Below are 67,522 nucleotides of genomic sequence, written 5' to 3' on the forward strand. Positions count from 1 at the left end.
GAGATGATATTTTTATTTACCTCACCCATCTTGTCTCTCTAATATCCTGCAACCAACACAGCTACTACTGCACTGCATCTATCATTATGAAGTACACAGACTTGTGGGGGAATGATCCCTGACCTGGAACACTGGATCCAAACTCTTGCACATGTGTTTGTTTAGAGCTGGATCTGAACTGCAGGGATAAAATGGCACTTGGAATTGGACCCATACCAAAGAAACCCACACGTGCTCCCGAACTACAAGCCTTGCTTGAAGCATGGTCCTATGAACAATGCATTAGACTAAGGGGAAAAATTTTGTTGCTGTTGCAATTAACTTAAAAAACTTTCATATATTGTGAATGAAGAAGGGAAAAGGAAAGTTTCCTTTACAGATAAAGCTCATATAATACCCTGAAAACAGATGGGGAGAAACCCTGACTCCAATTTAGTCAATGGGAGGTTTGCAATTGACTTCAGTGGAACCAGACATTACCAATGGAGAGTGTTTTATAGAAAGCAGCAGAGATTAAAATGACGGATGAAGAACATCACTGAGTTAACGCTTGGGAGGAGGTCACAGCCCTCAGCACTGCAGCAGGAGGCACTGGGCATCATCTACACGGGCAAGAGAGTAAAGCTCAAAAATGAAGAAAGATGTTACTGAAAGATGAACAAAACTCACTGTTGTAGTGACAGTGAGATTGATTCTAAACTGTGCCCAAATCATCTAACTATGTGATCTTGTCTTTGGCAGAGATTAGGAAGCCACCTGCTAGGGTTTCAGGCCTGGTGACTTTGAAATAGGAGAGACAGATCTCAGGAGACAATGTCAGGATGCAGGTAGGGGAATTACAAGCCTTGTAAATAGAGCTAGTCAAAAACTGTCCATCAAAACTTTTTTTTTTTTAAAAAAAGGAAAAAAAACTGAAAAAGACTCCCACAAAAATGGAGCATTTTTTGGCCCTCTCAGCTTGTGATTTAGAAGCCATGTCCCCTACCCATATCTTCTGGGATGGGTGAAATTCACCCCTATGCACAGGACCAACTAGATCTATGCTCTGCTCATGTCTCACCTAAGTCCCCAGTATCTGTCTTAGGTGAGATTTAAATGATGCATAGGCCTCCTGCTAGCCCGCTGCACAAGAGTGAATTTCACACTATGCACACACACCTTGTTTGTATTATCAAGGGCATCTATGTAAGATAGAAGATATGCTTAAGTCATGATGAAATTCTATGGCCTGTGTTATAATGGTCACACTGGATGATCTGATGGTCTTTTCTGGCCTTAAAACCTATGAGAATACAGAAGGGGCAGAGGAATTACAGGCAACCTACAAAAGTGTAAATCCTACACCTTCCCGGACTGTTTTTTTTCCTACTATGCAATTAGCTATCGACAGTGAAATGTGAAATAATGTAAGCACCTTACTAGAAATTTGTGCTTAAAGCATGGCCCATGCTACAAAGGATTTTAAATGGTCTCTCTGGTCTATATAAGCATGGTGAGTCATGCTACTAGGCCTTTTTGTTTTACAAACTGTACTGTAAACAGTTAGGGGGGTCTAAAACCTATGGTCTAGCTACACTAGGCAAAAAGGCATTGCAACAAACTGTTGCTGATCCCTGAACATCCATTGCCTAGGCAAGACTTTGTGTCCACACACAACAGTTATCCCCAGTGTTTTACAAGCTTCGGTCATACCAGCCAAGCCAGGGATGACACACTTAGGTAGGGAACTAGTTCCAAATAAATCCTGGTGTAACTCCGCTGACTTTGGTGGATAAACTTGGCCCCTAGCATATTGAATGGTTTGTAGCATGGTTTTATAGCCCGCATACTCTTCGTCTACATTGGTGAGGGAAATCACGTCCACACTCTTCTAGCAAGAGCCAAGTTTCAGCAAACTCTGCCAGAGAAGTTCTGACACTCTTTCCAAACTTATTGCAGACAGGGTGTTAGACCACAGACAGCCAGAAAGAAAGGGCAGAATAAAACAACCTGATTGTCAACCAATATAAAAAACAACTGAATGTGAGCAAAATCCTAAACTTCCCCCTCCCAGAAAAGAAAACCCAGCCACATTATTTACCACAACTAGTTGAGAAAATCAAGTGAAACATGCACTGTTGGTAACGCCCACCTCTGACAGGTTGTCCTGTCTCAAGCAGCCACTTTCTACTATTCCCAATGTTTCTAGTGCAATTTTGTTTGATGGTTAGTTAAAGATCAATCCTTACCATGACGCATGACCAAGTTTTGCTGTCCCCTTTGGAAGTTGCTTAAGACAGTTTAAACTATAGACTAAATATTTAAATAACCATTCAAGTAATAAGACAATGGCAGTGGCACGGCTGAACAGTCAAACTCAACCATTAAAACCAAATTCAAGTGGCCTTGCAAGCATCCCTTGAGTCTTTAGTTAGTAAAAGTGAAGCTTGTTTTTCTTTTACTGTTCAGTTAAACACAGGAGTTTCATAAACCAGTTGGTCACGGATCCAGCATGACCTGGAAAAATTTAAATGACCCAAACTAAACATCGGCATGTGCACTAATAAACGGAGTGATAAATGCCCAATTACAAACACAAGGTTGATCTTGCAGGCTTTCCTCATGGGAGTAGCCACAATGGATAGGCTGCAGGATTGGGTCCCAATTGAGTGTTAACAGAATCTGTATGACCCACACCCAAACTTCTCTCAGGCCAGTTCTGTTGTTAGGCTTTAGCTTCAATCATCTTCTTCAGCACACAGTACAGTCAGACAGAAAGGATGTCATACGTTTCCTTAACTTGGGCATTTTCAGAAGACCATTTACTTATTCCCTAATTGTCATATAAAAATAAATCCTCAGTTTCTATTCATTTAACATAGCTGGCAGATGGAAAAGTCTTTTGCTCTCCAGAGTTCTCTGTCCCAGGCTTCAAGGAGGTGGAGGTAGCTTCAGATCCAACAGAGTGTAGGCGAAAACATTCCAGAAGATGGCGAACAATACAAAGATGACATAAATAAAAATAAAGATCCACCATAAGGACTGGTCTTGGAGTCTCTGCTCATAGTTCCTTAGGATGACCACACCCAATGTGATTCCAACCAGCACCCCACCCAAGTGGGCAACGAAACTTGGGTGTGGACATGGAGGGTAAGCAGATGGATGGAACCGCAGCCAAACAGCCCTTCCAAATTCAAAGCTCACTGGAATAGAGAGAAAGAAAAAAAAAATAAGCCCCTTGTCCATCTCAATCCTTCTCTGCCTCCACTTGGGGCTCCTTCACGTCAATGACTGGAGAACTGCATGTGCTGTTTCATAAACATCTCTTTCCATCTCATGGATAGCGCAGAGTTCGCTGCCTTTCCAAACAGAGAGAAACTGCACTACACTATAAGCAAAGGGGAAGTGATAGACCAGTTTTGGTCAATCAGCTCACTGTACATCAGACATAAGACATGTAACTTCAGTGCTGGCAAACAGTGTAAAGTGCTCTTTTATTTTCTATATTTGTCCGGGTGTTTCCTAGGGCTGCTGTTGATTTCCTGCTGGCTAGGACTCTCTACTATTCATTGAATACTGATCACGTGTTCACTACTGTATGCAACATAGACATAGAGCACAAGGATAATCTTAGCAAGCAACAGGCACTGCAGCCCAAGCGATCTCATATGTATGCCAGACAGAGAGTTACCCTTCATGCAGTTATTGTAATGACAGGGTTTCTTGTTTTGTTTAGTTAATATGCTGTGTGAGCCAGGCAAGGTGGCTGTTAGTCAATCATTGATAAGCCTGGCAGCAGAAACATGGCTGGAAGAGGAACTTGCATGTGGGTTTTGGTTTTCCTTAAAGATTGGGCAGAATCAAATCCTCAGCTCTGTACGGCCCCAAACTTTGTGGGAGTTCAGAAACAGATCTAGATCAGAAATTCTCAGCTCTAAATTCTTCTGGTTGCTTTTTGTGAAAATAGGAAAACATTTTTGGTAGAATTTTTTCTTCTTTTAAATCCCCCTCTCAGTGGCCGTCCCTCGCCTCCTCCTCTTCACTTGGTCCAGTCAGCACATGACATATCTTTTCTCTCCCCAGCTCTCTCCCTAGTCAGACACAACAGATCACCTCTGTACTCCTATTTCACTTGATGTAGACACAGTGGAGAATGAAAACAAACACAGGGATGGATTTAAGCGGCAGGCTACAACTTTATTCAACTTAACACACAGGAGGGGCACAACCCACCCATACTCTCTTCTTTCAAGCAGTTTAAATTGGTTCCAGTGCAGGGATTCCAGGACGCCTACCATATAACCCATAACTTGGGGCAGTCTCTCCTTAGCTTAACCATAGGACTCAACTCGCTCTTCTGAGTCCTACCATGCACACACACCACCGCGAGGGGGACTGAGGATACTAAAAAGGGGGAATTCAGGCTACAAAGACCATAAGGACTTCCCCTATTCTATAAGCACAAAGTCCACCAGTAAAATCCCATGTCTTTTACTTCTGGGAACCATGCCTTTTATCCTGTTAATCACATTGGAAACCAGCCACAAGTTGTGACGAACTAGCATCCTTACCACGGATTGTCACGAATTACTAAATTCTGTTCCTATTTAACTCTACTGTACTTCCAGGGTGTTGCAAAGAAGATGAAAAATTCCCCAGGCCTCCGTTAATTTGGCCCCTATGGGAAAACAAAATTCCTTCCTGACCCCCGAAACAGGCAATCGGTTGCACCCACAGCATCTGCAAAACACAGCTCTAAAGCCTTTAGTACAGGGTGAGGAGGGTGGGGTTGCTGGAAAGGAGCAAGAAGAGGCTCCATGTGGCCCGGACAAGGATTTAAATTAGTGAAAGAGGATGGTGAGGGATCCCCCTTTCCTCCTCAAGAGAGCTAAGGAGTGGCTAGAGACTCTGAAGCATCTCCTCAGTGTGTGTACTCCTTCCCTGGTCAACTGGGGCTACCCCAATCGCCACCAGCCCCATTGAATTTCCCACCCAGTGAGGCATTTTGGGTGGCATTTCCCACATTCCACAAGCAAATGCTCCTCTAATTGCTTGTGCTTTTCCACAAAGGTTGCTGGTTTCTCGGAAATAAAACACAAACTCAAATATTTCAACATTGAACTTAGAAACCTTAGAGAGAAGCCTCTCTTTCTTTATGTCACTTGTCTGAATCAGACATAGGTCTGCAATGACCAAAAACATCTATCAATAATCTATGCAAGATGAATTGACTGACCTTGTCCAGTTGCTAGAGGATAACACTACCACAGTCAGTTTCCTCGCTGGCAGTTTCATCAGGAAAGCCAGGACCCAAGTCAGGGGAGAACAAATCTCTTACCCCTAGAGGTAACCCTTCCAGATCTGTGTTCAGACACATGGGCCAGGAGATACAGAAATACTTGCATTGCTGCTGCTGGCTCTGGTGTACTTGTTCTGCGCATTCAGGTTTCAGAGCCTGCTACATTCACTTTTTTTTTTTTTTTTTTTTTTTTTAATTACAAAAATGGAAATGTAAAAATCTCAACCGGAATCCTAGAAATAAGTTTTGAAGTCTAAGAATGCCTCTCACACAACCTCTCATTTAGATTTTTCTCTGCCACTTAGTCCTAATTCAAAAAGAAATTCTGACTTACCATTTATAATTTCTTTGTGATTCCAGCCACCTGCACTGCCTCAGGCACTGAGGACAGATTGAAAGCAGTTGGGCCTATACAGGATCAAGCCCTTATGTTGTAGGGTACTTTACCTGCAGTTCTGTTGGTTACTTATAGATGGCACAAGAGCAATGATTTATAGCACTAGTGATACAGGCCCATTCTTGCTTCTAAACCCATGTCTCTACACTACAGCAGAACAGCTATGGTGCTACAGCTGTGCCACTGTAGTACAGATGCTTCCTACATCGATGAAAAGAATTCTTCCAAATGCTCATGTTTAGCATTTGAATCCAGATTCTGCATTCCAGAGTGATCAGGTTTTTGCTGTCGTGAATTCCGGCTGCTGGTTCCCAGGTACAGAGCCAAATTACCCTGGGTTTAACATGACCACGAATGACAACGGTAAACAAAACTGGATTATGCGCACACCAAACATATTACAATACTTACTACAGATCAAGACAACAGCCATGCGCAGCAGCTTGAATTGGCACTTCATTCCAGACCAGTTCTGGAAAAGGAGACAACAAAAACAAAATTATGCTGGGTACAATTTATGCACTTTTTTATGCCCTGGGAATCTGAAAATCTAGATACTTGCTGAACATCAAGAAGTCTGATCTCGTCCCATATGTATAATGGGAACACACTAGCTCTGCTCCAATTAGTGCTGCCCTTGCCACACTCCCAAGAGTTCTTGACTCACCCGGCCAAAAGCAGAGACACATGAAATTGAGGATTAGCTTTCACAAGTAAATTGAATCCTTCACTCTGCAGCATTACTGGCCAGAAGACGAAAATGTGAAAGCACAGTAAATCCATAGAACTGGGAATCCTATTTAATCCCTCCGCATCACATGGGCTTTAAACTTCTATTCCTTTTTTCACGCTCTTAATCCTAGATGGATGTTTACAGGTCAGCTATGCTGGGTGTGAGGGAGGGCCCTGGGGGGGTAAGGGCAGGTTATCCCAGAAGTTTGAGATTATATTGGAAATGATAAGAAGGGGCAACTAGAATTAGAAATGTAGTGCAATCAACTGTGTGTGTGGCGGGGTGGTGGTGGTGGGGGGGGGGGGGTCAGGGACATTGTTGAACACAGACTGAAGACTCAAAGCTGTAAATTTGGAAAAAACATGTCACAGGTCTATTTTTGTGGGTGTGACCTCAAAGTTTGGGAGCTTAGCAAAGAGAGAAGGGTTTGGAGTGGGGGGTTGGGAGGGCAGAGAGAATGTAATTAATTAACCCTTACATCATCTCACCAACGCTTTAAGTGGTTAGGTTCTGTATGAAAGGCAGACGCACCCTTGCTTCCTCCAGCTGAACTAGGGGAGAAGAACGTTCTTGGGTAATCAGAGCGGCATTAACAAGTATTGAAAACAATGAGGTACCAAAATATTTCTCCCTCTTTAAAATGATATATTTTTCCCCCTATCATTTCCTTTTCATCCAAACAGTACAGTAAGGAGCTTGGAAACATCAGCATCCCTTTACTTTTTCCAAGCAGGAAATCTGAATGACCTTGCACCTTTCTCTTGAGCTAAAACACATCAGAGGATCAATAGCCCAGCACTGATATTATCTGCCTAAAGGAATCTTGCTACAGTGTTTGCAGTGCTCAAGATTTAAAGGACGAACTCAGGTCTTGAGGAAAAAGGTTAGACAAAATATTCAGGGCTTAATTACTAGGCCTGGTCAAAAATGGTCCATCTAAACTACTTTTCAACAGAAAATTGGGTTTTTGATTTATTTTTTGCAGAAAGTATCTGCTTTGTATGGAAAGTTTTGATTTTTAATTAAAAAAAAGCCAAAATCCTGAAAACAGAAAACTTTACAGCCCAAAACTTTTTAGTTGTTGTTTCTAGATGAAAAATCAAAACTTTCTAGAGGGGAAAAAAAAAATCCATTTCCCGACCAGCTTTATTAAAAACACAGATCATTTAAGTTATGGCCCACAATAAATGCATGGGAGTTTAATCCTTTTTCTTGTCCTCTTAGTGCAAACATGTAGATACCGAGTAAAAAGTGCCTTAGAAATACCATAGAAGGATATGTGAATTAGACAGGCCATTGAAACAAATGCGTCTTGGAGGCACCTTACTGGCATAATGAAAAGCCCTAGTTTAATAGGCCTAGTTGATTTTTTTTTTTTGATTAAAGACAAATGTTTCTCAAATTATTAAATATTTAGTAAACTTTTACTAAATTTTGCCAGCCACAGGGGGTGCTTAGTTTGGTTAAGATCAATTCTAAAACCAGGGAGAAGGTGCAACTAACTTCAGAACATGAGCAGTGTCTTTAAAGCTGTCATTAAAGGAGGGAAGTTTCCCTCCCACTATAGTCTCCCTATTCCCCCCACTGCCTTTACTACTTGTCTCATGACTAAAAAGTCCTGTGCTGAAGCAAACCCATCTTTAAGAGGTTTTCCATCTCTAAGAATTTCAGGCATCCCACTATTTCCTTGAGAGACCCATTCTATGTAACCAGCTTCTCTCAGCAATCTTGGAAAATAGCTTACAGCCAGAATACAGTAATCTTGCCTTGATTCTGCAAAGACTTAAGTGCATGCTTAACTGTACATACTGTAGGCCTGATCCAAAGCCCACTGAGATCAATGGAATGCTCCTTTTGACCTCAGAAGATTTTTGGTTTCAAAGGGACTACTCAGAGTGCACAAAATTAGGCACAAGGAAGGGTCACGGCCTGCATCTGTTCTCTTTCTTTATGGACTTGAGGGCTGATCCTGTGAACATCCGACTGCCCTCAACTCTCATTGTTAGTGGTGGGAGCTACGGGTGCTCAGCATCTAGTGGAATGTAGTAATGTAAACACTGGAATGTAGTCATTGTATGACGGTAGAGCCAAAAGGCCCTAACCAGAAGCCCGTCCTGCGAGGTGCTGCACAAACAGGCAGTAAAGAAATAGAACGGCGGCAATGGTCCAAGATGGCACACAAGGATTGCCACACTGGGCCACACTTGTGGTCCATGTAGACCAGTATCCTGTCTGCGACAGCGGCCAGTGCCACATTTGTGCTAAGCACCAGAGAAAGGCTGGTAAGGAGCCTAGGGTAACAGAAGCAACAACTACCAGAGCCTGACAAGCAAGTGTTTGTTTATAAAATAAATAGCTGAATAAATCATTGCACTTGTTTGGTCCCTTCCACACAGAAATCTCCAAGGGCCTTACAAATGTGTATGAATAAAGCCCCACAGCACCCTGGGGAGTTAGGAAAGATTATGCTCATTTAACAGATGAGGAAGCCGAAGCCAAAAGGGTAAAAGTGATTTGAACAGCAAGTCCATGGCAGAGCTGGGTCTAAGCTCCCATTATAGTGCTTTACCCTCTGGACCAACCTTTCCCTCTTAAAATAAATCATTCATCTTTGATGAATCTTTGCCAGGCAATGCATATAAATATCTTCTCATTAAAGCACATGTACAGCCCTTAAGGGATTCTTCGTGGAAACAGGTTAAAAAATTCCTGTGGGGGAGACAAGAGCTCACACAAACATATTGGAATCAGGTGGCATTAAAATTATTTGTATTTTTACCCAAATTGAAGGGTAATATGCAGGCCATCATTCACAAACTATATGGCCAGGGAGTGGGATTACAGCACACATGACACGTGGCTATATTCCTGCCTCATCCCCAAACACATTTACACGACTAGAATGTGCATCTGGCCAAGTGGCAGGAGGCAAGCGAAGGAGCAGGCTAAAGTCTTGGTTCACCATGCCTTTCACATGTAGGCACTGCAAGCAGGACTGCTGCGTACCATGTTTTGGTGGCTGTCCCTTCTGCTAAGCAATCTGTAGAGCTCCCACTAGCTCAAAAGCTGAGAAGGAGAGCTACTAACCTGCACTACCAGCTGCAGAGGAGGAGTTGGTGACTCTGCTGTACATGCAGAGACGGCAACAGCTCAGTAATGCAAACAAAATTTATACAAGGGGAAAAGAGTTTAAAAACTGGAGATGAAAAATCAATGGTATATGTGAACAGTGTATATATATTCATACTGCATGGCATCAGGATGCATGCACCCACTGAAGGTAGGCAAGTCTTATTGTTTTCTTTTTTATTGTCCAAACACTGACAGTTTTATAACTTCATCTAAATTCTCTGAACAAATTTAAGCTACAAAAGAAACTGTACAAAAGAGCTATGGGAAGTTGAAGCAGTTGGCGGTATAATTAGGCATTCGCTGAATTCAATGAAAGGCTTGTCTAGTTAACAATCTATATGGAATAGGCCAATAAGACAGCTAAATACACAAAGAGCATTTTCCTTGGTGTGCAAGTCTCCCGCTTCTTCCACTGGTCTGTACTGATCTGCAGACATGGAAGACAAAAGGTAAAGGAGCAGGTGGGGGAGTGGAGGCATGAAATTGACACTGGGCCCAAGCTGCATAGTTTGGAAGTGAACTTTCCCGGTGTTCAGGCCTGGAGTTTGGATCAGTCTGCTACAAAGATGGAAGTAATCACAGAGGGCTTGATCCAAAGCCTACTAAAATCAGTAGAAAGACTCTAATTGGCTTCAGTGGTTCAGACCCAAAGTTCAGATCTGCAAATTTCTCCAGAGTTTCAGGCTGTTTGGATCTGAGAGTTTGGTTTTGGCTCCTCTCTACATGAAATACATTCACCCAAAACAGAGACCATGTCTTTGGTTGCTGATGTGTTAAATTCTAAGCAGCAGATGTCACTGCCGTTGGGTTGAGTAGCAAGTGTCCCAATTCACTTCAGTTGGAGCCAGATTGCTATGTAGATTTCCAGGAGCACACAAGTAGGTCAGCATTCATAAAGGAGTCATATCTCATCTCAGTTAACATCTTTATAGGTCAACAGTCTAGTTTGATAATTATATATAGGCTTGGAAAGATTCGATTTTAAATCAGTAAGTGTTTATAACTGACGTTTTCTTCCTCCATCCCAAAAAGACTGAAATAACTTCTCACATTAATAAAAAAAGTTATGGAACGGAGAAATTAAATACATATATGTTGCATTCACAGACAACTAATGCTCTGTTTTGCGGTCAGTTCTATCTAGCAAATAAACTAATAGGACCTATTGTAAAATAGGACTGTGTCGTAATATTACAGCTCTATTTCTGAATCTTATGAATCTCAACTGCTAAAGTAATTAAGTTTTAAATAAAGTAGTATCAAGTTCTGTTTTAATTTCCAGCTAGTGCAAAAATTTAAGGTTGGTAACAAAAACTTAAATAAAAAAAACCACTTGGAAATAAACATCAATACAGTTGAAACCCATAAAAATAAAAATATTCCAAACTTAATTATAAAAATGGCATTATACTTCGCAGGAAACACTCAAGGTTTCAGGGATGAAAGATACACCAAGTATGGGCTTGTTTACACTGGGAAACTATGTTGCATTAAAACATATTAACTAAGATGATTTACTCAGCATGGACAAGGACTGTCATGTTTAACATCATGTCAGCTAATTGTGGGTAGCTTGTAGGATTAATACACTGTAATTTCCCAGTACAGTTAAGCCCTCTGAGCGCATGTGCTTTCCAAAAGAAAGAAAATGTACAGAAATGTTTGTAGACTTAGTTCTACCAAGAAAATTCCAACACTGTACATAAAACTGCCAAAGCCTGCCTGCTCGCTCTTTGATACGGGTTCACATTGTGCAGAACATCATGAATCTGGGGCCACACAAAACAGAGACTTGCAGAATGTCAAGACGTGTGGCCCATCACAGGTTTCCCTGGGCAAGACTCTGTCATCAGCTCCCAAATCTATAAAGTGAGAATGATAATACATAGCCAATTCACTAGAGTGCTGTGAGGCAGGCTTAATTTAACTTTATTTCAAAAGTGCTTGGAAATCCTCACAAGGAAGATGCTGTAGAGACCTATTCTATTTAGGTTCTTATATACTCATCATCACCTGATGTATCTAGAAGCACAAAGCAGTATTATTAAGCACCTGATCTCAGATTCTTTCCAAAGGAATTTTGCCTGTGTAAGGTAGCGTGAGATATCAGAGCATTAAGAGGTTTCAAAACATCTCTCAACAGCCAGACTAATAGAACAAATTAAATCATCTGTGCACCAAGGAAAGTAATATTCATGGAGTCAAGGGTCCAGCTCCTGATGTACCCAGTGGCTTTGTAAACTACTGAAAGAATATTTTACCATATATAAAGTTTTATGTGGGATCTCTGTATAAATCACATCAGCAGCTGCAAGAATGCAATCTGTGCAAAATAAAGTAACTCATTTTCTCTCTTCACAGAGACAGCAAATGTAGTCAGAAGGCTCTGAGCTCACACTGATTAATACTGTTTCCTCCTTCAATCTTAATTTCCTTGCAGCTTTGTTTGTTTTTTTTCCCCTTATTATTTTCCTTAGGATGAAACATTTTATTGCTTGCTCCTGTTGGTTATTTTATTTATTTTCAGGACTCTCTCTTGCTCTCTCTTTCTCTCTCTATTTTACAAGTAGGGACATTTTAAATTTCCTTCAGTTACCAGGAGGCACAAGGGAAATGGAAAATTCAGATGAGACATTCTCCCTTCCCCCTCCAAACCATCCGTTCAAAAAGATGAGTATTGTCAACGAATGCGATGGAGTGGCAAATGCAAAGCGTCTTTTTCATTATGTAAGAGATTCTCACATGAATATTAAGTGAGCAGGGGAGAAAGAAAAGAAAAGAAGACACCATGAATGGATGGGCAGGAAAGGTTCATAAAAGTCATTTCAGTTATTTCTTGGTACACTACTGATCGTTTTGCAAAGTGACTCATGCTTCTGTGGCGATCATTAAATAGGAGAAAACAAAGGTAAAATGATGCGACACTTTAAGAAACCCAAACAATGCACTAAAAATGAATGAATGAGTGTGTGTGTGCACGCGCATGTGTGCACAGACTGCTGCCCACTACTGGACAGAAGCAGAACTGCTCAGCTGCGTGTTATAAGTCTTCTACATGGAACAGAGATTCTCCTCTAGCTGAAGGGGAATGGGACGCTGTGTTTGTGGCACATAAGGATCGGAGTTCTCTGCTCATTGTTGTCACGAAACTTCAAAGCCGTAGGAAGCTATGGAATTATGATGATACTTTTAGGGTCAAATTCTTAAAGGTACAAATCTCAGTATTTACACCTGGAAACTGCAATCCGCCTCAGCCACAAGTGCAACTGCTGGTGTAAGTGCCTGTGTGTATGAACAAATGGCCACATGCATTAGGGAATGTCCTAAGATTTTCAGGGCACTCCATGAAGCACCTCTTCTGGGGGTGCTGAGCGGCATAGAAATCAATGGGATCTCAGTGTGCTCAGCACCTTGCAGGACTGGGCCCTTAATTATTAGATTGATGCCCAGAGATTGGGGGTGAAGACAGGACCAGAGAGGGAGAGAAAATGTCAGCCTCAGGAAAGTGTAATTTCTGAACAAATGTTTGTAAGTACCAAGACATCAATAAAGCTATGCCCATGACAAAATACAACCCCTCCACCTGCATTCCAGCTGCAATTGGTCTATTTCAGGCATTTAGTTAACATCAATTTCCCATCTTGGAAATCCATGTGTGTGTGTTTGAGCTTGTGGGAGGGCACTGTTTAACTGGCTGCTACGTAATAAAAGAACTCCAGGAGAAAATAAGAAAGGTGGAGATGAAAGCACAGAGCTGAACTGTCATGCCACATGGGGCCAGTGTTCACAGGTGGAGCTGGGAAAGTAACTTTACAGTGTATCCTGTATATGAAATCAGGAGTTAGATACCTGGGCCCTATATCTGTGTGAGGCACTTATATGGCCCCATATACACATCCCATCTGAGCACTTTACAGTCTTTAATGTAGTTAAGCTCTCAACACCCCCATCAGGTAGGACAGTGCCACTCTCCCCATTTTCCAGCTCAGGCACACAGAGACTGAGGTCACACAGGAAACACATGACAGACCAGAGAATTGACCTCAGAACTCCCAAGCTAGTGTCCTACCCACTGGGCCAATCATCCTTCCACCCTCTATGCACTGCAGAAGTCCCGGAAAGGGCATCAGGGTGTGTACATGCTGAAAGGAGCCTTGTCTCTATAAAGCAACCCACATAACTTCATGATGCCGCTCACATTAGTGAAAGAATACATCCTAATGCAAGCGAAGCTGGACAATTTGGTGCCCAATATATAGCCAGAGTGTATCTATTTTCCCATTACAATCTTCCTTTCTCTGCTCCTTTTCTCTCTTCTAAGCGGTGCACAAATCAAAGTTGATCTTTTGAACCAACAATATCTGAGTGGATTAGAAATCAGTCAAAGAGTCCATCTCTCTCTAGCTTTTAATCATCACCGGCCCCTTTCTATCAGCTGATGCCAGGTTTCCAAAGAGCAAGGACCAGGAGGTTTCAGGGAAGAATTCTTTGGCGCAAGGGGCATGATTGCATTCAGCTCTGAACCTAGCTATATAAACCTCTTTCATCTGTACCCTTCTAAATTCAATAACCCATCACTGTAGTCCCACTCCAGGGTCTCATAATACTTCATTTTGTAGACCTCTACGAAAAGCTGCCCATCTGAGTGGTGGTTTGTGGGCTGCAGCTTGAGAACCATTGCTTTATTTAAAGTCAAGTTTTTCTTTTGGCTATGATATAAGTCCAAAATACCCTCCTGCCTTCCTCAGTGCCCACAAAGCAACAGAACTGCCATCTGCAGTGCAGCTGGCTCTCATTGTCCTCCCCACTCACATCCCAGAGTGGGCCGGGTTACCATAATTTTTATATGGTTTATCTACTGTATGTTGCTTTAACACTCCTGGTGTCTGTGCGAAGAGCAGTGCTGTACCACCAGCAGTCCTGGAGCCCAGTAATTGGAAAAACTGCAGTCTTATCACAGTTAGGTCAGGGGACTGGGGGTCAAGAGTGCTGGGTTTTGTTCCCAGTTCTACCATTAACTTGCTGTGTGAACTCAGGCAAGTCACTTAATTGCTCTGTGTCTCAGACTCCCAACATTTAAATCTGGGAGAACGGTATTTACCAACCTTTGTAAAGTGCTTTGGAATGGTAAATGAAAGGTGATACGTCAGTACAAAGTATCCGGTAGCTGGTACCATCCAGGATCAAGTTTTAAGCTGAAATCTGCAAAAGGGTCTAGGGGAGTCTGGTGCCAAAATCCCAGTGAAATTCAAATGCCCTTATGCTCCTCAGTCTTATTCTCATACCTGTTTAGTGTGCGTGGTGCTAGGAGCGTGGAGCACTGCAATGGCTGTAAAGTCACCCAAAGGCCCAAGTTGGCTGCTGGGTGCAGAGCATTCAGGTTAGAAGCTGGGACACTAGAGCAAAGCTTCGTTTATGAGGCAACCCACTGAGTGCTCTTCAGTCCTGTCTCCTCAGTGGATTGGTGTAACTTTTTTAACACATCAAAAGCCAGATGAAAGCAAATACGCAGAATCATACAGTTCAGAACAATAGGGAAGGGTGCAATAGACCTACCTACAGACAGATTGACTGCCTGCCAACAAGGTGAAGCCTACTGTGTTATCTTGAAATAAGAGCAGCATTCACGATGGAATATGTAGGCCTGAATCCAGAGACAGGCCGTGCATTGTCCTTAGTGGTAAAGAGGAGGCAGAATTTGGTAGTAAGAAGTATAAAGGGGATGAGTCCGCTGAAAACAGATAGATTCTGTGGTTCTCATTGGCTAATGTGCTACCATACTGGTCCTCCTAAATTCTGGTAAGTCATGGAAGGGACAGTTGCCTGCCCTACACCCTTGAACCATATAGTCTGAAGGAGTTCAGATTTGGGGTGGTGGAGGGTTGGTGTGGAACAAAATCTCCTTGCAGGGGGACTGCTGCTAACATTCTCCTCCTCTAGGAAGCTTCAGTCTCCAAGTTAGAGCTTTTTACACCAGTCCCTTCTTGGTGCTTATACAGAAGAAGCTATAATGAAACCTGTACTAAGAATCCTCTCTCCTAACATGCAACTCCCAGTCTACAGTGACTATTTTAAATTATCCTCTCAGGCGCACAGAATAATTATGCTCAGCCTTTAAAGACCATTTCTTCCAGAGGCCCGATTTTTCTTGGTTCCCTTTGGTGATCACTTAAGGTAACTTTCACTGTATATCCAATTAGGTTTATTTACATGCAACATTTGCACCTGGATTGGGGCTCCTGATTTTGTGTAAGTGCCCTGTGATAAGGGGCATGGAAATCCAAAGAGAAGGGGAGAGTTTGGGAACTAGAAAAAAGGGAGACTCCAGATCTGGACACACAAAGATGGGTGAATAAACAAACACAAAAATTCAATAAGGTTGAAGGTGCCAGATTGACAGCTCTGGAAACTGAAGTCCTCCATGCACAGAAGAAGCACATGGGCAGTGGTGATGAAAACTTCCCATGTACACTATACCCCTCCCATCGTGGGCCAGAGGTATCACCTCTAGGGGCAAGAGAGTAATTCACTTTTTATGGCCCATTCACATCTTTGGCTTTTCCACAGAAGCTGCCAAGCAATCATCAGATCATGATCATATTTCTCACCGTTGACCCAGGCTGGATTCAGATTGCTGAGTTAGCCATGGTAGGCCCAACTGCCAATCTCCAGAGCCATCTAGTTTCCCAGAATTAATTCACTTTCAAATAGGTTTGACAATCGCTCTGGTACTTACCATGACTATGTTGGCCAGATGAGCAGAAATGAGCGCATAAACCCCTCCAGAGGAACCCACCACTGGTGCAGTCATGTCAGCTACCGACACCGCCAGGGAACCTTGGAAGAAGAAAACGGCTAATTACAATCTCCCACCGAATATCAAAACTCATCACCCGCACCCTCTTTTACGTATTATTGCTGCAGATCAGCAATAGTGGTGGAGGGAATAAATTGACTAGAGAAGCTAAATAAACCTGGCAGGAAAGTGACTGTAGTTTTAAAGTAGATGTAAAAGAATGAATCAATCAAATATATTTGCACCCCCAGGTGGGGGACCAAACCTAATACAATGTATTGTTGCCTCTTTTGACCCAAGCAGCTGGTCAAAGTTTAGAGCCCTGTGGGTGTTCTAGCTGGGAGTAGAAACGGGTGGTAGGCAGGTAGTTCTTTGATGCAGATTTGTTTATTTACACAGAATGTACAAAGCCCTGTGTTTCGAAACATAGAAAAACACAAATAGCAGAAACAGCTTCTTTTGCTCACTGAAAGCACTCTGTTCATCCTGCACCCTCACCCAAAAACCTCTCCCCAAATTTCTTCCAGGGACAGCCACCGTGCTTGCAGCTGCTCTGTTTTGCTTTCTCTCTGTCTTTCTTTTCTGGTCTCAGTTTCTTTGTGTTCTGCCTTCTCTCTGTCTCTCGCTTACATACACACACACCCCTGAGTTCATCACACCTATCAACCTCAAACCCGTAACAAGGATCCCCCCAGCTCTTAACAGTATCTTAAAACCTGTGCAGCAAAAGGAATGACAAGTTGGGTTAAAACAGCAAGGAAACATCAGAGAGATAAATGTATCTCCCCCAGAGGATAAAATAAAGTGATTTTAGTCCTGGCAAGACAAATATTTGCACGGCGAGGAGGAAGTGGAGACTTATGACTTATCATTGGGCTCTGATTTAAGGGTGAACAAGTGCAGTCTATTACTTAGGAAGATGCAAGAACAGTGAAGGCTAACAGGGTCTCAGATGGCAACAAAAGGAGTTACTCAATGATGTACAAAAGCATTTAAATGCAGGAGATAACAAAAAGATGAATCAGTTATAGAGGAAACTGTTTTAAGAAGGCAGAAAGATGCAGTGGCTGGGACACTAAATTGGAAGTCAAGAGGGTTTTTATTCCTGGCTCTACCACTGACCCCTTGTGTGAGTTTCCCCACCCTGTACAAAATGGGGATCATGATGCTTGCCCCCGGTGTAAAATGCCTGCAGACCTACAGAAGAGAAGTGCTAACTATTATCATTTCAAGCACGACTCAATGGAAATCACGGAACGATCAAGTGGTCAGCCCCTCTTGCTCCAAACACGTTTGTAACCTCTTGATGGCCCACCCAGGCAGGGCAAGAAGGAGAAAAGCCCAACTAAAGCAGGCATAGTCAAGTAACTTTCTCATTTTTATTTATGATTCATTTTTTAACATAGAAAGGGATTTCTTCAGTTGGTTTGGGCATCCCGTTGGTCTCAAAATATCTGTGCATCTGCCCCAGTTATCATTCATTGTTAGTATCACACAGTGGCCCCAAGAGACCAGAGCCAAGGTTGAGACTCCATTGTTCTAGGCACTGCACGCAGATAGTAAGAGACGGTCGCTGCCTCAGAGAGCTCACACTCTATATATACACAAGACCCACAAAGTGGGGGGAGGGGAAACAGAGGCCCAGAAAACTGAAGTGACCTGCACAATGTTGTTCAGCCATGCAGTGGTTCTGGCAATGTGCGGCATGTACTGCACATTAACCTTGCTTACTCTAGCTGTTATTTTCAATGTCATTTTGAAAGGAAAATGAGAGCCAGCACGGTTTGATTTTCCCATTATGGTTTGTGACAAAATAACTGAAAATCTATATAGTTTCTTGCTTCATAAGTGAAATGAGGCACCATATGCCAGTCCTGCCACGTGTGACTGCAGCACCTGTAAAGCTGACAGAGAGCCAAAGCCTGAGGGGTGGTCGTAGCAGGGTTGGGACACTGCACGTCACCATCACCTACCTAACCCCGCTGTGAGGGAGGCAAGTGTTGCACAGAGACAGAAAGGAAGGCAGAAAGTGCTCAAGGCAAACCCTAGGAGGTGCTGAGGGCCCTCAACACACATTAGGTGTAATACAGGAGGCGCTTTACACCTCACAGAACCAGGACCAATGTGAGTTGGTTCTGGCATTCAGCCCTCCTGTGCCCAGACCACTGTGCAACTTTTGTGGCTGCAGCTCACTCCACCTTGCTGTTCTCTCAAGCTTTCCTACACAGTTCATCTTCTGTCCATTTGTTTTCTAAAACAGCAGCTTGGAGAGACACGTACATCCTCTCTGGGAACTTGGTCAAGCACTGACGGATCAAGGGAAAAATATCAGCAGGATATCTGCAGTCGGGGTCCAATTCCCCTGTGCCAAGGGCCAGCACAAAGCCTGAGAAACGCACCCTTGAGCAAGTTGAAATGACTTCAGTTGTTGCGTCAGATCACTATTAGATGCCAGCAGGGCTGGCCTGATAGTTTACTGTTCTGAAGAGGGGAAATTGAGCCATCCATTCCCTCCCCATTACCAGAGGGGAGCAACAAGCAAGCAGTTTGTTCCCTTTCTGCCGTCATTGTAGGAGAAGGCAATAGAGCCAGCATGTCAACTGGAGTTTTGAAATTCAGATTCAGTGTGCCTTTCTGAAGGTGCTCTAGTTCAAATAGAAGTTATGGGCTTGATGCAGAAACCAATGGGTGAAATCCTCTAGCCTGAGATCATGTCATGCTAGTCATGCAAGAAGTCAAATGAGATGATAATAGTCCCTTCTGGCCTTAACGTCTCTGACTCTACGTGAGCTGTACCGCTTGTGTGGGATGCAGAACGCGATGCCACAGCTGACTTTCCTTATGTTCATGCCCGGCCCTGGATGTAAACAACAAGTGCTTTTACAACTCTGAAAGAAAAATAAAGCATCTAGAACCAGATGGGTTGGGATATTGGTAGGCAACAGAATAGCCCATCTGCTTCCCATTTGAGCACACTCCCCAGTGAGATTCCCACTGCACTAGCAGAGACAGGGCTCAGTCAGAAAACAACGACTCCAGGTAATCTTCTCCCAGATCAGGATGGGCAATAAAAGTGTGTAAGCTAGAAATTTCGCAGAGCAAATTATGTTGGTACAATAATAATGATGTACCCAAAGGAAGACACGGTTTCTTCTATTCATTCAATTAGAGGCAGGCTGGGTCAGGTTACAAAGCTCCTTTCATTGTGAATTTTAGAAAGCAATTGAAGAGATGAAGAGAGACAAGACAGAGAAAGGCAAAGCCAGCATCACGAGGAAGGGATAATAGAGATTATTCATGATTAGCAAGGAAAAGGGAAAAACCACACAACAGAAGAAAATAGGAGAGTCCTAAGTAGGATTAAAAACTTCTAATGGATTTTTATGACTTTGCTAATTACTCTGCTAATATAGAGTTTAATTGTGGCTTAATCAAGTGTCAAGGCTCCAATGCACTGTTCAAACAACCAAGACAGGATAATATTTTTAAAAATACCTAAGTGACTTAGTAGCCTAAATCTCATTTTCAAAAGACTTGGGCCCCCAATGGTATGTCTACACAGCAAAGAAAAACCTGCAGCTGGTCCTCTAGGCCGGGCTCCAGCCCAACCCCTGACATCTACATGGCAATGAAACCGCAGACCAAACCCCATAAGCCCAAGTCAACTGGCTGGACCAGCCGCAGGTGTCTAGTTGCTGTGTAGACATACCCTAAGTGTTTTAGGCACTTTTAAAATGTTACCCACAATCCCTCCCCGATGGGACACAAGTGGTGGATGAAGCAGACAAATGGAGTGGGTTAGGTTGGAAGGATGAGAGAACAATAAACTAAACAGTGTAGCAGAAGGCATCATTGCACTGCCCCTTGGCCAAGGTATGAACTGTCACACAGGTATGTCTTCACGGCAAAAAATAAAAGGTGTGTCAACTCAGGTTAAAATAGCAGCGGAGACACAGCAACTCAGCTTTTAACGCTGGTTAGCAGCTCGAGTTCAGCCCAAGGTTCCCTCATCATCTTTAACTCGAGCTCAGAATGTTCAAGCGGGCTGATCGCCCCTAAGCCAGAACCCAGTATACAGACCAGTAGAAGATGTCTTCTCCCCCATGCCAGCTCAGCTGCATTGGCTGGCTTGCTAGGGATGGAGTGGGGCAGGCACAGTCCAGCTTTTGCCGAGTTCCATCCCGGCCTGCCCCTCTGTAGAAAGGGGGAGGAGAAGTCTTGCAGCAACAACTCTCCCACCTGCCCTGTGAACTGAGAGTCACTGCCCTGGGCTGGCTATGTAAAAGGGGATCCCTATGTCCGATTACTCCTCTACGTGGCCATCAAGCCATGATTTTGCCCTTGATGGGGAGTGATGCATTTCTGTCTTTCTAGTTTTATATATCATGTTCTTCACTATGGTAGCGTTATATGGCCGACCGTTTTACAATCCTTAGTTACAGGTATATATACAGACACATCCATATCGCTATGTAAAACGCACACACAGAGCCCTAGGTCCTTAAAACTGCATTTAACCAGCCCCTTTGCTACTCACAGAGCACAGGAGGGGACAGGCGAAGCGGGATTCTTGCAGCCTTAGCTGTTAGAAATCCAGAGCTTGCAACTCCACCCCCGAGGCAGCTGCTCCTTCTTAAAACTGACTGGAGTTTGCCACAGAGGCCTCGCTCCAACAGACCTCAGGACATCATTTGGGCCAGGACTTGGGTGCTGAGGAGTTAACAAGTTGTGACGGAAGCTTGAGGGACATGGTGTTGGGGCAGAGGTGGAAGTCACACAGAGGCAAATGGGGTGAACTGTTGTTTAGGGCTGTAGCCAGGGACCAGGGGAAGGGAGCAAAGACTAGAGAGGCAGTAGTGGTACTAGAAAGAGCTGATGAATCTGAGTGGTTCTGATGGCTTTTCTTGGCAGAGACAAAGCAGGTTCTGTCCAACCGGGGAAACAACTGATGCTGTGTTACTATACGTGTTTTATCCCTGTGATGCCTGCACAGCATGCACCTGGGAAGTTTGCCGAGACATGGCTGGTCAGGAGCCAAACACAAAACTGAGCCTGTCAAAACGAAACCACTCACAAGGCTTGTTTACCCAGTGCAGTAGTGAGGTGTGAATTCTACTGCGCACCAACGTGTCTCGCACTAACTGCCCCCAGGCAGATCCTGCGGGCGCACTAGAAGTTCTGTTTCAAACACCACTGTGTTAACGTGCAGTAGGGAACTCAGTGTGCACCAGCTGTGACCCAGGGACCTCTTCGTACCAACTGCCGGAGGGCACAGTGGGTGCATAGAGTTTTACAGGGATCCCGTATATGCATAATCATTTGCCAAAGGGTGGCAAGTGAGGTCTCTACTGAGAGCCAGTAGCCCGCTAGTCATCATAATCATCATGAAATGTATGTACGGATAATATTTAAGAAGTTATGTATCTGTACTAAAAATTGTGTTCTTAAGATCTTGGAGGTAAGGCAGGTCACCACAAGGTGACATGCCTCAAACAAGCTCCTTTCAGGCAGGATGCTTATCTCCCTGTCTAGTCATATGTGTATTGTCGGCTTCACAGTGTAGGCCTATTTGCATACTGAGCCAGATGCTGATTAAGAGATTCCACCAGAAATCTACCAGAAAGCAGCACCCAGGAAACAGCCACCAGCAGGGGGATGTCCTGCTTATGAATAAGGACATTGGATTGTTCTGATATATCTGGGGATGAAAACAGACATCCGGGATCTTTCACTGCGGGGGGCAAGCTGACAGCACAATTTGTCTTAGGAATGGAAGATCACAGCCAAGCCTGGCTGTAAAACACTGAAAGGATTTTGGGTGAGCATCACTCTGTAAGACAGGGAAGTATCTAGTTAAGTAAGCCTAGGTTCTAGAACGTGTGTTATTTTACATGTACCCTTTCGTTTCAATACTTTTACTTGCTATCACTTGAATCTCTATCCTCTGTTAAATAAACTTTTACTTGTTTTTCACTATAAACATATCTAAGTGCTGCATGTTAAGTGGAGCAATGATCTGAGTGGAAGTGACAGACTGGGGTGTACTGCTTCTTTGGGAGCAGCGAATCTGTGAATACTGCGAATGCCCAGGGCAACAGGGGCTGGATACTCCAGGGAGATGCTCAGGGGTTGGAGTGCGCCTACTGCTAACCTGCAGAGAGAGTGGGACCTGGATAAGCCTAGAGGAGAGTGTGTGTGTTGCCTGTGGCCAGTGGAGCTGGCTCCCAACAGGCACAGAGAAGGATTTCTCACGCTTAGGGCAGGTGGTAGCGAGGTGCCTCATTGCCCTTGGCCCCTCCCCCCCCCCCGGGAAGCCTGATCACTAGCAGGTTCTACGCGGGCCAGCGAGTGTGCGACGTTGCTGTGCATTAGATCTCATACCCCAATGTTGCACATTACTGTACCGTGTCAACAAGCCCTAAGAGATTGTTAACAGGGAGCTTCCTCTGCAACATGTTAATGAATATTTAACCCTCAGCCCACTAAATGTAGTCATCACCTGCAGAGTTAGGGCATTAAACCTGGAGACTCATTTCAGCCAAAGTGAGGGGGAAAAAAAAGGGGTTTTAGTTCTGTTTCAAGTGCAAATCTCAGCACATCCTTAATGCTGGAGCTGATGCCTCCATAATTAGCTGCAAGACACCTCCCAAAGGAAATGGTAGTCAGGTTCCTGGGCTGTGATGCAGCCTGGCTGAGTGAGCTGTCCTCTGTAGCTCCAAGGGAGAAGCTAATGAGGAACCATTAATGAGAACAGTATTTACACAATTAAATCCCAGGGTGCTGCGCTGGAAACATCCCTTTCAGTCTCACCATCTCTGCACAGTAAAAGGTTCTAATAGCAAAGCCAAGCAAATTGGAGAGAATTAGATTAGAAATAATGCGCTACCCCTCATGATGAACATCAGTAAAGGGCTGGGGGTGGATGGGAAGGTGTAGCTTGTTTGGGCTGCCCCACGTATTTACAAGCTATATTATAATGGCTCTTTCTTGGGTCTACAGTATTAGCATGTGCTCTCTCTCACTCACTCTCCCAGCACAAGTCACAATTCACCAGGAACATGTTTTAAATCAAATGCTGTCAAATAACTGGCTAAACAAATCTGACAGCAAAGGGATATCGTGTGCTGTTTTCTGCCTGTCATTCTTCACATTAACAATTTCCAAGTTCTATTCCACCTTGTAATAAGAAGGGATTTCCTCCCGTCACTTTCAGCACTGCCATCCACAGCACACATGGCACCGTTAACGAATGGAAAAGCATGTGCATGAAGGGCAATCGGACAATTCATTTAGAACAAATAAGGAACATGGTAGCAGAGACAAACGGAAAAGATGTACCCAGTCCACAGAAAGCGTGTGGCCTGCCAATCCTGGCCGAGGTTACAATTATTGCCAGTCCTCAAGCAAGAGCAGAAGGCCAGAGCTACCAAGGATAAAGGCCCAGACCACAGACTTGCTCCTTTCCGGTCCCGCTGCTGGAAGTGGCTCTGGCAGAAAGTCAATGCCACCTGTGACCCCATGAACACAGCTAGAGACAGAGTCAGCCTGCAGAGCTTGCATGTGGTTTGAAACAGCAAACCCCAAATGGCGGCTTGCTTTGCTTGTGCTGCCCAGCATGGGCCTGGTCTCAAAACTGTCCTAGTTTTGCACAGAGCAAAAAAAAAAAGACCCATGGCACTGAGTCTCAGAGCCCGCATCAGCTAACATGGGCTCTTGGGGCTTGGGCCAGGACACTGAAACCCAGTGTGGAGGGGAGGGTCTTGGAGCCCAGGCTCCTGCCCAAGCCTGAACATCTACCCTGCTATTTTTAGCCCTGCAGCGCCAGCCCAATGACCTGGGCTCTGAGTCTCACTGCTGCGGGGTCTTTTATTTGCTGGGTGGACGTACCAATTTAGTACCAATTTTCGGTACCAATTTTCATTTTCAAAGGAGGTTTAGATCATGTCAACATGGGGAAGTTTACTGGTATTAGTATACTGGTGTAATTATACTATTATAACTCCCAGGTGGTCACTCTTATTTGGAGTAACAGTGGCCTTTTTCAGTTTAGCTTATGTCGCTTTGGAAGAGGTTTAAAACATACAGTTATAGGTTACAACTCACAGAAGCAGGGCCCCCTATATTCCAGGATTCTGATAGTAAAGAATTTGCAGTACAATTCACCCCTTGCAGTAGAATCGTGTTCCAGAATCTGAGCTTTCATTTAAAAGAAAGTTTCCAGCCCATAGAGTTAAGAAGATATACTTGAAAACATGACCCAAGTGTGAACTAGTGCAGTGACAAATGCTTGAGTCTGCAGAGAGCCTAAAATAACGGCTTTCTAAGGTGCAAACTGTTCCTTGCCTCTCAATCACTACCCTATGGACTAAGATGCTGCGCATGCAGAATTTGCCATTCTTCCAAGTTGCCATGGAATTCAACATTTTTGCAGTGGAAGTGGCCACACCCAGCACATTGTTTTCTGCCATCTTCCCTGCTAAGTCAACGTCACAGGAACTGAGGCCAAAGAAGAACTGGGGAGCTCAGTGAAAAAAACATCCTCAGAAATGCCAAAAATAACCATCAACAAATTTTATGTCAATTAGTGTTTTCAGCAACAAGCCACTGAAGTTCATGGGGCTGGGAGGAAGGAAATGCGTATGAAAGATGTTTCATGATGACTAGAATAAATTAACATTATAGAAGAACTTGGCCCTATCATCTCTCTCTCTTGTACGCACACGCATTCGGGGTGCGCAAATTGAGAAACCGTAAAGGGGTCTGATAATTCAAAGGGCAGGGGCTGGCACACAAACTCACTAGTCACTTCTGAAAATCTTTGTCAAATGGAGAGAGGGAGAGGGAGAGAAATATGTATCTTGGCTTTTGATTTTGCCTCTCCTTCTGAACTCAATTAAAGTAAATTCCAGCAAGAGTTTAAAGCAGAACAAGAGAACTCTGCCTCCTCCTACTAGAATGGCACAGGCATTGTGCCACTTGCTTAAACCCCCAGGGACTAACACTACACTGATGCAAATGCAATATCATGATGGCACAATGCCCCTGAGTTGCACAAGTGCTTCTGTGACGAATATATATGCCCTGAACATGGACCTTTCCAGTACTTCAGAAGCAGGACATCGCTGGAGCAGAGATCACCAGGCTATACAGGCACTGCATGAGAGCTCTACAGGAAGTGCTGCTGGCATTTGGGCACAGCTGCTGTCTTCCAGCAGATAAAGCACATTTGAACCAAGGCTGCCATGTGTCTATGTTCCAGTCACAGCCTTTACAAGCCTGTGAGGTTTTGCTTAACAGAGGTTTGTGCAAACCATTTCTTTGGTTTCCATGCATGTGAGGTTCACACTCCCTGAGTCTCAGAGGGAGCTCTGGGGTTCTTTGACAACACCAGGGCTGCACAGTTTGCAGAATTTGGTTCAAAGTTTTTTAAACAAATAGAAAATCTTGAAATTCAGAGAGCGGGCTACATTCTTTGAAGCAGAAATGCTTGCACCTCAGAGGTAAATGAAGAGCTAAAATCAAGCCTTCCTTGCTGCTAGGGAGACCAGATGTCCCGATTTTATAGGGACAGTCCTGATATTCAGGGCTTTTTCTTATATACGCGCCTGTTACCCCCTGCCCCAATTTTTCACACTTGCTATCTGGTCATCCTACTTGCTGCTGAGAGAACTGACATGGCAGAGACAAGGCGGGGGTACTTTAGGACTTGCTGCCCACGTCACAGCACTTACCTGCCATCATGCAAGGTCATTCCCAAAATATTGCATCCTGCATATGCTATTTGCAAGGCAGACTGTATGGCACCAATGGATCCAGGTTCCGAGTATTCTAAACTTAGTGCTAGAATTACAATGGCAAGGTTAAATGGCCGGCATCATCCCAAGCATGGTCTTTGGCATAGAAAGCAAAGAACTCCTGCCCAAGAAAGTCAACAATGGGCACCTTTCGTCCCTTATCATAACACCCAAACCTTTGAGAAAATTAACTGTGATACCTCCAGCGTGCGTTCATCCGGAGTCAGACACATCACTTACCTGCTACAACTCCAGCAATGTAGACAAAGCCAATCCTTGCTGCTCCATGCACCATTTCAAGGGGAACCCCAACCAGAAGCTGAAGAACAACATTGAGTCCAAGGTGTTCTATCCTGGGGCAAGGAAAAACAACATTAGTTGTGTTCTTTTTTACTGTGTTTTCCACAGTGTAACGATGTCTTGGAAGAGGAGGCCAAGTGAGCCACAATCTAGATTCTAATCACAGAATTTCTTTGGCTCAGTCTATGTAACTTTCATGCATGCTTTTAGCCACTGACCTACAGCTATTTTACCATCAACATTCATATCACCTGCTCTGATACTTGTATTTGAAGAGACAGGCAGCTAACCCTGGGCATGGGTTTTGTCGTGAATCCATGGCTGCAAACTCCACCACAGTGAAAGCTAAACCATGTGCACATGGCTAAAAACTAGGACCTTTGTTTCAAAATTAAACAAAGCCAAAGCCTAAGGAAGATTTACCACTAGCAGTATTCGCATTTGGGAGTTTTAGTTTTTGTAGGCTGCAGCCACTAGAGGACAATGTAGGTGCATGAAATTGACCAGATCTGACCATCCAGTAGAGAGCAGTCATGATGGATACAGTTCACACTCCCCAGTGAGATATTATAGGGTCTCATGGTGGATTGCTCCTTGAATTTTGTGGATGGATATCATAATGCTATATTTGTATTGTTCCAAAAGAACATTACAAATAATCCCCAGATTATGTGAGCTAATTCTACACTGGAAGAGTGCACTCCCTGATTTTTTTGTCAAACCATTTCTTAAGAATTCCATCTTCTCCTAAGGTTACACCAAATTCCCTTTGTCTTCTGTGTTATAAGAACCACTATATTTACAAGAAGACACTTCACCCTTTCAATAGCCTTGGTAATTGACTGTTATGACAAGAAGTCTGCTGATTCAAACCAGCAGATTTAGGAGTGCTCCACACATTACTCAGACTCAAGCTTGTTACTATCTGAACCTGAACAACAAGGCATGGCCCTAAAGGAATATACGGCACAGGGAAAATGTGTGAATCAATCCCAATGCACATGGCAGGAATGTAGAGCCATGGGCTATTCACTATGCACTGATCCAGCAAATCAGTGGCTGATAAAGATGGTTCAGTGAAGACTATGTTTGATTCAGGGGCTAGAAATGCAAATGAAAAAATTTCTGGTTTCCCTCTATAGGCCAGTTTCCCAAAATCAAATCCATTTGGGAGTGTGTATGACATAATATTTTAATCTATATAGTGGAAGTTCTACCCTTTTGAGGCCAAGTTATACTCTGAAAAGATCAAACTCTGGTGGCACAGGAATTACTGATAAAAAGACAGTGAGTAAAATATCCTGCCTGAAAACACTTTTATCGTAATAAGCAGATGCTATTAAATGATTTCACCTTTAAGTGAAACCCCCCCATTCAGTGTAGTCCTCATAAGTGCCACGGCATAATTGAAGCTACTGATGCATGTATAAAATTAGAAATAGCTTCTGCATGGAAATAAATAGCAATACTAGAGAAAAGTATGGTTACTGGAATCATAGGACCCACAGCCAAGATGTTTAGAGAATGTTACATCACTTATTGCTAATCATCTAAACTGAGAGGGGTTGCAAGTGCTTTGGAGGATAGGATTAAAATTCAAAATGATCTGGACAAACTGGTGAAGTGGTCTGAAGAAAACAGGATGAAATTCAATAAGGACAAACGCAAAGTACTCCACTTGGGAAGGAACAATCAGTTGCACACATACAAAATGGGATATGACTACCTAGGAAGAAGTACTACAGAAAGGGATTTGGGGGTCACAGTGGATCACAAGCTAAATATGAGTCAACAGTGTCACACTGTTGCAAAAAAAGCAAACATCATTCTGGGATATATTAGCAGGAGTTGTAAGCAAGACACAAGAAGCAATTCTTCTGCTCTACTCTGCACTAATTAGGCCTCAGCTGGAGTATTGTGTCCAGTTCTGGGCACCACATTTCAGGAAGGATGTGGACAAATTGGAGAAAGTCTGGAGAAGAGCAACAAAAATTATTGAAAGTCTAGAAAACATGACCTATGAGGGAAGATTGAAAAAATTGGGTTTGTTTAGTCTGGAGAAGAGAAGACTGAGGGGGGACATGATAACAGTTTTAAGTACAGAAAAGGTTGTTACAAGGAGGAGGGAGGTAAATTGTTCTCATTAATCTCTAAGGATAGGACAAGTAGTAATGGGCTTAAATTGCAGCAAGGGCGGTTTAGGTTGGACATTAGGAAAAAACTTCCTGTCACCGTAGTTAAGCACCGGAATAAATTGCTTAAGGAGGTTGTGGAATCTCCGTCACTGGAGATTTTTAAGAGAAGGTTAGAAAAACACCTGTCAGGGATGGTCTAGATAATACTCAGTCCTGCCATGAGTGCAGGACACTGAACTTGATGACCTCTTGAGGTCCCTTCCAGTCCTAGGATTCTATGATTCTCTCCTTTGAAGTCATTAGATCATTTCAGCGAAAGACCTGAAAGTTCTTTATAAATAGCAATTGAGCCTCCCAAAACTCTTATTTCGCCCTTTTTCACAGGTGAGCAAAATGGAGTATAAAGGAGTTAAGTGACTTGCAACCATACAGAAAGACAGTGGCAGAGCCAGACAAGAGCCCAGGAATTTTGACTCTTGATCTTCTGCTCTAACCACTTTACAGTATGCCCTCCCTCTCTGCACATCTATTTAACGTGTGTTTCAAAGCAATTCTAGGTTATGCGCAGCTATTCCAAGACAGTTCCCTTTTCACCTTGCTGATACACAATTCTGCTTCAGGATTCCTGCTAGCAGGCTCTAGCCCACCACAAACCACATGTCCAAAGGTTTGCTGGACCTATCCCTCTCTGCTCAGAGCAGGAGCAGAAAGAAGGTAGAGATTTCATGTTTGGCTGACATAGGTTGGCTTCGTTTGAGGGATACATCGTGTGAGGGATTTTCAAAAGCGCTCACTGTTGGCCTAACTCTGCTCCCACGAGAGTCAATGGTAAAACTCCGATTGTCTGCAATGGAAACAGAGATAGGCCCATGCCGAGTGCTTGTGAAACTCCCACCTACAGTTCAGAGCACAGTGTCAAGGCTGCCTGTGGAACTCCAAGCTGTTGTTCACAATCCCTACTGTGCATGTTAGCAAGTGCCATCCTGCGTGGGATCCAGGCAGAAAGCGCGAATCCCAAGCAGACGCATCTGTGACAAAAGACACCAATACTGTAGATTTCTGCTGTGTTCGGTCATGAGTTTAGAACAGCAAAGATCTTGCGTCTGATCAACAACACTTGGCATATAGATGTCACTTTCTATTTCTCAAAGCATTGCACAAATATTTTACACATCCCCTTTGCTACAGAAGAATCCCCAAGTGCTTTAACAAGACAGTGCATCCCTTATGCCATCCTAGATAACTCCTCTTTACCCTTGGTGTTCTCATCATCCAAATGTCCAGTCAGTTATCCTGTCCCCAATGCCTTAGTCATCACTTATCTTGGGTTATGTATATTTAGTTCTTTTGGTCTTTCCTTATGTTAGCATTGTGATTTGGCTAACCTAAATATTATGGAAAACTTCGGGACATTTTAAAACGAGGCTGGACAAAGCACTAGACGTTGTACTGTAAAGCATAATCCTTTCCTTAAAGGTAGATGGGCTGATGTCTTAATAGGTTTGTTTCCATCTCTAATTTCTAATGTTCTCTAATACTACTACCCTTACCGCCTCCCCCCACCCCCTCAACCAACACACACACACATTTGTTCTGCACCTTATCATTACTGGACATTGCTGTAACCTAACTCAATGTGCTTATCACACTTGCTATGAACATTGGAGCCACAGGGCACAGTCACTGTCTTGTATCCATTCTGCTCATGCACATACACAGGACTCAGGCACTTAATTGGGAATGACCAGCAAAAGTCAAACCAAGATCACAGGAATGATTCAAAGCATCTAACTGCTCTTGTATAGAAGGAAAAGAAGAGATTTCAGGCTGACACATAGTAACCACCAAGGGGGGAGGTGTCCAACATTTTCAAGCAACTGTCCTCATTTTAGAAAGGTAGATTTTGCAGGAGCTGGGCAAAGTTTATTCTTGTTAGGGACTCTAAAAGCAATTCCAGTGGACCTGATACGTGCCTGTTCTTTAAAGTGTCTCCCGGAGTGAGCCCATTCATCCCACCTTCCCCTCTAGCTAAGAGCATCAGAGGTTCCCTAGTCCATAAGCACCCATAAAACATAATTAGCTTTCTCCAGCTCTGAATGTGTCATTCTTGAAATGACAATATAACTGATTTTTAGGACTTTAGCCTTCTCTGGGACCAAACAAATGGGACTGAGAATCAATGCAAGTCATTAGTTACGGCAGTGTTATAAGTGGGTGGGCCCCAGATAATCAACAGCTGCTTTGCATGAAAGCAGAAGGGCAAAATTTACAGCTTCAGCTTGCCTTTCAGGCCTTTTTATAAAGCTCTTTCCATCGGGACTGAGACACAAACAGTGCATTTTAAAAACTTTCTAGAAGCACAGCCAGCTGGCCTTAGCAACTGCCTTCTCCTCCAACACCTTCAGACTGTCACTTTCACTTTAAAAAAAAGCAGATGAGTGCAGTAAATTAGGGAATGCAAATTACCATGTTAAAGTCTCAGCAGGAAGTATAACGACAATACATTCTACACCACTGTATTAGCCTGCCCTTTGAAAATGAGTTGAGAATAATGGGCTCACAGTAAAAAGATTATTACCTTTTCGGGATTTATCTATTCTCCTGATGTGAAAGGAACTTAATACCGATAAGTCAGCATTTAACCATCTAACTATTGATGCTATTGCCTCATAAAAAATACTACAGGGTTTATTATTCAAGCAGGACTGTGTGTGGTTCTGATGGTTATATATCTACATGATTTAGAATTAATTCCAAAAATAATGAGGCTCTCCGGGATAAATCTGAAATATTTACAAAAGGTTAGACGTTACCATCTTCACTATCGCCTCTCTCGGAAACCAGCCATGGCTGTGAAGGAAACTTGGTAAATAAAGAGCTTGGCAAACTTTTCAGGCAACATGTGTGACTAACACCAGAGTACTGCTTGCTAAGGCAAAGTGGTGACATTTCATGGATTAGAAAACCACGCTACAAACTATAAAGAAAGAAGTTTAAACGATAATAATCTTACCTTTCATTCAAATGGATCCCAAAGCAGTTTCCTATTTTAACTGATTGTACAAGCTATATAACACACACACACGCACGCGCACGCATATACAAGGGATGCAAGTATGTATTATAGGCTTTCTGTTTGCTGCTAAAAAGCTGCATTTTTGCCTCAAGGTAATTCATGCACATGAGCTAGCCTGAGGTAAAAACACAGTGAAAACAAGGCTCTTTGGGTTTACTGTGAGGAAAACTTGCCAAGGTCAGCCCTATACTCCTGCCTGAGACTGACTGCAGTGAGTTTACCTCACAGTAAAACTACAGTGCCTAGTCTTCATTGTGGCCGGGTCTACACTTATATTTAGGTTGACCTAGTTACATTGCTCAGGAGTGTGAAAAATTCACAGCCTGGAGCAGCATAAATAAGCCGACTAATCGCCACTGTAGATGCCATAAGGTCGACAGAAGAATTCTTCTGTCAATCTAGCTACTGGCGGACTAACTGAATGGAGAAACCCCTTCTGTCACTATAAGAAGTGTTTACACTATGGTGCTACAGCAGCACGGCTGCAGAGCCGTAGCTGTGCCGCCATAGCACGAATAGCGTAGACAGTCTCAGTTTTTACCTCAGGATCGCTCATGGGTGTTCATTATACTGAAGTAAAAAACACAGCTTTTTCACAGCGAAGGCAAGCCCTTAGCTGCTGTTTGAGATTAAGATTGAGAGTAACTTTCTGTTATAAGGCCAATTTTCCTTCCATCCTCATCTGAATTCCTGAAAAATGGACCTTTCCACTTTACATTTTGCATGTGTGGTCTGTGTCCAGCAGAAGCATCTCCTCCACTGCCTCTCTCCCACCCCTACCCCCCAAACTGGATGTGTTTGGACAAGGCAGTCTTTGGAAGGACTTGGCATGCAGGAGACACAAGTGTTTTGGAAATTTCTTCTAACTTTTTCTTTTTTGCCTTGTCTTTAGGACAAAATCAGCTTGTCCTAGGAACTTTACATAATATTTACTTGAACTATCTGGGAGAGATCTTAAGCACAAGACCAATTCTGAGCTGAGGAAAGGCATGTTTAGGAAGCTATTCACTAGCAAATTAGGAACATCAGGTGGATTTTTTCAGCATTTAATGGGCACCACTGACAGATGGAAATCTAATCTTTCACTTAAGGAAAAAAAGGGAAGAGTCTCTAGCCATTTCCTTGTAAGGTTCAAATTATAAACTATTGCAGAGAAAAGTTTGTCACTGTGATTTTTCCAATGAAAAACTTAGGGAAAAACCACAACTTAACTATCCACACATTTGCAAAGATAGAGATCACTGGCACGCACGCATGCACACAAAAGAAGCATGGCCATTTCAGCTGTTTATGGGCTTTTCCGTGGTGCTCAGTCATCACTGTGGTATCTGAGCGCTTCACAAACATCAGTTAAGCAAGTCTCATAAAACCCATGCGTCGTCCAGCGAACGAGACCCTGGGCAGATATCCATAAAACTTGGATTCTGTTCCCAGCTGGGCTGCAGATTTCCTGTGTAACCTTCGGCAAGTCACTTCATTCTGTGCCTTTGTTTCCCCTCTGATTGTCTATCTGCCTAATTGCCTCTTCAGGGCAAGAATTGTCTCATACTGTGTGTTTGTACAGTGCCTAGCAAAATGGGACTCCAATCTTGATTTGGGCCTCTAGATGCTACCGTCGTAATACAATAAAATAAAACAGGGAAATATTATTAAGTAATTATATATCATAGGCAGAGGGATTAAGGAACTCACCCAAGCTCACACAGGATGTCTGTGGCAAAGTCAGGACTAGAACACAGACCTCTTGAATCCAAGTCAAGCTTTTTAGCCACAAGACCAGATTTCATCTCTCAGCCAAATGTGGAAAATTCGTTATAGAATTCAGCTACATGTTTGCAGATTTCTTCCCCACTATCCACCCAGTTGTACTTGGGGGAAATGGGGCAAAAGGACAGTTGGGGAAACACAGAGCTACACAACCCCAGATACGTATGTGAGGGTCACTGGTTCAGTACTGAGATTCAAGCTCCACCTGACGAATCACTAGTGCCACTTCCTCCAGTACAAGAACTTTGAAGGTAACCCATCTGAACAGCAGCCCAGTATTTTACCATGTCCCTCAACAGCATGCGACCTGTTATACTTCACGGAATGATCATTTGCAACTGAAAAGTCTTTTTATAAACTCCAGTTCTGAACTGTTTCAAGTCAATCCCTCTCTCTCCCTGGAAACTTAGCTGTGGGGAACCTCTGAAATGTGTTAAGTACTCACCCTGCATGCATGAATATGTAGGTTAGGTACCTCCAAGCCTGAGCACGGAGCTGAGGATGATACACTAATGAGTTCTTCAGGTATAAAGGATGGGTGACTTGCAGTACATATCTGTCTAATACCACTCCGTTGTAAAGAAAAAAGGCAACCTAGAAAAGCAGGGAGATTCCTCAGTTAATGAACACCATCCCTCCACAAAAATAAACTACAATCCAATATCCAACTTGCGTAATAGGTTCCCCCAGCTATGACAACATGCTTAGACTGCACTGTGAGCGTACCTGGCAATTTACAAGCGTTCATGATGACAAGGTCCCTGCTTTGAGGAACTAACACCCTGCAGTAAAGTTGCATTTTAAAAAAAAAACCCAAACAAAATTATTTTATATCTACATACAACCTTTCACTGCAAAGGACCCCAAAGCACTCGACAAACTACATATGGACGGCACCACTTAAATGCAGCCACCATGAGCAAGGAAGTGAGGAAACCACAGCACACTGCATGCTGAGGGGTGGGGAAAATGTTTTATTGAAGAATGACAAGACAAAAGGTCCTTTGCATCCATGCAGAACCTTGTTTTGTATGGTCTCCTCCTAAGATCCTCATGTGAGTAAGTTGCATAGAAACCAAATTTATCTAGCTCAAAGGCCAAAGGGTATTTGAAACAAAGGCTCAAGAGGTTTTAGGTGTTCCCACCAGATGACTGGACCACTGCTCCACCCTCTGCCTAGTCGCCCATTGACAACTACCTTAAGCAGAACTTTACAGCCATACTGAGGTCCCACGCCAGAAGATCGTGTAGCGGGAAGCAGCGGATGAAACACTTCCACTTTTGGAAACCTCGGTTCCAAATCTCCAATTTAAATGTGAAAGTGAATGTGCTTGGTTTCACCTGAGCCCCTGTCCACACAGATCACCAAACAAGCACAGAGTGTGGCTCCAGTGGCAATCTGTGGTCATGAGAGGCAGGTGCATTGGCAGACCCAGGGCCTGTCTGTGTGGGGTAAAAGCCCTCCCCACACTTCCTCGTGCTCTGGGAGGGCTTTTTGGGAGTGGTGCGGTAGGATACCTGCCTCTACAATGGTGATGGCAATCATGAACCAGGGCGGAGGACAGCAGGTGTAGCTGTCATAGTACCACTTCCGGTCTATCTCACGTGGCAGGGTCTCATATGCAACATGTCGAATTAGCCGCTGGGACAGGCTTAGTCCCGTCTCCTCCAGCAGCGCCTTGCTGCACAGCCTCCTGTTCCCCTGCAGAATGGCTTGGCGGAAGCTATTCGACCTTTTGTTGCTCATCTGAGAAGAGAAAAGAGGAAAAAATGTAAGGCCAAACCATGGGCCAGTGAAACTGTCAGGTGAAGTACTACCAGCTGGGGCCAGGTGAGCCAAGGCCTAACACAACTGCCGGGAGGGAGTGCAGCAGGGGGATCCTGAAGATCAGAATCTGTGACTATCATGAGGCAGTGAGTTCCACCCGACTGGGGCAATATGAACTCATTTTGACTGTCAGGTAGTCCTGCAGCCCTTCCCACTCCTGACGCACACATCTCACACCTTTCCAGCTCTCCAGGACATGTATTTTCTCTGTTGTAAATGACAGGTACATTTATGGCACCACGTCACTAACAACCGTGTTCCTAATTTGCAGCAGCTGGTTCTAGTGTAGGTTTTCCACAGAGTTTCAATGGAAAAATCCTAAGCTTGTATTGTGAACCAAAATGATAACACCAGCTAAAGTAGACAACAGATTTAACTAATATTCATAGAATCATTAGCTATTAAAAACTTGCAAAGTTTTTTTTAAAAATTGTTACTATAATAAATAGAGGGGCAGATTTTCAGACAGTTTAGGCTTAAAAGTGGGTGACTAATTTGCACATGCAATTACTATGATTGCATGGGGACAGCATTAGTTTATTATCTTTTTGATAATAAACTTTCCCAATTTGCATGCACAATTATAAAACTTGTATTCACAAATTAGGCACATGGAATTTTGTGCCTAACCTGTCTTAAAAAATCAGGCCCTATATATCTTGCAAAGAGATAAGTGGCCCATATGCCAAACAAACCAATTGCACAGCAGTATCAAACAGCTTCTATATATGCCTGGTTAGTGTTTTTTCTCTGGATGAACCTTTGGTTCTGTGGGATTAGAAAATGAAAACATTTGTTTGTGGATGAGGGAGATCATGGAGGAGAGGATTTTGCATTAGCCAGGCTTTTATACTGACAGATACTACATATGCAGTGAGGTGAATTTGATGGACTCATTCTGGATCTGTGTGAACAGGCGTGTCATCTCAAAGGCAGGTTTGAGGCACGTCAGTAGGGCAACATGTTAGGGGAAGCATTCATTTCAACGGCTCGCTCTGAGGCCTGGTCTGTGGCCACAGTGGAGGACTGTCCAGCTAGCACTTACTCACCAGCAATCAAAATGCATTTACAAAAACAAACCAAAAAAAAAAAAAATATATCAAACAAATGCTAGTGTAATGTAACCTGAGTTGCTGGTGGAGCATTCTCCAGAGCTGTCACACACAAGCAGATGCAGGCAGCTCACGACTTCTCTTGCTTGGGTGTCCTAGTACCCAAATGCTCCCCTTGGCTCTATGCCTCTCTAGATCTGGGTGAGGTGATCACTGACAGGAACTAGACAGAGAATGGCAGCACCTAACTTCCCAAGTGCCTGATGCAAAGTGTCACTGTTTTAGGAACCAGCAATTTGTTGTCCTGCTCTTGGTGTATAAAACCCTCTGTGCACTAGTTCCAGCCCAACTCTCACGCCCCACAGCCTTGCACCTTGTGTCAGCATTTACACCTGGGTGGAGTGGGTGTATAGTGCTACCAAATCACAAGAGTAGCACTTTACATTCATTCCATAGATGACCACACAAGATGCAGGGCACTGCAGAATCAGGTCCCTAACCCTCACCTCTTCTTATTCCCCACTCCCATTCCTCATCATCTAGCAGTTTTTTTTTCCCTACAATCTCACTACTACTGGCATGAGAGCCTTCTCCTCTGTTACTCCTGCCACCCTGTCTCTCAATCAAATCTCAGTTGTAAACAGTTCTATTCTCCGTTACCTGTAATTGCTTTCCTCCTGTTGCTGGTTGCTCTACAGAGGCATTATTTAACTGAGCATTTCAGGGATGCAGCATGCGATGAAAGACACTGCCCTGAAGTTTTCACTGGAGGAGGGAGACAGAAGGAAAGGCTTGGGGAGCGGGTCTTGGAGAGGATGCAAAATGGCAAGTTTTACACTGCCAGGAATTCTACTTCTGCTGGAGGGGATTGGTTGTGTGTACAGAACCCTTGTTCAGATCAGGCCCTGAGATAAAGAGCCTTCATGCTGAACCCTGATTATAGTCACTGCCCATCTCCTAGTCCAGTGCAAATGTTCCAATGCCCAAAAGAGCTCCCAAGATCCAGTGTCACTGAGCGGGCACGAGGGGATACAGTAGAAGTCTCAGGACATGACCCAAAGCCCACTGAAGTAAAGGGGAAGACGTTGGATCAGATATTAACTTCATTAACTGAATCTGTCCCCTGAGAAGGTTGTGCCCAGGGCAGTAGAGACAGACAGACAAACAGGAGATTATGTAACTATTTCTGCATGGACTGACTCTAAATGAGAAGCCTGTTTTTTCTTCGGAAAAAATCAAATCTTCCCAAACAGAGAGCCTCCCATATGGTCACAATTTACTTACTTGATTTTGGAGGTTATATAATATTGGTATTTATGAGCCAAGCATTTAATCACCAGCTGAAAGAACACTGAGCCCATTGTTGGCTCACATGATACTGCAGATCCAGAAATACAGGGCAGGCCATCCCATCCTCTCTTCGTGCAGTTATCTGCAACTTCTTTAATAAGCATGATATTAAAGCTGCAGGCAGATGGGTGTATAAAGTATTATATCAAAAAGGAACAAAAGCCACACACTCACTTAGGGCTCAGTCTCCTTAAAATGGCTCTTTATTATTCAGAACGTAAGGGAGAAAGAAACCTTCTTTGGCCAGTGGTTGAGTTGGCAAGGACCAGGAATGATGGCAGAGCTCTGTACCTCTGGGCACACAGCTCACCTCTAATAGCAAGTGGGTTCTGTGAGGTGTAAACATCCCAGACAAAACGGAACCCCAAGTTTGGCTCTGAACATCTCCCCACTTTCACAGTGCTCAACATGTGGGATGTTGGGTTCAGTCCATTCAAGAGAAGGGACTTATTATGCCTATTTGGATCTAGATCTGAACTGCTTCTAAGTCCAAGGGTGTCCAAACCCTCAAGCCATTGTAAGGAGGGGCCAATGTGCCATTCAGATCTAGCACCAAACTTTCCCAGACATCAGATCCAGCATTTAGGTTCAGCCTGATCTTGAAATTCTGGGAGCATCAAAATATTACATTACAGCCAGTTTTCCACAAGATCCACTCTCCACGATGGGAGACCCCCTTCATTAGGTACCTAAATGGGAGCTGCTGAAGTCTTTTGGTCCATAATGTTCTCGTCCCCACAGACACCTGCCCCGTGGCTCCTGTCTCTGCTGAAAGTATTAGAAAAATCCATCTAACTAGGGATCAATGAATTAGTTCAGCTAAAATACGACATCCCCTTCCACCCTGAACCTTCATCCAAAACTCAGACTGAATCTTTGAGGTTTAGGAGACCCATGGCTCACCAGCAGCAGCTCTGCTATTAGGGGACCACCCCAGAGAAAAGGGAGAAAGCACTCTCTGACATATATGTTTACTATCACAACTATAGTAAATTACCAGCTGGGAAAGGAATGCACCGAAGTAGCTCTTCCAAATAAAGGCACTCTGCAGGGGCGCTGTGCCAGTCCCATGACTTGCATGGGGCACACTGTATTAGAGTACCCCCAAATAGCACAAAGAGGCTGTTTTCAGCCCAATTTTGTGGCCCCAAGAGGCTTGGAAAAGCATCAACTTTTGCCCACTGAGTCTAACCTTTGAGGTTTACCCTGGCTATATTTAACACATCCAGCACACTGCGACAAGCCATTTGCTCAGCCCCAACCCCACAGTACGATTCTCCCACAGACAAAGCACTAAGATGAGAGGTTAGCGCATGTCTTTTAAAAGCCTTCATCAGCTTCAGTTTTATAACCCACTTTATTTATAAATGCTGCTTTTCCAATCAATTTTGCTTTCAAGATTCATTTATTTCTTTTCCTCATCCCACATTTCTACAAAGTTCGACAGTGAATATGAGTGGGCTCTCTCCAAACACACAGCTCGACATCAATTTCATTTCCCACCTATACTTCACATCCTCCTCCTTTTCATATTAACATCTAGCACCTTCCTGGAGAACCTCCACTGTCACAATGGGAAAAATCAACAGTCTTTAGGGTCTTTGCTTTAACCTGGCAGTGAATTTTTTTCTTTTAGGAATCATAGAAATTACAGATTAAAAGATCTAGTTAATTATCCAGTCCATCTCCTAGCCAGTGCAGGATTGTTCCCTATTCAGTACTTTGTCTGTATTAATTTAAAACGTCCCAAGCTCTAGAACATCTGCCCTTCCCTTGGAAGACACATACACAGCTAGTAGGTCTCACTCTCAATGCTTCTTCTAATTTTTCCCTTTTCTACATAAAATGTCATCCCTTCTAGTTAATTCCCTATGGCTTGTGTTATACGGGAGAGCAGCCTAGATGACCACCTTCTGGCCTTGGAATCAATGAATATTTCAGACCTCCATGTCCCCACAACTTAGAAGAGTGGGAAGTTTGTTGCTCATGGGACAATGACAAGAGGCAAAGCATCACAACCCTGTTGAATGGAGAGATACATGTAACTGCATTCGCAGTGAATCCTAGCAGTCATGGCTTAGCCCAGGGGTTCTCAAACTGGGGGTCACCAAGTTATTATGGGGGGGTTACGAGCTGTCATCCCTCACACGCCATGGCTGTGGCTGTCAGCCCCGTGCGTGATTGATAACCAGAGCCCTTCAGAGCTGGGAGGCCGGAGAGCAGCGGCTGCTGACTGGGTGCTCTGAAGACAGCGGCACCCCCAGCAGCAGCGCAGAAGTAAGGGTGGCATGGCATTGGGGGTGGGGGGATGGAATGGCATGGGGGGGATCATCACAGCCTTAAATATTTTTAAAGGGGGTCCCAGCAAAATGAGTTTGAGAACCCTGGCTTTTGCAGTTTTAGCCTGGCTGCAGGCATATAGCAGAAGAAATCATGTTCTATACAACCCTTAGCCCCGCTCCCACAAACACTCACACACATGCTTAACTTTACTACCGTAAGTAGTCCCACTGATTGCAAAGTTAATCAAGTGCATAATGCTTGCAGGATGGGGACCTAATGTCTCTCTCCAAAACACCAAGACCAATTGACACACCAGAAACTTGCAATCTTTCATTTTTGGTTTAGATGTTGGGAAGGAGGTTAGGAGAATGGGGACTTCTAATCTGAAAAGAGCCCAGATTTAATTTTCTGAAGTGACTGAATTTTTTAAAATGTATTTATACCATTTCATTATTATATATATATATATATATATATATATAAAAAAAATTAAAACAGCCATTTAAGTTGACATCTCGTGTATCAAGTTTCAGCCATAAGTGATTTGAAACAGCTGAGAAATCATGGTTTAGGATAGAAATTCCTATGCCAAGTTCCACTCTAACAAGCGTAAGGATTAGTTGCTAGACTATTTCACTGGAGAGAATGTTCTCTCGTCTACTGTTGCATATACCCCATATCAGATGGGCTCAAAATGACACACAAGCTGAGTGTGCTCAGACAGCACCTCCTGTCTCCTGGTTATTAGATTTCAAAATACTTGCATGGCCCCATGACAGCTCACTTTCCAGAATGGGATGCGTGCAGCTCTTTGCATGTCAGCAATGAAATGCTACAAGGTTCTGCTGAGATGGGACCAATAGGAAGGCAATCGACACACAAATGTTGCAATTTACTTGTGTAAGGACGGTCGTGTGGATGGGCCGCTGTGAAGGGTCAGCATGTGGGTACCCTCATTGGACTCAACAGAAATACTCTTGAGAGGAAGAACTTTGCATATAAGTAAGGGGTCCACATGATCGAACCCAGTGCCACAGACAGCAGCTATGTTACACCCTCAAGAGACCATATTATTCCTGATCAAGGCATCTTGTCTTATTTGTGCATACAAGATCTCGTCAATAATTACTACTATTGACTATAAACATTTTTCTCACTTTACAACTGGAGAATATGAATACTTCCCCCCTCCTCTGTCCCTACCGTCAGCCTTAAGCTCTGTCTATGCTAGAGAAATGTGCACCAGAGTAACTGCACCAATGTTGTTACACAGACACAAACCCCTAATGAAGACACACCACATGAATGCAATGTGAGGTTTGCATCAGTGAGACTTACTCTGGTAAGTGCACACCCCTTTACCACCCTAGCTATATTGGCATAACTGCGTTGGTGCAAATTTCCTTAACGTAGACAGGTCCCAACATACAAACCATGGCCTAAGCATTATGTTCGCATTGCACATACATAATATATACACCAATGGGTTTCACTGCCAGCGAAATAAAATGCTCCATGGGGAAGATTTTCAAAGGCACACGTGGCTGCTAGGTGCCCAGCTCCTATTGTGCGAGTTTTGATAGATGTTAGGTGCCTATTTGTGGCTTTAAAAATTCCCCCCATGGGTGTTACAGTAAACAGCATAATAGCACTTCTTCCCCAAGGATCTCCCAGTGCTGCAGGTTCACCTTTAAGTGACTGACTTTTTCCCACCCCAAGAAGTAGGACGGTGTTTGTGACCCGCTGATCGATGTTCGTTATGCTGTCCCTTCTGTGCTGTGCAGGCTGTGACAGGTTCACATCCTCTAGCTCGGGCAGAACGAGAAGCACACACCGATCAGTGGTTACACAGTGGTTACACTTCCTCCAGACAGAGGAAGATTATCCCAAGCTTTTAAGGCCAACTGTTTGGATTCTGGACAGGCCCCCACTTACATGACAGCCATCATCTTGACCAATACCAGGGATTGAGCCAGGGACCTGCAGAGCAAACTGCAGGAGCCGTCACAGCTACGGCTAGAGCCAGACTGTCAAGCAGAAAGTTGTAACGGGCCCACGTTCTCTGTGGCACAGGCACGGAGAGGGACATTTCACACACACACACACACACACACACACACACACACACACACCGGCCAGCGGGGTGTCCTCCCTGCTTTACGGATTGGTCAACTGAGCACAGAACAACTAAATGACCCGCCCAAGGCCACACAGGAAGTCACTGGCTGAGTGTAAGTTTGCCACACTGCATCAAATGTGCAGCCCATCTAGATCAGTAACTTCCTCTCCAACAGCGGCCAGCATCAGATGCTTCAGAGAAAGGTGCATGAAACCCTGCAGCCGGCAATTGTGTGTCCCTTGAGGAAGTCTTCTCCTACCCCCTAGAGATTGCCTTACAATGAAGCATGAGGTTTCAGACCCCTTTCAAAACACTCTCCTCTCCCCCCACCCTCAGTATTTACTACTCTAACTCTGGATGCTAGCCAGGAATAGAACCACGGGTCCTGTATTCCCAGCCAGCAAGACAGCCAAAGACATACCGAGTGATTAAAGTGCTTTTGCATGGTGGAGCTGAAGGTGAGCCATGAGGTTAGTAACTAAGCTAGGTTGAGGGCTGGTGCAGGAGGCTGCCCTTCTTCAGCAGGTATCACTCACAGAACGCAAAGGAGAGAAGAGACTGGGCTAAAAAAAAATCCTTTTTTTCTACACTGAACATTTGCAGGTTAGAAAGAACGAGATCAGCCCAATGGAAATCACACATGGCTGGGAGAATTGTGAAGATTCCAGTTTTCACAGCAAAGGTGTGGAAAGTGAATGGGGTTTTAGTGTCTAGGGCAGAAGTCCCCAAACTGGGGGGCATGTCCCCCTAGGAGGGCTCAGAGGAACATTCAGGGGGCACAGGGAGCGAGCATACTCTGCCCCGCCCCCACCCCATAGCTGCGGCCCCGGCCTCTGGCCCCCGCCCTCACCTCGGTCCATGGCCTCGGTACCCGGCCCTTGGTTCCTGGCCTCAGCTGCTGTCTGCGACTGCCAGGACCCGCCGCCGCAGCCCTGCTCCCAGTCTCAGCCCCAACCGCAAACCCACTCCTAGCCACTGCCCCCAGCCCCAACCATAGCCCCACTCCCAGTCCCAGCTGAGGGGCAGTGGGTGCAGACAGGGGTTAGAGGGGATGCAGGGTAAAAAGTTTGGGGACCACTGGTCAAGGGCAAGACTTCATCAGAGATGTGACTCATTTGGGCAAACATGGGGCTTACTGGGAAGTGCTGCTATAATCACAGATTTGGGGTTTATTGCGCTGAGTTGTGTTTAAAAGATAAAATTACATACATTTACTGGAGTGCAATGTTTATATAATCTTGCTGTATAGACTATCAGCCTAATTAAATAGAAGCACAGACCTTGGGAAGCCAGATAGTAGGAAACTGGAGATATGATTTATAGCCTTTTTATGACTGCACTACAAAATATTTAAGTCCCATAAAAAAAAAAGAATAAGGCTTAAATTATTCCCCTCCCCCTAATTATCTTGCAGATGGCATACAGTATGTAACTCCTTTAAAAGCTCATCCCATCAAAGATAATGCAGCCATCATCATGATATTTGATCCACAAAAAAAGTCAAAAGATTAAATCACTTTCTCCTTTTTTATTAGCAGCTTTTCACTGATAGAGAGCTTCTCTCTCTCTCTTTCTCTCTCTCCTGATTCTCAAGCCAACTCTGACTAAGTATAATAACCAAATGTGTCACACACACCATGGACACGGCATCACTGATCACCTGTGCAAAGCAGATCAAGATACTGTATGGAAAAAAAGAAAGCTATAAGCACAGAGAAAATAACACAGAAAAAGCAGAAGTCCTATAAAATGCCTCAAATCATCCCTTACGGCTCTCCTACTTTAACGTTGCTCAGGACTGAACCCTGCCTGAACCCAAACACTTGTTGGAATGTTCAAGAAAATCCTTCATATGAAGTTACTATGGAAGGGCATGTGCTGGAGATTCTGCGTGATGTTCTGGCTCCACTGAAGATAATGGCAAACCACCACTTAATATCAATGGAACCAGGATTTCATTCCGGGAGAAAAGATGCCCTGAAGATGGGATGAGGAGCACAGCAACATTCTTGGGAAACTAAGCAAATTAAGCTACACCTCTGAACTGCTCCACAGGTTAGTGGAGAGGGACCTGGGGGATTCAGATTGTGGGTTTGGTCCATTTTCAATCTGAACATTCCCAGGAAGACTGCCTGGGGTTGATCAAAAAGAAGATCAAGAGGTGACTTGATTGCAGAGTACAAATACCATGACAGGGAGAAAATACTGGATTACTAAGGGCTTCTTTAATCTAGTGGAGAAAGGCGTAACAAGAAAACAATGGCTGGAAGCTAAAGCCAAACTCAAATTAGAAATAAGGCCGACATTTTTAAGAGAGGGGGGAACAAATTACAATGAGAAGTGGTGGATTTTCCATCTCTTTTCAGATCACTGGTGGATGCCTGTCTGGAAGACATAGGTTAGTCAAACACAAGTTATTGGGCTCCATACAGGAGTAACTGGCTGAAATTCTATGGCCTATGTTAGGCAGGAGTTCAGACTAGATGATCTCATAGTCCCTTCTGGACTTAACATTTATGAAAGCACCCACACTGCTCACCAGAGATAGGCAGGACACAGCCCAGTTCTTAGCAATGTGCTGCCACCAGGGTAGTGGGAGTTGGGCGCAGGGAATGGGTTTTAGCCGCATGTTGTTGAAAACACCTAAGGAGAAATGTAAGTACATCCATACAAAGCTTCTAGAGCGGGTCAGACAGAAGTCACTGGGGAGACAGTGCAGTTAGAGCATGGGTTGGAGAGGCATGGGACTGGGGAGTTGAAAGCACGCCACACCTCACAAGAGGTGCTCAACACCTTACAGGCTTGGGTCCTGTGTCATGTGTGCCTACTGGCTGTGCAACGCTCTACTGCCTGAACCATGTCCCACCCCTTTAAAACTAAACAGCATGCTGAAAGTTCAACTGGGAAAAATCCTTTCATAGGCCAAAACAATGCGAACTTTTCATTTGCAACACTGCTGATTGCGGGGGAGTGCGGCTATCGCCAAGATCTTGGAAAGGGGAAAACAGATGAGCTCAAAGAGGTTGCTTTTATGGTTCCTTTCAGTGGTGTGAGTTGCCAACAAAAGGTTTTGTCCACAGAACAATTGTCAACAACGCCTGACCCTGAAAAAATGCAGAGGGAAAAGGTTACGAAGTTCCAAGACAACAATGTGTTTTAAGGGCTATAAAATGACATACTGCACAGAGCCTTTTACTACCCAAAAGGAAAAAATACTACAGGATTCCATAAAGAATCATCTATCTATAGAGCTCTGGAACCAATCGATAGAATTCTATAGCCAGGTTATAACTCTCTATTAAATTCTAGAGACTGCTTTAAAAATCCAATAAAGGACACAATCCTCTATTCAATTTGATCTGTTTTTAGAGTAATTTCAATAGAACTCTATTTATTTTCAGTTTAACTCTATTGGTTTCATCCTTACTAAGTTTTACAGGAGTTTTCCAAAAGGGAAAAGTCACAATGCAACCTCATTAAATTTCCCAATCTATCAAAAAGTCCTATAGAATTTAATGGTGATTATGGCCCCAGTTCAGGAAAACACTTAAGCATATGCTTAATTTTAACTACATGCTTATATTATCATTACGTTCCAGTCACATAGCTGACTAAGTGCTTTGTTAAATCAAGGCCTGAACCAATAGGCCCTACAAAAATTAAAAAAATAAATAGTATTAAGTATTTAATGAGATCATTTCTATGGGTTTTATGAGCAAACCTATAAAATTCTATAGCCAGGCGGTAGATGTCTATTACATTCTATCTATATGGTGATTCATAAAAGCCATAGAAAATTAAATTCCATAGGATGTTTTTCATTCAATAGCCCAAAGCAGCACAAGATTTTTAAAACGCATACTAAACCGTTACATTTCAGGAACAAAATTTGGCCCTCTGTTTTTGCCTGCAAAATGGGCGCAGAACAATGTTACCAAGGCAGAATTATTTTGCTCCGATATCCGGACAGCCACTGAGCTTGGTTCAGCTGCCCACACAGCTGACTTAGGCCAGGACCCTTAAATCTTGTGGCTCAGTGCTGGAAGGTGCCACAGGGAGCCTGCAGAATGTCATCTCCATTGATTCTGGAGGAGTTAGGACTGGGACCCAAACCTGCTCCATGGGGTTCTCCTTCTGGCTGGGGCTTTAAAGGATACCAGAAGTGGTCCCCAAGTCTTATAGCTAATGTTATTTTTACAGCACCCAAAGCATGCAACTAGACTGTGTGATCTCAGGGGAGTGACTTCACCTGTCTTTCCCCTTCCACATTTTATTTGTCTTGTCTAAAATGTAAGCCTTTAGGAAAAGGGCTGTTTCTCTTATTCTGTATAAGGAGAGCACAAAGCACATTAGGGCCCTGATCTCTGTATATTATTACTAATAGCAAATTCTGACGCAGTGCCTTCCCCCTTCTACCCCAGCTTTCATTGAAGAGGGAACTATCCCAAACTAACCTTTCCTTTTCCCTCTCTGATGACCACCAGGCATGTGTCACAGTCATTCATGAGCAGGAGGAGCAGAGGCCAGGGCCACAGATGCTACCTTTCTTGTGTTTTCAGCTTGATTTATTTACCTGCTTTCACGGAGAGCAAGTTGGAGTTGGAGGCTGCCAGCGCATGGCCTGGGCAGGTCAGAGGAGAAAGGATGGGAAGCAGGAACGCTGCTAGGTTCTTTCTCTACAGGAGGAACCATGCTGGTGCCTTTGATCTCGGATTAGGGTGATTTGATTATTGTTGTACAGCTGATGCCAGGTTTAAAAAAAAATCCTTTTGCTCACACAAAACTAAGTAGGATTTGCCTCCTCTGAGAAGCCACCGAAACCTAGAAACTGACTAGTGGCGGTGATGCCAGACCTGGGTAACGAAGAATCTGGTTTAAATTAGTGGATACATTTTGCTCAAAGCAAAGATGCTGCATCAGCTTAAAGTTACTACAGAATTGCAGCTAAATATTTATTTTGGAACCAACTGTACGGGAGATTGTCCGACATTCCCAGTGTGTTGAAAGAGCCAGCCCCCTTAAGAAAGGGCTATTGCCCCCAACCCTCCTCTCCACAATCTTCATCGAAGAGCTGGGACAACACAATGAAACAATATCTGGCACTTCTGCCACATCTTCCATTGGAGGATCTCAGCTAGTTTTGCAAATATTAAGCAAGCAGCTTTCATCTCCCTTTTACATACAGGAACACAGACCAAGAGAGGTGAAGGAACTTGCCCTTTTCTCACAGGAATATCTGTGGCATAGCAGGGACTAGAACCTAAATCCACCGGACTTTTAAACCTGCACTTCATCTACTAGTCCCTGCCATACACAGAGACACTGACAGAACAGGCCAGGTCTACAGCAGAAACTTGCTAGTATAACCATGTTGGTTAGGGGTGTGGTTCTGTGCTTTTGCCAGTACAGCTTATTTTGTTCGGGGAACTGGTGAAAGCTATACCCGCAAAAGCACTCTTCTGCAGGTATAAGCTGCACCTCCCCTGGGAGGTTTGCTGATATAGCTATACCCACAAAGCTTTTCTAGGCTGAAATTACCTTCCTTGCATATCGTGGGACCATGAGTTACCAAAGTGACTTTCATAAGAGAAAACTGTAAGGGCAACAAAGCATGACGCCCAGTTAATAACTCTATTGTACTACAAGGCACTATGGCAGTTTGGAAGTTGCTTTGTATCACTCCTATGCTTTGTATCATAGCAGAAGCCAGGCTGCTGGCTGTACTGTACCAGCTGCTCCTTCCCTTGGCTCTGCTGCCATGTCTGAGGAGGAGCCTGGCACAGCACGCAGGTCACCGGGCTTATCTGATGTAACAAGTCTGTCCCATGTTTCTAGAGAGAACAGAAAAGAATGCTTGACCTCGAAGCAGAGACTCCATCTCTACAGGGATCCGTAGCCCTGCTGCTCGGCATTGTTGGAATCGCAGGACCCAGTGTGAAAAAGTTGATCTGTGACGCCCACGGCTGCCAAAGGCAAGTTATGTTCAACCCAGTAAATAATGTCTCAGCAGTAATTACTTTCTGGATCATCTCATCTCTGAAGGTAGCAAAGTTAGTTCAACAGATCTGTGCTTTTTCTCCTCCTGCAGCTGTTGCAGTTTTTTTACAGCCAGCATTTCATTGTATACTTTTAGTGTCTCCTCTAGGCCAGAAAAAAATCATTCCGATAATAGAAACAAACAAAATACATATTCCTTTCCCCGGCAAGCAGCTTTTCTTCCCAGTGTCTCAGGCAGAGAAAAAGCCACTTGTGATTGCTTTTTGCTGTTCTTTGTGGCTTCCTGAAGACATGTTATTTTATAAATAAAAATGTATATGATGCAGTATTATGTTTTATACATATTCAATGTGCTTCTCATACACAGAGATGAGAAAGCATTCAAAACGATTCATTTACCTAATGATTTTCACCCTTTTTGTTTGTGAACTGCATCAGCAGACTTCAACGTTCTTGAATTCATTCATTATTCTGAATCATTTGCTGAATAATTTCTAGGGATAATTTTGGGTTTGTAGATTATTTTGAAGCAGATTGTTGCAAGTTTTCACTATTAGAAATTCAATCAGGGGCATGTGGGTAATGTTTATGTTTCCCTTATTGGATGAATAACACTAAGAAACAAGTCTGCAGGGTGATTCTGAATCGTAAATGTGCCTTTTTGCAAATATCCTCCAATAGTGATTTCTAAGCAAATATTTCCACAAACATTCCAGGGCCAATAAGCTTGTTTGTTAGACTATTTCTGGAAAATGAACACAGAAGGGACAAAAAGAGTTTAAACAAGTATGTTTAAAGAATATGAATGAATGTTAGTAGAATTTGCCCACCCCTCATATTACACACAGACACTCATGCTCTTTTCAATATGTATTTGATTTTGTTTTAAGATTTATATAATGCCACCATCCTAGTTTCTCTGGGCCCATATATCATAGGTAATGGCACCCTGGATGGATTGCACCCAGGACACCTAGCTCCAAGGCTCAAAGTCTGTGAAAGCAGCAGGTGTCCCTCCAGCACCTCTCGGTATCAGGTCTGTGTACCCAGGCTCTCCTACAGCCCGTCAGGATCAGCAGATTCTTGATTTATGATGATTAACGGTTTCTATTACTGCAGCACTAACATAGGCTCCCCTGTGCTAGGCACTTCCCATAGCAAGGGACGGTGCCTGCCCCCAGGAGCGGACAATCTACCGAGACCAGACACACCAAGGATGGCAGGAGAAACAGAGTGGGGTAGAAACTTGCCAAAGTTCCAGTGGCAGAGCTGGGAACAGAACTCAGGTCTCCTGATCCCCAGCCCAATGTCCTGCTTCCTGTCAGAGAGACTTTTTATGTGACTTTCAGGCTCCAGGCAACAGCAAACATCACACCCAGTCCACCCTCCCCGTGCGCTGCTTCTGTGACACACAGGAATCAAGGGATCTCCCTCCTTCCTCACATAACCAACCACATCAGACATCGCCTCTGAAACCCGCCCAGCCAGCTGGACCTCCCTAGAGACGAGAACTCCATTACTGCCATTTTGGCTCTGGCTGCTAGTAAAGTCACAGTCACATGGACTTGTTTGGGAAGCCACAGAAGAAACTAATCAATAATATTTTAACAATTCAGAGTGTTCACTCATAAATATTGATAGGAAAACACACAGCCACTCTCGTAAAGTCCCGGCATTGATGTGTGTAACAGATCATCTACATTTCCCTCCTCCAGATTCATCACCACAATCTTTGAAAGCAGATCAATTCATCGCACTAACTAAGGCACAGAAATAGGAAAATCAATCCTCAGAACACGAGCAAAAAAGCAGAGATATTTAATTATTACCCAACACAAAGTATTTACTCATTACTGCACCAGGGTCATCAGTGCCACATGTCATTCCCTGTACAAGACTGTAACAACTTTATCCAGGCTTGACTTCAGAGTACTTTAACAGACTGCAAGAACACTCACATGCAAGGACTTCATTATTATCTGTCTATCATACATGTTCTATTTTAGCTATTTGTAAAGTGCTCATCAGCATAATTGTTGGTGCCATGCTGGGTATTCCTTGATAAAATAATAAAAATGGGTCTTCAGTTGTTGAGCTTTAATAAATATATGAAACCTCCCAGGTTTTCCCCTCTATTCCAATGTCACCCCATTCCCCTAAAGGAGACTGATCACTGCTTGCATCAGATGGAAATTCATTGCATCCACAGGTCCACACATCTTAGGCATTAGATTATATGTATTTCCAATGGATTTTGGCATTGCCACCCCCGTGTTCTCCAAACTGCTCCGCTGCGTTGGGAGATGAGGAGGCGGGGAAGAGAGGGACAAGCAGGTTGTGGTGGTGGTGGACGCAGGGGAGAATGTGTAAGGTAGCCAGGGCTAGTGAAACCAGCAAGTGTGTTTGTGGCAGGAACTGGAGGAATAGTGGATGGAAGGTTCCTGCTCAGCAGGCGACACAGGAAACATACCCCGGCCAGGGTGCGATAAAAGGAGAAGGTGCCCCGTTTCCCCAGGGCTCAGCTGGCATAGAGTGGCTCGTACCCTACACCACGAGGCACTGGAGTACAGGCAGCAAATCTCAGTGTAGCCTTTAATCTCGCCCTGGTGGGCTAGGGGAGCTGCAGGGTTCAGTTCCAGAGTGTAGGGTGGCCCATCTCCCCACAGTCGGGTTGTTTACTGATTTTATTTTAACACTGGGCAGTCGCGTGGGTCATTTTCACAGTTTATGCCGGTTCCTGCTCCGGAGAATTATTACGGCTCGGTGCCTCTTTAGCAACATTCTTTGGTCATATGGGATCAACACAGGATTAGTTGGAATATTTTATACAGCGTGAGGTTCCTATACATATAGATACGCAGAAAGAAACCTACCTGTGAACAGACCACATCATGCAGGATATTGATGGTCACATTGAGAGAGAATGAGTGTGCAAGATGGAAAAAAAAAGGAGACGCTTCACTGTTGGCTGAGAACCCCCGGGAAGGGCAGGTTGCCTAAGAAGGCAGGTTTCTCTCCGTGCACATGGAGAGATGAGAGTAGAGTGGTAGGAACCAGCCTGTCAAAAATCACCATTTCTCTGCCTTGTTTTCACAGCAGCAGCTGTTTGTGGAATGCGAGACTATTTCTAGTGCTCCGCGTGTGATCCTGGTCACAAATAGATGCCGTAGCCAGAGGCCCGCAAGTGAGACAGAAATAAAGGGTAACATTCTTAAAAGTGCCCAAATGATGTAGGAACCTAAACCCTATTTTCAAAAGTGATTTAGACGCGTAGGAGCCTAGGTCTCATTGAAAGTCAATGGAACTCAGGGTCCCAAGTGCCTACAGGTATGTCTACACAGCAAGTGAAGCCGTATTGTAGCGTGGCTAACTTTAATTAGGTAACAACGGTAGTGAAAACATTGCAGCTGAGGCTTCGCACCCAGTACACCCGAGTACACACCCAGGCTCCCCAGAGGGCGATAGTCGTGTTGCTAGCCCACGCTGAAACCCATGCTGCCACATCTACACTGTTATTGTTACCCACGCCACCTAGATTAAAACTAGTGCAGGTAAACCTACCCACACTACAATCACACCTCAGCTGCAGTGCAGACACACCCTAGGTTACGTCTGAAAATGGGACGTAAGTGCTTTTCAAAATGTTACCCACATCCCAGGCCCCTCTGCCGTGGGAATGGAACCCCACTGTCAGTTTTCAGGGCCCAGGGACCAGTATGGCTGACAACAGTTCTTGGCACCTGATTTGGATAATCACGGTTCCCACTCATAAGAGCCTACGCTGAGGAAATCCTAGGGCCAAGAACCCAAGAAGCCTGGTCAATTGCCTCACCTAAGCAACCGCTGAGAATTGCTAGCTTCTCAATGCTTCCCCTGGAGGTGCGTAACACCAGGCAGGCTGCTATCCTCCCCAACATCTAAAAGTACAGATGGAGAGGAAGGAACATCCCAGGTGTGGCCCACAGTGAGGGATTTTCAGAAGCGGTCTGCCCTGGCCTCCCTTTGTTTCCATTAAAGTCAATGGGTGCTTTACCTGACATCAACTTCAGAGCTTGACTATTAAGCGCTTCTGAAAACTCCACCCAGAGTTTGCGGGAGGGACCCAGCCACTATCTGCTAGTGACAGAAAGACTGCTCCTCTTTGCTTAACACTTTAAATCAGAAGCAAACCACACATCTAGGACTGAAGTCTGCTCCTCCTGGTGGCTCACTTACCAGGTTGACGAAGTCCTGGTAACAGATCTTCCCGTCTGAATTATTGTCTGCCAAGGCCAAGAGAACCTCCAGTTTGTGTGGGTCCAGCTCGGAGCCGTGTCTTTGGAGGAGGTTTCGGAATTTCTCGGTGCTGATATAGCCAGTGCTCTCGGCGTCAAACTGAGAGTGGGAAAACAAAAGCAGGAATTATTTCCTTAGCATTGCACAGCACCTACAATGCTGATCTCTTACAGGTTCAGCATCAGCCCCAGGCCCAGCAGGGATGGCAGTTGTATTACTCCTGAGTGGCAGGTTGCCATGCAAGCCATCACAGTTTTATCATGTTTGCTGGTAGCATTGTGGGCTACACAGCTCTCTGCTCCAAGAGATGGGGAGAAGTCTTCTACCATCACCCAAGTAGTACCAGATAGCTAGTTATATTAGGTGTGGGGACACTGGTCTTGGACTTAACCTTTGCATTCTCCAGCCAAGAGGCTATGTCTGCCTGAGACAGGGAGGGATGCTTCAGGTAAACATAGAGGGGAGAGCAAAAGGAGACAAGATGAGTGGGCAGGAAAGAAAACCCCTGCATTTCTCTAGAGAGCAGCCTTAGGTCTTTGGTTGCTGGCAGCTTGGCATCATCGCCACGTCTGTGGTCAGGACACATGAGAACTTGAGTAGTTAGAAATGAAGAGGGGCATTGCCCTTGTGAGTGGAGACCATGCCAAGCTGCCAGCAATCAGGGACATACCCCAAAAACTCCAGTACCTGCAGGGTTGCTAGCATCTGCTTTCTAAAGTTAACTCCAAACCCCGTCTGTGAGGCAAGTAGAGTGATGTGGACAAAGGAATCTCCCTGAACGAACTCTGCATTCAGGAACAACCACCCATTCTCATCCTGATCTTGCTCAGTGAGCAAACATACCCAATTATCGTTCCCCATCAGCCTCTTCATTCAAACTTCTTTTACCTACAGCCCTTGCCTTGTCCTACAAATTCATAGATCCTTCTTGGAGTCTGCATTTCCAAGTAAATACAACACACCACGGCAATACCACAGCAGGTACTGCTTTGTTTGCCCAGCAGATGCATTTAATTGAGTGCTCATTGCTGTTCATGCTTTTATATGTAAAGTTAAAACTAACTGTCAGCACCCACTACTGTCAGGCAGGCAGCCAGATGGCTCATGGAGATATTCAGATTCCTTATCCTGTCAAACAGTGAGCAAAGAAACAACATAGCTTGCATTGCTTGTCGACCACTTTCACCCAAAACGATCTCGCACTGCTTGAAAAATATTATCCACATCACCCACCACTGAAATGCAGGTGCTTCCCCTAGAGTGGTACAGAGGGCCATTTAAAACCAGGCACAACAATTCAAAACAGATCTGGGTGAGCAGAGAACAAAAATGATTCAAGGGCTGGAAAATCTGCCTTACACTCAGAGATTTAAGAAGCTTAATCTATTTAGTTGATATCCAAGAAAAGGTTAACAGAGGACTTGATCACTGTCTATCGGTAGCTACATCAGAAGGTTCCTGATAGCAGAGGTCTCATTAATCTAGCAGATGAAGGCATAACAAGATCTAGTGGCTGAAGCTGAAGCTAGACAAAGTCAGACTAGAAATAAGAGGCACGTTTTTAACAAGGAAGGTAATCAACCATTGGAACAATTTACCTAAGGCTGTGATTGGCTCTCCATCACCTGCAGTCTTTAAATCAAGACTGGATGTTTTTCTAAAATTTATGATCTAGCTCAACCAAAAGTTAGAGGATTGATGCAAGAAAAAATGGGAGAGATTCTCTCGCCTGTGTTATGCAGGAGGTCAGACTAAGTGATCATAAGGTCCCTTCTGGCCTAGAAAAATCGATGAAAAAATACCATTCCCAAGTGACTCTACAGAGAATAAGAGTGAAATTATCCGTTTCAGTTCATTCATTAGTACAGCTTTGAGCTCACATGGTCTACATCAAGCCAATCACTTATCCTGAGGAGAGGGGACAGGAAGCACTGCAAATCTTAAGAATTACAATATCATTAACAAAAATTAAGGATGAATCTCTAGATAATATTGTAACGAATCTTTGGCTGCCTAAGGCTTCTCAGTTATTACCAGGATGCACACCATGGTCAGCTGCAGCTTTCCAGCCACAGCAGGGATAGAAATCAGAGCCTTCTAATCCAAAAAGTACAGGGCCTTTTTATTCAGCCAAAAGAGAATCTCCTTCGTCTACTAGCAGAACAACACTGACACACAACTGAGTGGTTCTGACTCTATCCAGTAGATGGCAGTCATGCGTGCACTTACAGCAGCAGGGACACACTAGCTAGCTCATTTTAATAGTGAGAATGCTGGATGGAAAATATCCTGACAGGATAAGAGAGTCTTCAGGAAACCTTTTGAGAACGTGACAGAATGTTATCTGCAGCCTTCCAAACCTGGCAGATAACAAACAAAACAAAAACCCAACAAAATAAAACAAAACACAAAAAACCCACTCACCATCTTGTGGTTTCCTTGCTAACGGCTATTTTCCTCTTCACAAATAATGGGGTTTGGCAAAATGGAGGCAAAGTCATGTCATTTTAAAGAAAGATGATTCTCAGTATAAATTACACAGAACCCTATCCGTCAGGACAGACGAAGGGTCACTGACAGACTGTGGCAAGCATGTTAGTTTGACTTTGAAGGGGGGAACTGTTTTCCTTTGCTCTGTGCTCATGAGGGCTCCCAACCCTCCAACCAAACTTTGCTTTGAGATTCGTTGCTTTAAACCAATATAAAAACCCTATGTGAAACACAGCCCACAGCCCCAATACTATCTGGTATGGGATCAAAACTAGGCATGGGCCCAAGCCACCAAAGTTGGATATGAGCTTCTCCAAAGTTCTGAGGTGTTCGGATCTATGGTTTTGCTCTACCCCATTAGAGAGGAAAGGACCAAGGGTGAAGTGCAGGCTTCGTTCTGAATATATCCGAAGGGAACGGGGGTTTGGATCTGCCCAATACTTGAGCCAAAAGGCCCACGAACCTCTTCGAACTGTCTGGTGAATCCAGCCTAAATTTCTGTTTCAGAACAGGACCCCAAGCCAGACAAGTTGTTATAAGTTTCACACAACTGACTGCCAAGTAACTTTACTGAGCTTCACCATTCCAACTGGCCAACTGCAATGCCGGCGTGCTCGACCGTCCCCTCTTCACCTGCACTTGGAAAGGCCACATCTCATTTTGGGGCTTCCTGACAATGATTAAAGGCCTGAGAATGAGGAGACACCTTGTGGTCAGATGGTCATTTTCAGAAGAGAACAGCCTGAGCTAGAACAAGGAATCCAAGCTCCTTAGAAATGTGGGGAAGTTTGCTCGTCAGAGTTCCTCAGCTCAGGTCTGTCTTTAGTTTTCAGTCAGAAAACTTACACGGAGCCAGAAGCATCTTCTGGAGTCAATGAAACACTCAGACATTCTGAACGAGATGGAATGATCCCCACTGGACTTGTTAATTGAAAAGCTGCTTCTCTTTAGATATCATAGACCTTAGTCTATTCCCTTACCTATTCCCTCCATTCCATTCACACCAACCTGGTTTCTGCGGCTCACCCTGGAGATGCTAGAGCATTCCCTATCTCCTGTCATCAGAAGCTGCTTTCCTGCATCTTTCCATTTTAGCAGCTCTCCATCTCATTTCAGACCTCAGCTGAAATCAACCCTCTTCTCCCTTCCTGATGCATCTTAATTTCTCTCTCCTTCTGCCATTCATTTTAATTTAAAACTTTGTATCTGAACCTTTAAGTACATGGGGGATGCCGCCTGGATGAGAGATGCTCTCCAAAGCCTAGTTTTACATCTGTATTTATTAACACCTTTGGAAAGCAGGAATAATATCAGCTCTTCCCCAGGCACAGCGCTGAAAACAGACAAGCAAAGCAGCTTCTTTACAGCTGCTTCCAAATCAGACAAGTGCTTTCAGTGCTGCAGAGACTTTTATTTCTAAATGGATTACAAGCAGGTTCTTGGGAGTGTGAACCATGGAGATAAACAACATATTAAACTAAATATGACAAGGCAGCCGCATGCCATTTTGATTTATCTTCTGAAACACTCAGTAGAAAGAGATTCCCACATTAAATTCTGTATTAACTCCCCCCAACACTTTTATCAGGAACTCTCAGCAGAGGAGACAGAAATCTTGTCTTCCACTGGTGGCAACCTGTTAACCTTAACTGAGTATCTACAGAATGTACTAGATTTCCATCAAAGATTAGAATTCATTGAATTACTTGGTGTCATAGATCCACAGAAGCATCTCCAAAGCACTGAGTATAGACACACAGAGGCTTAGGATGTTTTATAAAATTGTTACAAAGAATCCTGTATTTTTTATAAACACACTGTACAGAACAGGCCTACGCTGGTGACGGAATGGTCTACTGCAGATGACCCAGGAGATCTTTTCCAGCTCTAATTGCTACAACCCTCTTAACTCAGTCTTGAAATATCATATAGGCCTGGTAGCTCTGAATCCATTAAAATGTTATATTTCCTCTTTTTCTTTGGTGCTGGTGAAAGCTGCTGGATTGAAGACTAAAAGCCCATTATTGATCCACGGAAAACAGATGGAGGATACAACACCACAAAGCTTCCCCTGCATGTTTTCCTCCTTCCAAAATGCCTTATCCATGATCTAGCCACACCAGTTGCTGACAACGTAGTGCATTCTCCAAGACCCTTCCATCCTGGTCCACTCTGGCAGCCATACAAAGAGGCCAATCAGCACCAGTGAGGGACAGTGGTTTTTGTGATGCTAAACTGGACAGAGACCTGATGACGTCACCTTTGCAAGGAAGTTTGACCATCACCACGGGCATGGCCACTCCCAGCTGGGTTCCATCCTAGGCTACTCCTGACCAAAACACTGCCCACTTGCTTCCTCATCTGGACGCAGCATCAGCCAAAATGTGACACACGTAGCAAATTGCAAAGCCAAAACCAACACCAGGTCGAACCTATTTCTTTTTAAACCTGAAAGCTACACAGATACAAGTGGTTGGACCAATTTGCCACAACTCCAATTCGATCTAGTCTCAGCCAGCTCTCAGTTGCTGGGAGATTTGCCTTTGATTTTCCAAACTTGACTCAGAAGAGTTGGTATGCCATTGGCCTCTCTTTGTAGATAATGATATCAAGCTTGTTTGCTGGATTCAAAGCAAGAAGGAAAGAGGGGCGGGACGAGGGCATTTCAGTGCAGGAGGTATATTTCCATGGAAAAATTTTGGACATGAAAGAGAGCTCAGTGAAAGCAACAGGATTTCCACCACCTTTCTTCTAGCAGTGAACAAAACCGCTTGGATGCCGGCACCTTATGGCTGGCTTGGGTTGGACACAGCAAAAGAAAGACTGGCTTGGCGAGCACCCCAGGCGGCAGGGGGACTGCATGCCAACAGCTAAATCTGGCACCCCACGCTCCATCAAGTGAAACAGTTGAAGAATCCACAGTACAAAACTGACCTCAGCACAAGGCTGATTGTTTCAAAGAGGTAGCCTGTGCGCACGGCTCCAGCTCGCTCACTGAACTAAGCTGAGCCCCTACGCAGAGGGCTTCTGCCGCAAGTCATCAGCATTCAGCTGCCAACCTGCTCGCTCGAGTGCTGCTGAACATAGTCACGCTACTCATAGTTGTCACAGTTGCTACCAGGCTCAAGTGTCTGCTGAAAAGCCTCCTTTTGTTGTTTTGTTTTGATGGAGTTGTCCAAAAAGGGGAGGGGACATGCGGGGTGGGGGCGTTAACAGCAGAGGGGATGGGTCTGCTGCATTTGAATTGACTCGGCATGTTGTTTTGTTGATGGAGGAGTTGCCCCACCACAGGAGCTGTCCGTGGGGGTGGATGATTGAAAACAAACAAAATACATGATCTGCAAAAAGTCAAGGCTGAATGTTTTCCTCCATGTGCCAAGTTATGTCTTTGCAATGCGCCCTGTGATGCGCCGGGCCATCCCGACAACCGGCATCCAATCCCAAAGGGTGATTTCTCCAGCAGTTACGACTAAAGAAGGGCCAAAATTAATCCCCTTGATCCCAACATCTCAAACTCTGGGGAACTTCAGATCCTACTGCTGCACCTGGCACCTCTATAAGGGATGAGAACTGAAAGACTGGATCCTAATACCATAGCTGGATTCAGGGCTAGTCTATATGACCATCTAGTTCAGGGCAAGTGAATCTAGTCTGCACTAGTCTGCTTTGGACTCACTGTCCATCTGCACCCTGCTGATGCACACTGACATAGCATTGATGTGCTTTGGTCTAGTCCTCTTTGAAACAGGACTCGGTCAAAGTTCATGAACGAATTGTTAATGTGCATCAGCAGGGTGCACATAGACAGTTAGTCTGCAGCCCGCGACTGCAGGACAGATTCACACTCCAGCCTGTCATGAACTTAATGGTCATTTAGACAAGCTGTTAGACCTCTCAGTTCAGGCCCATTTCTTCTACCTGTTGGCCCTGGCTGTAACTCAAAGACCAGTCTAATTTTGCACTATCCAACACCAGAATAAAATGGAGTTATCCAAGCCATACATCCAAAGAAGAGTGTATCATTAGCATAATAACTGATAGAAGCTTTATCAAGGGGAACTTATGCTGCCTTATCAGAGGCAGACAGACCCAGTCATCTAATAAAGCCATCTCCAACATGTGTAATCCTAGCTACACTGCTATATTTATGCTTATTAACTGACCACATTTGATCCAACACAGTCATTTTACTTAACCATATTGTTTAAATATATTCTCAAATGTAAGTGAAAGGACTTATCCTGCCCAGGGATGATACATTTACATCTTGTACGTTGAAAGTTCCCACTACTTGAGGGTCATGTGTCTAGTGGTTAAAGCAGGGGGAAGGATCGGACCCCTGGACTCTCCCCCCAGCTACCTTACTAGCTCACTGTTTGACCTTGGGAAAGTAACGAGGCTGTAGGAAAGCCTATCAGCAGCAATCTGAAGTGTGCACTTTTCTATAAAGGGCATGAATTACACTTGCTCAGAAGCAATAAGAGCTATAAAGATCACACATAGCTTTAACTGACACTTGTGATACCCTGAAGCATGGCCAAAATATTTGTAAGAATAACCAGCAGTTAAGAGGCTCTCCATAGCTTCAAAAGCACTGCACAAACTAATTCTAACTACTACTGTGATATCAGCTTTAGAGTCAAAACAGATCTGATCTCGTCACTCAAGCGGATAGCTGTCAGACTGACTAACTGCAACTGACTTCCAGACAGACAGACAGACATATGAAGTCCATGCTGGTAATTTCAGAAGAATCTCCAGGCACAGAATGCCTACCTAACTCTTACACACAAACAATCAGCTTTCACTCTTCACGCCGCCCCGCTGATGTGTTTTGCCCAGCAATGTTCCACTCAAATGAAAGGATCATCAGCAGGTAGCTGGTACTTCCTGCAGCATCCCAAGCATATTATAACTGGAACAAACTCTATTCTTATAACCCAGCGGGCCTGTTGTTGCATTACACATCGTTTGTATTCATTCATCAATAATGACTAGAAATGGGCTTGACTCAAAACTTTGGATCTGAACAATTTTGAAAATTGAGATTTGAACTGTAAACTGCCCTAGCCTGAATATTTACAAATGGCCACTCTCTTTACAATTGGACTGCCACAAAATTTGGAGGATCTGAATCTGAAATATTTTGCCTTAAACCCCAGCTCTAATATACAGGCTGTAGGCTTTTATATTTATTTTTCTGGATTTGCTTGTCTATTACAAGATCTAGACCATTTGATCTTAACCACACCCTCCCCCCCTCCCACAGAGAAATCAAAAACTCCTCGACTCTTATTCCAAAACAGCAGCTAGCTACAAAATCAGAGAATTTAGTGGGTTTTTCACATTTCCCCTCACATAATAAAAACAACATATAACTACACAGTTTAAATACCCCTTCTTCCTCTCCCCCACCAACCCAAATCAACTGGCTGTAAAAAGAAACTGACCTTAACTAGAAGATGTTTCAAATATTTATTCATAGTTAATTTATTCCTGGAAACTCATCCCCCAAGACAGGCCGCGCACGTCCAAGTCCATTAAGATGGCAAGTCAGGGTTGACAACTGGCCCACACCCAGCCCCTGAGCTCCTAACCTCAACTGGGAACCACTCACCAGACCAATACCTTATCATCCAAGTCAAGACAGCGGCTTCCTGTTTTAAGCTCAGCCGCATTACTTCTGCCTCTGCCTTTATACTTCAATGAACAAATGTAACCCAACTGCTGGGGTTGAGCAGTGTGGCATGCTGGAAGCCCACTTTGCACAATGGGGCACCAACGGCAATTTCATGCAAGGTTTCCTCTGAATTTCAAAGACAATTATCCTTAATTCCCTTGATCCCCCACCAGGCTCTTAAGCAAAAATGTAAATACGTTAATGACCATAACAACCACCTGACTTGAGGCACATGTTTTTCCCACCCACTGCAAGCTGTTTTATTAATTTATTAATTATATTATTAATTATTATGAACGCTTCATAAAGTTAAGGTGCCCCAACAAAACGGCTTGGAAAAGGAAGCTGCTGGAAATTTTGTTTTAAAAGTGGTGGTGGTGGGGTGTTAAATTAAACCTCAGATTGTTCTGCCTCTTTAATTAAAGGCACATCAGCCACGAGTGAGTGCACAAATAGGGTACGGGGCAAAGACGGGCTGCTGTTAAACAGTGGACTGATATCTTGGGAAACTGCAGACACTTTAACACAGTGCAGGCTGCTGCTCCTTTCCAGATCCAAGGATCTCATTTGAATGAGGTTGATGGATGGCGCAGCGGCTAATCGCAAACACTCATCAGGGACCAGAGTCACAGACTACCAGGAGCATGAGGGGGAAATCCCTTTCCGGCTTTGGGGTAACAGATCTATCCCAGGCACAGAATATACCGCATCCTGTGGTTTCCCCAGTTACAGGGACTGTATCTCAGCATGAAGGGAGGATATCAGCGCTTGAGTGGCACTCATTTCTGGTGAGAATATGGGCTTGGCAATCAGGACTCCTGGCTCTAGTCCCAGATCTGCTGGTGACTTGGATGAGGCCAATCCACCAATCGGTGCCTCAGTTTCCCCAGCAGTAAAATGGAAATGACCATTTGTCCTTATCTTTCCAGGGGGTGGTGCTAATTTATAGTGGGTCTGATTTTCATTCAGACCAAGGTCCCCGTACATCACTCTGGCAGTAGAAAGAGGGATTATGTCACATTTGAAGCACCTTCTGGCTAAGGTGATTTACACCCATTCTTTGACCCTTAAGCTGATGGAGCGGGGGAAAGAGGCCTTAGCTTAAATAAGAATTGGGGCCTGTGTGTTTGTAGAGTGTTTTGAGATGACTGGATGAAAGGTGCTGCACACATGCAAATCCTTATATAAAATAGAGAGGCCTTCTTCACATCCCAGCCCTCCCCACTCTGGTCTCACTGAAATCCTCATGCAGGGCTGGTTTTCTCTGCACAGTTCCCCCTCGCTGCTAAGGGAAGGCAGCAAACCAAGGCAAGAACAAGAAACCCCGCCACACTGTGTGTTCCTCTTCCCCTCCTGGCGTTCCTGAATCTCTGCACTGGCTTCCCCTCTTCTTCCATGTGCATTTCAAGCTTTTCCATGTCTCTCTTTTTCTCCTCGTCCTCTTCAGCCCACTCCTGACTCCTCCCCTTTGTCTCTCTAACCCACACCAGGTGATGCCTCCTCCCTGGGAGGGGAACAGTCTCCCAAGCTACTCCCCCTCCTCTGAAAGTGAACACCTTAAAACCCACTGTTCCCAGCTGTTATTCCACAGCACATGCCATTCTACGTCTCCTGCATGGCATACGCCCATCATATCTGCGCTGTAACATGCCCACTTGTGCTCTTCCATGATCGAGTAGAACTGGAACCAAACTCCTGGATCCGATCACCACTGAAACTAGGGAAATGCAGATCCTCACCCAAGCCAAGTGGCTCAGGCCAATGCTATTGAGCTGCAGGCTCTTCAGGCCAGGGATTCCGATGTGCACCTGTAACATCCACCTCACGCACAGGAGAGCAAAGAGGGCCTTGCATATGGGACTCAACAGCTTGGTTAGTTCCCAGATCCTCCACATACTTCATAAGGCAACCGTGGGTGAGTCGGTCTCTATGCTTGCTTTCTCCACATGTAAAATGGTGATATTAATGCTTGCTCACAAATGGTAGATTTACGATGATGTCATTTGCAGCTTGGGCAGACATACCTGCACTAGTTCTGATCTAGCTAGCCTGCTAAAAACAGAAGCATAGCTGCCATGGTGCCAGCAGTGGGGTGGGCTAGGCTCTCAGACAGGATTGTACTTTGGGCAGCTAGCCCATTGCACCCCCACCACTGCTACAGTGCTATTTTTAGCATAGTAGTTCAATCAGAGCTAATGTGGGTATGTCCACCCGAGCTGGAAATAACACTTCCTAAGCCCATGCAGACATAACTCAAGAGCTTTTGTGAAGCACTCGGATTCTGCAGCAATGGGGGTGATAAGTAACTAGACAGACAGGAACACTTAGATCATTACAACACTCACTTCACAGGAGCAATCTCTATTTAGGAGATTGACAAGCCAGCAAAGAAACGCTTCCCAAAATAGCTGTAAGGTCCCACGGCATTGGCATCTCTAGGTTTCACCAGTCTCTGAAATTCATGCTGCTACTCAGCTTGAGGCCGCACAATATTTTATCATCTCTACTCAGAGCGCTAGAATGTGCAGCATTAGCTGCTCTGATAAAGATTAAAGGACTGACCAGCCTGCAGATCAAATACCATCTAATAAGCCGAAGGAGAGAGCAAAAGCAGGAGTGGCTGTAACAAAACTTTGCCCACAACTATCTTCCCAGGAGCCTGGAGAAACTGCTCTCACTTCTGGTAGTGGGACGACAACGGTGTATGGAGAGGAGATTAAACTGGTCCAGGAGGGAGGAAGGTGGCTTGTTGCAAGATTTGCTGTGAGATAATCTCCCCCACCCACCTCAATCCATTCCCCACACATTTAATATAGTCACCTAAACTGAGTCCTTGAAAACCATACACCCAGTAAAGCCTTAGTGTGGTATCCACTGAGACGTTCTATCACTCTCTCGCACTGTAAATAATGAATTTAACCACCACCACAGTGCCAGCATCAAGTGATTAAGTGATGTACTTTCAGTGCACTTCAGATTGCTTTGCCTGAAATGAACCTTAGGGCTGGAAACCAGCTCTCAAAAGCCAGATAACATCCAAGGGGTAATACCCTCACTAAATCACTGGGCAGGCGGCACACGGGACAAAACCAGCTCCTCACAGAAGGTCTGCAGTGAAGCTGCCATGCTGAATGTTTGGTGCCAACTAATGCAGGCGGCCTTTTGGGCTGAGAGCTGTTTGTGTAGCTGCACTAGTTTCCTGGAAGAGGGCAAACTTTGGGAAATGCATGGCAATCGCCTGGTATAGGGCTACATGGTGCTCGGCACGCACCATAAAGCAGAAGGACTTGGAGGTTACAGCACAGGCTTGCTGGTCTAACCTTGCCCATTCCTCTTCATCCAATGCTACGATAACCTGGCTCACAGGGATTACTGTCAAGATGGCCAGCAGCTGGAAACAAAACAAAATCAAGAAAAAACATCTGCTCTAGTTTGTTTTCTTTGCTCTCTTGATGTTGCCACCTGCAGAAACCTCACTTGAAAGCTCTTGGTTTACACTGTCAGTGGGAGCACTGATGTGGTGTGTGCAGGGGCACACACTTTTCAATTTGGGGTTAAGGCCTGGGACCCAGAGATCTGGGTGACGTTCCTGGTACTGTCACAGATTTCTGGAGTGACCTTGGGCAAGTCACTCAGCCTCTCTGGGCCTTGGTTTCCCCATCTGTAAAATGGAGGTAATACTTATGTCCCTGCCAGGACACCTGTGAGGCTTAGTTTTGTAAAGCGCTTTGAGATCCTTGAATGGAAGGTGATCTACAACTGCTAAGTATGAGAAATGGGCAAAAATCCCGTAGGTTCAGAATGGTGGGAGAACATAAACAGAGTCCTGGAGAAAGTGGGTGATTTGAGTTTTTACAGACAAAGCCTAGCCAGTCACATTTCCAAAATCAAAACCAGAGTGCTTTGGATCGGAGGTCCTACACTGATTTGAATTAGAGATGGGCCCAAACTGGATCCCAGTCCCCCACACACTCTGTGGAAGTTCAGATCCAGATCCACACTGTAGCTGGCCCAAATCTATAATAGGCTGAAGTGAAACCTGGGATTCAACCCCCCTTGATTTTTAGGGAAGTACCGATCCAGATCAGAACTTGGCAGGGTAGGTGTCTTTATAACCTGCCTAATTGGAATCCTGAAATTGAATACCTCAAAACTTTGAACCCAGGAGGGGATAGGAATCCAAATGTACCTCCGGCTCATCTCCAATCTGAACCCCTTTCACACCCCTTCCTCAGGCTGCTGGGATCTTGCTGCATGAGGGGGTGGGAGTGCGGTGTCAAGACACCCTGGAGATTTGCTGAATTTGAGCCCAGCCTTTTTTACCATTTGAAATCCTATGATCCACTTACAAGAACCATCCTTGTTCTCTCCTGCTCAGTTTTTTGGCAGCACTTCAAGCAACATTTCAGAAGGGGTGAGCCTGCAATCCCACATCCCTCAGTCACACTCAACGTTACAGCCACATGGGATAAAATTATACACAATACTCTGCCCTGGCAACATTGCAGCTGAAGAGGCTCTCCAAAAAGGATCCAGGTTAAGTAAAGGTTGCCCCATTACCAGCAAAGTGAGATGCAGCTTTTAAAGTGAGACAGACAGTTATATTAGTAACGAGCCGGCAAGGAGGGCATGAGATGCCTTTGGTTCTGCTGCTAGTTCTCCTGCTATAGGATGTGTTTATAGACTGAGCTCTCCCCAGCTCTGCTTTTTCCTCTTCCATTATTAATGCAAGTGCAGTAAGACTAATGGAAGAAGGGACAAGGGCCAACACAGAGAAATTATTTTATTTTTGAGTTAGAAACATGATTTTTAATCTTGCAGAATCAGCTGCATGGCATGTTTTGCTAGATAACAATCCTCAGATGCAATAGGGATCCTAGTGATAAGGGGAGACAGTGTGGGCCAGTGGCTAGGGTAAGCAGACACAGTCAGCAGACCTGGATTCTAATCCAAGCTCTGCCACTGACTGGCTGTGTGACCTTAGGCTCAGTCACTTCACCTCTGCTTCCCCTGCCACACTTTGTCTTGTCTAGAGAGCACGCAAGTTCTTTGGGGGAAGGAATCAACTCTTACTATGTGTTGCTTGAACAATGTGGCCATGATATGGGTAGTATTTCTAGGTGCTATAGGAATATTAAAAATAGAAAAATTATTTTCCATCAGGAATTGGATCTAATCGAGGGATGTTGAGAACCAGGGAAAAGAGAACGACATTCTTCTACTTTAATGGACTTTTTGCATATTTCACAAATCATAGGCCCCGTTTTTTTCCTGAAAGGGGGGGACTCAGGGAAGGGGGGGGGCGATTGTTTGGGGGGCACTTCCTGCACTGTAAGCCTTAACAATCGCGCCCCCCCTTTCCCCAAACTCCCCCCCTTTCAGAAAAAAAAACAGGGTTAAAGCAATCCTTAGATGTATAAGCAGGGGAATCTAGAGTAGGATTAAAGGTTATATATTACCTCTGTATTTGGCAGTGGTGCGACTGTTATTGGAATACTGTGTCCAGTTCTGGTCCCCACAATTCAAGAAGAATGTTAAAAAATTGAAGGGAGTTCAGAGAAGAGCCACGAGAACGATAAAATAATTGGAAAACATGCCTCACAGTAAAAGACTCAAAGAGCTTAATCTATTTAGTTTAACAAAGAGAAGGTTAAGGAGTGATTTGAAAACAAACAGTCTGTAAGTACCTACGTGGGGAACAAAAAATTGATAATATGAACTCTTCAGTCAAAAAAAAAAAAGCATAACAAGATCCAATAACTGGAAGTTGAAGCTGGACAGGTTTAAATGAGAAATGTGGTGCAAATTTTTAACAGCGAGGGTAATCAGTCACTGGAAAAATTTTCCAGGGGTAGTGGTGGCCATCTTTGGAAAGTTTTAAAGCAAGATTGGATGTTTTTCTACAAGATCTGCTGTAGTTCAAACAGAATTAATGCAGGGAAAGTCCGATGGCCTGTGTGATACCAGAGATCAGATGAGATGATCACATTGCTTCCTTCTGGCCTTGGAATGCATGTATGAAACAGAGAAAAAGCAAAAGTAATAACAGACCTAAAACTTGTAAAAACCGTAGCCTTGGCATCTTTCTTTTCACAGGTTTGCAACAACAAGGTCCCTTCTGGCTAACACAGTGAGGACCAAAGCCCACAGTGATTCATATTAAGCATCACTATTAGCCTGGGAAGCATGCTTAATTTATAGTGACTTCCCATCAGGCACTGCTCCGTCACAGGGCCCGTAAACTGCCCATGAAGCTCCTGATGGAAAATTCTCTGCTGTCCACGATTTAAAGGAAATAAACAGTGTAATGCAAACCTCAGTAAGGGAAGACTTGAGTGCAACATAACACCACAGATGTATTTGGAACTGAGCGGCTGTGATAAAGTCTTCTCCAAGCGCTTGCAATAGACCATTCTATGAGGAGCCAGGGGATGACAATACTGATGGCTTTAATTTGTATCATTTAACACTTGTGAGGGAGCATTCATGGCTTGTGGCATCCTAGAGCGACCACTGGAGCTATTGCCATAATACAGAGACAGATGGCTAGAAGCTGCCTTGGGACTGGTTGCTGCTCTTGGAGATGCTTTGAGAATAACTCATGGCAAGCCACTTTGTACAGACCTCCCTGCTTAACAAGCTTTGAGGAGCAGCTTTGTGGTGCTTGTTCCCTCTCAGTGGCTTCCACATCTAACATGTTTTACTTTAAAATTCTAAGAGACGTGTCCCGGTGCCAATGCCACAAATCCAAATGAGGCTCAAAAACTTAAGCTGTGTTTTTGGCTTCTAACAACAGGCCCTGTTGTCTAGTGGTTAGAGCAAGGGACTAAAAGGGTCTCAGCCTCACTGCAGGACTTGGAGAAGAGCCTTTTGAGCCTTCGTTTGTCAAACAGATGTAACCCTTGCCTTCCAAACTCACAAGGCTGTTGTGAGGACCTAAGTGCATTAGAGGCCTTTTGACAAGCGATCCTCTACAGAAACATTAAAGGTGAATCCTTTTTACTTAATAAAGACTCCGCAAGAGGAATGCAACTGGAATG

At 44.3% G+C, this 67,522-nt stretch overlaps 1 protein-coding gene across 1 annotated transcript; it reads right to left on the bottom strand.

The window, feature by feature from the left end:
- Positions 1–892: 892 nt before the first annotated feature.
- RHBDL3 (rhomboid like 3) lies at positions 893–52,392 on the bottom strand. The gene is made up of 7 exons (XM_067547812.1): positions 52,253–52,392; positions 34,931–35,155; positions 33,854–34,002; positions 26,371–26,483; positions 16,277–16,377; positions 6,087–6,147; positions 893–3,182 (listed from the first exon to the last, which is right to left on the bottom strand). Exons 2-7 carry the CDS (start codon positions 35,153–35,155, stop codon positions 2,911–2,913), a joined length of 921 nt encoding a protein of 306 aa, XP_067403913.1. The 5' UTR covers positions 52,253–52,392; the 3' UTR covers positions 893–2,910.
- Positions 52,393–67,522: the final 15,130 nt, after the last annotated feature.

This window comes from Emydura macquarii, unplaced genomic scaffold (assembly GCF_026122565.2).
Source record: "Emydura macquarii macquarii isolate MOO-44397 ecotype Brisbane River unplaced genomic scaffold, CSIRO-AGI_Emac_v2 contig_1230, whole genome shotgun sequence".
Taxonomy (NCBI): domain Eukaryota; kingdom Metazoa; phylum Chordata; order Testudines; family Chelidae; genus Emydura; species Emydura macquarii.

Bases quoted from the DNA above. Each gene is read 5' to 3' on its own strand.
- RHBDL3 (XM_067547812.1), bottom strand. From the start codon at position 35,155: ATGAGCAACAAAAGGTCGAATAGCTTCCGCCAAGCCATTCTGCAGGGG. The intron at 26,484-33,853 runs GTGAGTACTTAA...TCCTTGCCCCAG, and splicing joins TACATATTCATGCATGCAGG to GATAGAACACCTTGGACTCA. The intron at 16,378-26,370 runs GTAAGTGATGTG...TCTTCTTCCAAG, and splicing joins CATTGCTGGAGTTGTAGCAG to GTTCCCTGGCGGTGTCGGTA.